Source organism: Mastigoproctus giganteus, chromosome 8 (assembly GCF_048544385.1).
Source record: "Mastigoproctus giganteus isolate SK-2022 chromosome 8, ASM4854438v1, whole genome shotgun sequence".
NCBI classification, from domain to species: Eukaryota; Metazoa; Arthropoda; class Arachnida; order Uropygi; family Thelyphonidae; genus Mastigoproctus; species Mastigoproctus giganteus.
In genome coordinates, this window is record NC_143582.1 from 30,449,652 (window position 1) to 30,521,740 (window position 72,089).

Consider the following 72,089-nt stretch of genomic DNA (forward strand, 5'->3'; position numbering starts at 1 on the left):
GTGCAAAGCAACACAAAAGATTCTGATGATTGTTCATGCGCTTTAAACCAGGACATTTTTTATTCTATTTTATTTTTGCTGAGGACATATAATGCATTTTTATAACACACGAATTGCATAACTGAGTTTCTAACCATGTAGCACGCATGTCGGTCAGCCTATACAGTCGCCAACACTCTTCTCCATAACCAACCGTGTATTCGGTACAAACCTCCTCCCACTGACAAACAACCCCCAGTAAACAAGCAGTATAGTATTTCAAAAGTTGTTTTATAAAAGCAAACCTGGGTGAAGTAGTCTCTTATACGCGAGCTCGACAAAAGGAACAAGACGTACTAAAAACTTGCGAAAATCTTAGGACATAGCGGAAGAAGGAAAGTTACTGCAATTTACTTCCGGTGTCTACTGTGAATCAGCAATATACTACTGTACAACGAATAAAAATAATGCTAAAAGGAAACTACGAACAATCACAATCTTTTTTTTTTTTATGTGTACAGTCATTCATCAGTATTTTCAAAAAATCCCCAGTTCATCAGAACGCTTTGTTATCTCTCAGTACATTCTCTCCTTATCTCGAGTAGTGTACCGTATCAACGCTTCTTTTCTAACCTGCTATAAAAGAAAAAGAAAAGCAAGCTATTTCTCTACAAACTTTCAAATTCCTTGAACCTGTAACGAGATAATACACTGTAGCGCATGCGTACTGATAAAGCGATATCCCACAGAAAAAAACATTGCGAGCACGAGTGTTCGGCGAACAGATAAGGAATGTAAGTTATACTGAACGGCTCGATGTAATATTTAATTAATAATGCGAACTATTAATTGGGTGTATTTTACGCTGGTGATATTAGGAACAACACACTGTGTAAAGACGTTATTTAATTTGACCATCCTTCACACTAACGATGTGCATTCACATTTTGTGGAATTTAATGAAGTGGGTGGAAGGTGTCCGGATGATGCAGCTACAGCTGGTCGATGTTTTGGGGGTTTTCCACGACAGCTAACGAAAGTAAGTCAGCTCTCTCTCTTATTTTATTTTTTTACCTTCCCCTTACCACTCATGCATATATGAAATAACATAAAAGTATATTACATTCACATAATTTTTTTAAAAAATACATATATAATTACAAAATAAATAAAGAAATACACTCTGTAATATCTAAAAATTACTTAGCTTCAATAATATACAGTGTAATAATAACTTCAGTGAGACTGCAAGTTGAAGCAGCTGGAGGAAATACAGCCCACGGGGCCACATAAGGCACGGAAGGTAATTTCACTTGGTCAAATATCAATAATGTTCTCAATATTCGAACTACCATAAGCAAACTCATTTTTTATAAAACATGTTGTACCGGTGCTGGTAATTCAAAGATTTTGATCATTTTCAAAATAGAGAATTTTTTTCATGGAGCGTTCTTGTCCATGATAACTTTGACATCTCATTTAGCTAACCGAGTATAATAATCGCTTCCATTAGTCACTAGCCTTACACTAAAAGCTAGTGACTGATAAAAATATCTCTTAAGTAAATATACAGTAGATTATCAAGGTTGATTTAGTTAATAAAAGCTCTTTGGCGATGGGAGGAAGAGATTCCCTATTAAATATTATCCCAACTCAGCGGCTTAATGTATGCTTTCATTCATTTTGAAAATTGCTAAATTCTCTCTTGAAAGAGATAATTTATCAAAAAAGTTTGTTTTTATATGGTATTCGAAATACCTGGTCAGAAAGCAATCACACTGAATTAAAAATATGTTTAAACATGCGTAAAATATTTTATTATTCATATTCTGCGAATTCAATAATAAAGACAACAAGTGCACGTTATGGTAGTGTAGAATGGAATGCCGTTAAATAAATAATGTTCATATAATGTATTTTAAAATAAATAAACCCTGAATTTAAAATAAGGTAAGACTGCATAGGAAACCAGATAGCCATAACTTACCACGATTTCGTAAAAATTGAACCACCAAACGATTAATACACGGAAATAAATATTTTTTTCAACTGCTTACCACCATGAAATTTCAATTCCTGTCTAATCTGCGAGAAATATAATGTACAGTCCTGCCACCTACTGAAACTTTGTGAAGAAAATAAAAAAATATTTTTAAAAAATATATTGAAAAGGGTTACTTTTCTCTAGTTTACCATTCCTTTCATTTTCCACTACATTATTACGTGCAATACCTGCATTGTGCATGTACGATAGAAGCTTTATCGCTAGAACAATAATTTCGCAACTGTAAATTTACAAGATCTGTTTTCTTTTAATAGAAACAGCCAGTACACAACAGTGAGAATTAGTATCAGAAATAGCAATTTTTTTTCTCTCAAAAAATAGTAATTCTCTATTACAGTATATACGACGTTAAAATAAAATAAACATTTTTAGTATAAAAGTTTGGTGAATCACTGTTGTGGTTGCACCACAACAGGAGTATTCAACCTTTTGTATATATCGTTCTTAATTTAAAATATCAGGCAAGCATTCCATGTATTTTTAAAAGTAAAAGTAAGGAATAATCATAAAAAAAAAATTAATTCCTCCTATCTACCTTAAACAATGTTTAAGAAAAAGAAACAGAATTTTATACAACATTAATAAAAACAGGAACTTTTTACACAAAAGATAGGTTCTGTCCATAGGTATAATATGTGAGATCTTGGAACCTGTTCCATGTGCTGATTTCTCTTTACTTCGCTTTAAGCAATAGGAAGAGGAACAAGTATTTCGCTTTAAAATAAAATCCACCCTTCCTTTTAAATCGGAAAACTCTGGAGTTTTCAAAAATATTTCGTAAGTGAGATTTGAATTTTAACCTTGTCACGTCTTGCACTACAGTATTCTTGGGAAAACTGTGGGATTCGAAAGATTTTGGGAACTGGGGGAAAAATAATAATATTAGAAATGGGTGAAGACATCTAGTTAATAAGCGCTTAACCACCTTAATCATAATCAAACCCTTAGTTTTGCAAATCAAATTATAAGCAAAAGCATGCATTTGTTAAATAACATTTGACAATTAGATGTGCAGATTTTGTTGCAGATCCTATTGTGATACAATACAAATATTGTACCAAATATGGAATGCCTATTGTGTATTATTCACATATTCAGGAAATAAATTCCAGTTAATATAGAATTATTACATATTCTGAAGATGTTGAAGATGTTCATATATATATATATATATATATATATATATATTAGCTTTTGTTTAGAAATGAAATTCTCTAGAATCTGAGTCCCTACTGCGGGCTTTATGGGCCAACTGTTCAAATGCCAAAATGTTTTACTAAGACCGATGAATTGGAATGGCTAAATATCACTCGGACAATTTTGACAGTTGTGGAAAAGGTTTTCATAATTTTTGCTGTTGAAGTAAATTTGGAAACTAGAAATAGTGATCCCTCTCGTCACTCTGCTGTGAAGAAAGTCGTTTGAAGCAAAGTGACTTCTTCAGGCAGAATAGCATGATTGCTTAATTGTTTTTAATGCTCGTGTTTCGTTATTTTTGTTCACACAGCTTAATATATTTCACCTTCTTATCATTACACCCTTTTCGCTTTATCAACATCTTTTAGTTCATCGGCTTCTAGAAACCTGAGATGCTTTTAGCGCTGAACGGAGTCTAAACAAATGTCGCCGTTTTGTTTTCTCCAGAAATTTCCGCCATCAGTACGTGTTGCAACACTAGCACACTTGCCAATGATTCCTAAGTACTACTGTGGTCATTCAAAGCAGGTCCTACAATCAACCCCTTTTCATATAAGGCACCTAAAGCACCTAAAATGTCTTGTACGTTATTCAAGTGAATATTGCATTTATAAAAGAAGTTATTTAGGAGGTACACGTCTGATTTCAGAACAGACCGGCTGTTCATATAAATATGTTTATTACCTTACTGACTTTCAGAAGATGATAAAGACGAACAACTGGAGTCTCTTTCTCCATGTGAAGCTACCGATTGTGTGTCAAGGTTTTCGCCAATAGCTTAAATAGCTTTACAATGCTACATTCCCCTTCCCCCCAGGTTTACAGAATTTTCATGAAGATGTGTCTCAAGACTGTATCGACACATGAGGCAGCCAAGCAGCTTCTTTAGACGCAAATTTTAGGCTTTTTTTTGTTTGTTTGTTTGTTTTTTGTTCGCCCAAAAGTACTCCTAAAAGTTGTTCAGAACAGGTGATAAACTCCAACTTTTTCCTTCTGCCGAATTCATTTCCTCATGTATTATCGCCGTGGCCTTGATGTATTTTGTACTGATAAGCTATTAATAGGCGTTCAAAACGTTTCGTAACTCGAATATATAACAAAAGAATACTAGTTCCAATTATAATTTTATTTTTCGATGTAATGTCTTTCTGCTTCAATGCACTTGCTTCATTTTTCCTGCACGCTTTTAACTTGTTAATAAAATTCCTAAACTTGCTCCTTATAATACGCACAGATAGCTTTTAAACTTGAATCGCATCATCACTATCATCTGAAAATCTATTGCCGCTAAGGTTATATTTAAGATTTCTGATCAGATTATAGTGGCTTGTGGGAGAAATTTTAAATCTGGGGTGTAGGATGGATATAGGTGCAAGCACATAACGATCCTTTTTAATAGAATACTGAAAAACTTCCACTAGTGAATAGACATACTATAATGAAGAAATAAAATGTCGAATTGGAGAGAATCCTGCAATATAAACATTAATTGAGCATAGCGGTCACCATTCATCAGGGGCGCCTTTTGTAAATAATTAACTAATAATATTGAACTTTACAGTCCCAAGAGATTGCGGTCGTAATCTTGCTGGATGACATTTGAATACGAAATATTTTGGGAACTTGCGTGTCCCATTGTTTTCATTGTTTCTTAGGGCACCAATAATCTGAAGTTTCATTATTGGGAAATAAAATCTTCTGGGTTGGCAGTGAAAAGAGCCAAAAGCTCAGCGGATGACTCATGAAAATGCTCTTTTCAATGCTACCAATGGACGTACGTATCTCTCTAGCAATCTGAAACCTTTATACGCCAATCACTGATGCTTAACTTTTTTTACAGCAGCAATCGTTTCAGTACTAACAGCACCAGATGGTCTTCCAGAACCTTCGATCGTCTTCAACAGACTTTCGGCTGTTTCAATTCATTGTTTCATTTGGTTATTGTAGTATAATGATGGGTACTCTCCTTATAAACATTTTTCATTCATTCAGGAATTTGCTTTAGATTGTTTCCTTCCAGACATAGAAATTTGCTGACAGAACTAATCTCTCCTTCTGAGATTTCCGTTACTCTGTTACCTAGAAGGCAAGGGGGGGTTGAAATAAAATTTTTCATAAAATATTGTGAAATAAAAAGTTTTATTTTGCATATATAATATACAAAAAATGTTGCTTTATTATTCATATGTTGATGATTAAATTTTTGGTACTAACCCATTTGTGGCCAATTCGAAAAACGTTTTGAAGGTTTCTCGTATTTTTATAGTGTTCAAAATGACTACATTTGCAGAATATTCACATATGTTGTGCAAGAAAAATATCTTCCACGAAGTGTACTTCATTCCTTCGTGTGTAGTACAGTTGGTATAATCATCGTTCTACCCACATCAGGTGGAAAAGACCTTAGTTCGAATTTTCGCAAGGGTACGAGGAATTTTTATGGGTCTTTTTCACAACGTGACTGATTTCGTCGGTCTCAAGTGAGGATAGCATGTTTTTTACTTCCGGAAACTTTTTTTTTTATGTCCAGCAAACATAAAATCCGCCACAGCACACCCACAGTTTACAAACATTATATACGGCGCAATATGGCCTGAGTTGCTGATGCGTACTAAACCCTACAACAACCCGTCTAGCTTTATTTCTAGCTTTATGGAACATTGCGTGCACTGTGCAGTATTTTGTGTTCGTACTTAATACCCTACTTTACAGCCATCAGTCCAGGGGTAGTCCCAGGTAAGCACTATAGCTCTCCCCTTATGATCAAAATAACGTAAATTATTTTACGGCTACATGATGATAAAAGCATAATGATTCTCCTAAACACTGCTTTAGCACCTCCCTTTAGAAAATTCTGCGACCGCCCTTACTTTAGCTTCAACAATTTTCATGAGTAACAAATATTTCGCCACGTATTTAATTATTTATTAAATAAGCGAAATTAAATTTTTCTGTATTAGTCCAGTATTAGTCGTGTAATTTTAGTGTACTCTGTCATGTGGTCTCTTAAAGTTGTAAAGTCCATACAACGGAGTACACGTTTAACATTCTTCTCTCACTTATTAGCTACGGGATGTAAAGCTTGTATTACTTAACATGAACCTTGCACTTCCTTATGTTGTACCTTCATGTTTTACTTAATTTTTATTTTTTTATTTTCACACATATTCGAAATGTAATAGTGCGATATAGCTTTCCTTGCTAATTCACTTGTATTTTCAGAAAGTTTCGATAAATGCAAGAAAATCAAAAACTGTAAATCGCCTTTTAACGTTCATATGACCTTAGAGATTTAAAGTCCCAATCTTGAATAAATAAATAAATAATATATTCATGAAAAGAGCAAATTTCACATTTGGAGGTATCAACAAAGCATTTAAGGAAATGGTACGTCTTTCTAACGATCGAGATAAAATATAAATCTACAGATTTAAGCTACTATCCTGCTATTACTTTATACATTAATATTTGAATAAAAGCAGTTGATAGAAGAAAATAAGAACTGATCTCGTAAATATGGCAATTACCACTGCAAGTGAGAGTATTTCTATGACATTTTCCAAAGAAAAATTAAATACATTTCTGTGTCTCCGAACGACGAAATATTGACTGACAAAAGTTGAGATCAATGGTTTTTCTCCTCTTTGAATAGCAGATCATTATTCGTATAATTTGTTGTGCTGTATGTATATATCATCATCATCATCATCAGCCATTTTCAATCCACTGCAGGATGAAGGCCTCTCCAGCAACTTTCCAGTTCCTTCTGTTTTGAGCGCTGGCCATCCATTTACTACCCACAAACTCATGAATTTCATCTATCCATCTCCGCCTTTGTCTTCCAGGTTTTGTTCTAGCTCCTCTTGGGTATCATTCTGTTATTTTCTTAGTCCATCTGTCATCATGTCTTCGAGCTATGTGTCCTGCCCAAGACCATTTTAGTTCTTTAGTTTTGATAAGAATGTCCTTTACTTGAGTTTGCTCCCTAATCCATGTGTTTCTCTTCTTATCAAACAGTCTGATTCCCAATATAATTCCTTCCATTCTTCGCTGTGTAGTTCTCAGCTTCTCTTCCATTCTTTTGGCGAGTGCCCAAGTTTCGCTTCCATAAGTCATGGTGGGGAGTATATATTGGTTCATTATTTTACGTTTCAGACAAACTGGGATATTGCTCTTCAGTATGTAACTATATTTCCTGAATGCTATCCATCCAAAATTTATTCTTCTCTTGACTTCCAGCCATTTATCATTATTACAGCTAATAACTTGTCCCAAATAAGTATATGACTCCACCTTTTCAATTACTGCTCCTTCAATCATAATTTTCCTTTCTGTGGCATACTTGTTCATCATTACTTTTGTTTTAGCCATATTCATCTTTAGTCCAAAATCCTTACTAACTGTGCATAACTGATTAAGATTTTCCTCTAATTTTTTGGGATCGTGGCTTATGACCACAATGTCATCTGAAAATCGTAAATGGTTTAGGTACTCTCCCTTCACATTGACTTCTTTCTGCGACCAGTCTAATCTTCTGAAAGCTTCCTCAAGGGCAACAGTAAACAGCTTCGGAGATATTGTGTCTCCTTGTCGAACTCCTTGCTCGATTTTAAATTTCCTACTGTCTTTGTCTAGTCTAATAAAGGAGGTAGCATTCTCATATATTTTCTTCAAAATCATAATATGTGGGATATCTATGCCTTGTCTTTCCAGTGCCCAAAACATTGCCTTATGCTGTATGGAGTCAAATGCCTTTTCATAATCCACAAATGCCAGGCATAATGGTGTTTTATATTCATTTGCTTTCTCCATTAGCTGTGATATTACGTGAAGGTGATCCATAGTTGAGAATCCTGTCCTAAAGCCAGCTTGCTCTTTCGGTTGATTCTCATCAAGCATTCTTTCTAATCTGTTAGTGATGACCCTTGTGAACAACTTGTAGATGTGGGATAACAAGCTAATTGGTCTATAATTTCCAATTTCTGATTTATCTCCTTTCTTATGCAGCAAAACTATGATTGCATTATTCCACTGCTTAGGCATCACACTTTTTCTTATGCACTTTGTGAAGAGCCTTGCCAGTTTTTGTGTTATGTCTCTTCCAATTTTAACAACTCTACAGTAACTTCATTTTCCCCCGGGGCTTTCTGATTCTTCATTTTCTTCAATGCATGTTCTACCTCATCAGGAAGAATATCGGGTATGCCGTATGTGTTGCTAATTTGCAATCCATCTTCCCCACTTCTGGCATCATTCCCTCGCTCCTTGTATAATTCTCTATAGTAGTCTTCGGCCTTGTCATTTCTCCTTGTCAGTGTTTATCTTGCTCTTCATTTGTTGCCTTCGGTTCATCATAACAAGTGTTTCTTGACTAATTTTTTTCTTCCTTGGATTTCTTTTTCCCTATAGGTTTCTTGGGCTTTATCACTTTCAGAAAGTTGTAATATTCCTCGTCGATATCTTGGTCCTGAGTAGTCTGCAGAAACTCAAACTTGTTCTTAAGTTCCAGTACATACTGCTTTTTTTCTCCTCTTCTGTTATCTCAAAGACCTTTGTATTATTTACTCGAGTCAGTTTTTTCCTTTCCTTTCCTACATCTATATCAAGTGTATATCTTACCATTCTGTGATCACTTCCAACATTTACCTTATTCAGGACGGTAACATCATTCACAATATATCTTCTGTTAGTGAGGATGAAGTCGATTTTATTAGTTGTTAATCCATTTGGACTCTTCCATGTCCACTTCTGTTCACCCTTTTCTTGAAAAAAGTGTTCATTACTGACAATTCTTGATATTTTTCAAATTCCACAAGTCCTTCGCCTCTTTCATTTCTTTCACCAATTCCAAAATTTTCTGTTGTTCCCCTTTCTGCGCTGTTTTTTCGTTTTCCAACCTTAGCATTGAAGTCCCCCATAATAATAGTGTAGTGGGTTTTCTGCTCATATAGAAGACTCTCAATTTCGTTGTACATTTCTTCAACCTCTTCATCATCATGGCTCGATGTTGGTGCTTAAATCATTATGACCTTTAGCTTGTACCTCTTAGAAATCTTGAGTATTAGTCTTGGCACCCTTGGTGATGTACTTTTGCTTTCCAAAATGTTGTTTTTTAAATCTTTATGGACCAGAAACCCAACTCCACCTTCACTCCTTTCACTGTTTCCATTGGTGTACAGCAGATTTCCACTTGATAAACTTATAAGTGATTCATTTCTTCTTTTTGTTTCAGCCAAACCGATGATATTCCAATTCACATTTTCTAATTCCTTTTCCAGTTCTAATATCCTGTCTTCACCGATGAGTGATCTTACGTTGTAACAGGCAAAGTTCAGTTTCCGTGCATGGCAGCCTGGTCGTACCCAGAGATTCTTAGCACCCTCTGCTTCCACTCTGATCCTCTCGCTGCCATAAGAGGGGGAGTGAAAGCCGCTGGAGACTGAGAGCCATTTGTTTTGTCGTGCTGTCATATGCTGGAGAGTTTGGTCTTTTCCTCTTCACGCGGACCAGGCGTCTTGAAGAGAACCACTCTACACGTTCGTTGCCATCTAAGTGACTTTACAGGGTTTACCATTGAGGTGTGCATGAGTGGATTTTAGGGAGGCAGGCCAACCGGACTTCTCCTAAATCTTCTGTAATAGAAAGATATGTGGATCCATCAGTGTTTTAGACTGAGTGTCTGGTAACACACAGGATACCTGTTCCCCTCTAAGCCCCGCTGTATGTAATATGTCTGCAAATTGCATGTGTTCTGGTCGATTTGCTGTTTGCTGGAAGAAAAAGCCATACTACCCTCACTCGAGACCGGCTAACTCAGCTTTGTGAAAAATACCCATAGAAATTTCTCTCGTTATTCACAGGATTCAAGCTCCGGTCTTTTCCATCCGGTGTGTGGAGAACGACGATTGTATGAACTGTGCTACGTACTAAGGCCAAGTATATTGGAAGTAGAGTGCAATATCATCTACTGTTGTCCGCACACCCTACGGGCAATGTTAGCAACATGCTTTGTGATGCTCTTCTTCAGATAACATAGATACAGAATATTGATAAGCTTTATAAAGTTTGATTTTGAGATTTTCCCATTACTAGAAGTCACCAGGATTAAAACAGACAGTATCAAGACCATACAGAAACAAAAGGCACAAGGTCAAGGTCAAGGTGTGTTTGTTTTAATTGCGGTCTCCAGGGTTTCCCCTATATACCGCAGTAGCATCTGAAAAGGCAAAAGGCCAAGGCCGGCAAGTGTATATATGTGTGTAAGTATGTGTGTTGTTATGTTGAGTGTTGAGTGCCGGCACCTGGCGACTTCGCAGCCAGGGGACAGGGAACACCTGGTTCCCTGCCCTCTGACTCCCAACCTTGGCCACGAGGAGGCGCGCCAGGGACTGCTTTTAAACTGAAACTCTTACTGGGGCTATCAGGCAAGCCTGGGAGCCCCAAGGTGCTTAGGGAAAGGAAGTGGATATAAGAATGAGAAGTATGGGAATTGAAAGGGAAGGGAAAGTTGGACAGAAGATAAGGGGAAGAAAAAAATAGACATCCCCTGAAATAGAAGAGAGAAGAGAAAGTAAAAAATACAAAGTATTCAGGTATTTTATGAAAAGGAAAATGGATAATAGAATGAGAAATATGGAAGCAGGGGGGAAAGGGGAAATAGAGATAGAAATTAGGGGAAGGAGAAAACAGCATCCCCTAGAAGAACGTGTAACACAGAGTAAGAAAGTACAGCAGATTTAAGAAAGACTAGTGAACAGATACTTAATCTAAACTTAAGACCAAATATCAGTCAACCCTATACAATAACAACAATATGTACATTGGCTATAGCTTAAGACCATCACAAAAATAATTCCCCAAAGTGGCCAAGAATTGGCAAAATACCAAGAAATGAGGTCATCAAACGTTGCCCAAAGCAGCTGTTTCATCAACTAAGCAATATGTCGGAGCTTCATCCTGCATTGTTTACTGTTCCACTGTGTCCAAACATCTTATCGCTTGAGGGCAGGAAACAATTGTTGAAGATTACGCTCAGTTTGGGACACAGACTCCAGCCTCTTCGAAGAACAGTCCTTTTATGAAGTTTGCTGTGAACCCATACCAAAGAGTAACACGTAGACATTGAAGAACTTTGTCTATAATGGACGAATGGCCTGAATGTCATTTGTCACTACAGCCGACCAGTAACACTCTTTAATTATAACACTGTGTACCCTATATGACATTAAAATTAACCCTATAAATAGGAATTTCAAAATCCTTTCAATAATAATTTTCATTAAACACCAGGACATTCACAAATTAAAAGTATCAACAAATAACCGTTGTCGTTATTTTGCAGCTTTCGAGCACTGAAAATTTCAATTTAGTAAAATATTTATTATGATCGCTGGCCCGCATCTGAATCCCTTCAAGAAGGGAGGAATGAATTTTCATATCTTGGACGAGTTAGCCCAAGGTATGAAAAACGCCCGCATGAATTGTTGAGGGAGGAGGCTTCCATCCTGCAGTGGGTTGATAATGGCTGCAGTTTACCTTTACCTTTTATGAAAAACGTCCAAACATCTGAGGAGCAATGTCCAAATTTGTCTGAAACATAAAATAATGAACCAATGTATACTCCCCACCATGACTTATGGAAGTGAAACTTGGGCACACACCAAACGAATGGAGGAGAAGCTGAAAAGTACACAGCAAGGAATGGAACGAATTGTATTAGGAATCAGACTGTTAGATAAGAAGAGAAACACATGATTAGGCAGTAAACACAAATAAAGGATATTCTTATCAAAACTAAAGAACTGAAATGGTCTTGGGCAGGACACATAGCTCGAAGACATGATGACAAATGGACTTTTTTTTTTTTTTTTTTTTTGTAGTTGTTGGCGCATCGGCTTCTGTGGCCATAGTGCACCTCCCAAGGTTTTTGCAGTACTTTGATCCAAGCCCGAGGCAGGATTCGAACCCGCGACTTTTGGGTTACCAGGCAGGCACTTTACCCACCTGGCTAGCCCGGCCGGCACACACAAATGGACTAAGAAATAAGAGAATGGTACTCAAGAGGAGCCAAAAGAAAACCCGGAAGGCAACAACGGAGATGGACAGATGAAATTCACGAGTTCGTGTGTAGTAAATGGTTGGCCATTGCCTAAAACAGAAGGAACTGGAAAGTTGCTGGAGAGGCCTTCATCCTGCAGTGGATTGAAAATGGCTGATGATGATGAAAAACGTTCACAAAAATCCCTTCCCTCAAAGGAATTAGTTTCGGTCGTTTCCTGTTTCCAGAAATAAGCAATTTAATTGATAGCATGATAATCGAATTGCTTGAGCAACATATAACATAGATTCTGAAACAAGATTTAATGAATTTATTGTACGGAATTTTTTTATTACATTGTCCAATGTAACGATTTGCAGTATTTACGAATAATACATTACATTGTCATAATTATTTCACGCAAATATTGTTTATTAATGATCGGATAAAAATATAAACATTATTCTGACAAACTGTGTTTTGTTTTTTACACGAGAGTACAGAAATCAAACAGTCGGAACCAAATGTAATTTACTTAAGTGCAGGGGACTACTATCAAGGAACTTCGTGGTTCACTCTATTGAGATGGCAGGTAGTGGCTGATCTTGTTCCACGTCTCGGACTGGATGTAATGGTAAGTATTTAGACATTAAGATTATTTTTGACACACGACTTACAATTTCTTTTAAATATATGCAATTGAATTTTTCCAATAAATACGGTAACGGTCTGAGGACTTAAACGTGAATTATTTTTGCATTTTATAAATTGAGACAAACACGTTGAAAGTGCGCTAAATAAATTTCAAATAATTCCAGTGTAAAATGTAACGTCATTTGAATGGTGTCACAAGCTTATGTTAGTTTTACGATATATTTTTTTTAGGGTTTCAATTTAGATTGGCGAATTCGACTCAATTTGTTGTCCGCTGTAATTGGATAAACACTTTAAATTAATGCTATACAATAAAGTAGCAAATAGAATTCCAGAAAGTTTTATTGTATTAATTTTTACGAAAATACGAGGGCTGTTTGAAAAGTAAGGTAACAAATGTTTGAGGAAAAATCGTACCTTCCCCAATGGTGAAACACGCATGAATAAAATCACATACTATATGCCAAGTGCTGTTTCTTATTAAAAGATAGCTCACCTTTGTCTCAATTTATGAAATGCAAAACCAAAATGAATACCATACTGAAACGTGGACAAATCAAGAAGTGCGTACAGTTAACCAATTTCTTCATTCTAAAAGGACGGAGCCAAAGATATTCATCAGAAATTGCGATAGTATGTGTGGTCGATGGCTCTGCGATGGCCCTGTCCAAGAAACAAGTATATTTTTGTTGCTATCAGTTCAACCTGTGCAATGTTATATCCTACGCGACCATCTGCCCACAATGGTGTTTACAGCTTAATGGATGGGAGATGTTTGCCTATTCGCCACAGTCCTGAACTTGGCCCTTTCTGGCTTTCATCTATTCAGACCTCTGAAACAACATCTTTCAAGGAACCGATTCGGTGATGACAGTGAAAGTGAACGTTCCGTTGAAATCTGGTTAATTGGGAATATCCCTGAAATTTTATGACAGAGGTAAAATTATGCAGTTATGTTTATACCGAAAAAATATGCTGTATACGAGATAGACCCCATGCTTTCAGTTTATCGAGAAATAATTTGTGCAATTTAGAGCTTATATTACTTTATTAATATTATATTTATATGGTAAGGAATTTCAATGAATTATTCACGGCAATTGGATTGTTCATCATCAACTGTTTACGGTAATTTACTTCTCGGTAAATTGGTGTATGACCAACCTCGTATTTGATTTCATGAAATACTACCATACCATTAATATCTAGACACCTGCATATCTACAAATAACCCTTATTTACAGGAAAAGTGATGACCTGTTTTGAAACTTTTTGCCGTTATTACAGCCTGTAGTCTCCGTGGAACACCCTCTACCAGTTTTTTGTAAATTCCCCTCCCCAATATTTTCCACAATTCAGCCTCAAAAGCGAAGACCGGTTCAGCCCTGTTTTAGACGGTCTATTCTCACATGCACCCGATGATCCAATTCATACCAAAGGTTCGCCATAGGTTTGAGATCAGAACACCGGACTGTCCAATCCAACTTTTCGACGCTCGTGTCCTAAAATGAGTCCATCACAACACGAACCATATGACGTGGAGTGTTGCCCTGCTGGTACAAGTATGGGCCTTTTCCGACGTGCTTCCACAACATGCGTAATGCGTTATTGTCCAGGATGTGTAGATAAGCTTCACCATGCATAGTTTTGTTCAAAATAACCAATAGTCCCAGACCAAACCATCATGCTATCTCCGCCAGACTTCGCTGTCGGGATGATACACTTCCGGTGGTTTTCTCAAGGCATCTGCCTTACTCAGACACATCCGTCATACTGGTACACCGTGTACCTTAACTTGACATTCCAATTCACAGCTCTCCGATCCAAGAATGGCAGGTCTTATACCAAACTAGATGGCGTCTGGTATTTGTAGGTGTGATTAGTGGCTTGTGTACAGTTGCAAGATCGTGGTAACCAATATCATGCGAGAAGAATGATGATATCCAGCTCAGGACCCTGGGTGTGCCAAGCCCATACTCACGAGATATGAGCCCCTGGTATTCCAGGATTTGGGGGCATAAATTAAAATTACAGTTGTCGAGGTTTACATTAGACTGTGGAAAGTTTCTTTTAACCAGCAAGTAGTTGATTATTGTAACAAGTTACCCTCGCATGTAGTTGAAGCTGACAGTTTGAATAAATTCAAAGGTCAACTGGATAGTTACCACTGTGAGGAGGGAAGCATATAATTTGTATTTTCTTATCTACTTGTTTCTATATTTTATTTATTTATTTTTTGTTAGTGTTTCCTTGCACTGTGTGGCGAATCGTCACTATTGCAGATTACATCACCAATCGTCTCCCTAGGGATCTTCAATGTCGCGTACAGACCGATTGCTGTGACAGCTTATTATCATTCCGCGCTGGAAGTCTGTTAACTCCGTCGATCGCGGCATCTTGCATTCACCATCGTACTACTGTCTCCTGGAAGGCCTACGAGCATATTTATAGTTGTGTCTGACAAGTGGTGCTTAGTGGTGGTTCGTTACGTCCTGTATTATGTAGGATGTGACGAACTATCATCGGAGTGATGTCCGAATGTTAATGTTATTAACCCAATCGAAAACCAGCGGAAGCATTTGAAAGACGTATCACACAGCGACTGTCGAAGCATATACGAGACCTAGCGCATACTTTTACAAAAAAGGATAGCATCACTAGCGTTGCCGTGCACATCCTATAGAATCAGTGCTAAGGAGACTTCTGTTGGAATCAGCATTATTATTATTATTATTATTATTATTATTAATAGCCATATGGTGCAAGGAAGCCTGAGGCTTATGCTGCACCGGCCAAAAAAAAATTTCCCTATTACCCTGAGAGAGAGATAAGTAGAAAGGAATCACCAAGAAAGAGAAGAATGATGATATCCAGCTCAAGACCCTGGGTGTGCCAAGCACATACTCACCAGATGTGAGCCCCTGGGTTCTTCTTTGAATTCTGATTTCATCATCCCCCTCCCGCATAAACAAAATATGTTATAGCCAATCCATTTGGAACCACGAAAAGTGAAAGGAGACTTAATTTCATTATTGCATGTACCACCAGTTTATTAAATAGATACGCTAATCGAAATTTTATTTTATCAAAAATTTATACTTTTTCCATTTTCATCTTGAACAGGCCTTAGGGAACCACGAATTTGACAACGGCGTCGATGGATTGCTGCCTTTTCTAAAAGTAACAAACTTCTCAGTGATATGTTGCAATGCTGACTTCAGTGTTCGTCCCGAATTGGAAAAATACATTAAACCTTCTGTTGTTATGAAGGTTGGAAATCAAAAAATTGGTATCATAGGTTATTTGACACCTGATACTGCTTTTATTGCTAGTCCTGGTAAGTAATCAACTGAATCATCAAAAATTAAGTTACAAATTGCAAACCATTTTTACAAATGGTCTGCAATATTTTTAAACGTAATTCAGAAAATTTATTATATAAGCAAACTTGAATATTTATGTAATCAATTTATTAAATTCATTATATTGAATATTTGTTTAATCCCAAGAGATTTACAGAAATTAATTACTTTGAAATTACATTAATATGAAAACATTATAATGTAAAACCCGTGCTTAAATTCAAACATACGAAAGAAAAGGATTTTCGTCCCATCTCTATAGGTTGCAATTTATTAAAATTATTCAAGAAGACTCTGCTGCCAATTCTTGTCATGCATTTTTTCCAGAAAATACCTCCATATTTATACACTGTGATTCCAAAGAGATCGACTGTGACGAATTTAATGGACACCCTATTTCGGATCCAAACGACTCTGGACGCCAAAGAACAGATTGATATAATATTTTTAGACATTAAAGCTGGTTTCGATAATGTCTCAATCAATGCCTTGATGACAATACTTGAAAGGCACTTCAGAATACAGGGAGCTTATTAAAAGTCATCGCTTCCATTTTCAAACAAAGGCATTTGAGTGGTGACCATAGAAAGTTCCAATCGAATCACGTCATCTACAGAGCAGTCCTTTCTCCACTATTTTTTGCTGCCGCTTTGGACCCCTTCCTCTCTACGCATTTTGACTGCAGCTGATATAAAACTCTTCATCTCATCGAAACATGGTGACAAATCTGACGCAATCAATGCCCATGCCACTGCCCTAATAGAATAATTTGACCATTATCTTGAGAATATTGGCCTATCCATAAACCCGACTAAGTCAGCACAAACGTCTTTCACCAATCTGAAGAAGAAGATGGACATAGACATCTACATAAATGGTAGTAGGGTCCAAAAGGTCTCACATCACACTGATCTAGGGCTTGCCTGGGATGAAGGCCTGACCTTCCAACAGCACTTCGCCAACACTAAGGCAAAAACTCTGTCAGCAATGTGGGCGATAAGACAAGAAATTACTGGAGTAAACAACGACAAACTGCCACTCACTACATACAAACATGTATTGTTCCGATTCCCATGTATGCCTCGACGATCTGGTCCTCTGCTTCACTCACTAACATAAAAAAATTCATGGGTATCGAGTACTGGATTTTAAGGTGGTTGAACCGTGTTAATGGCCACACTTTCACCATCTCGAGATCAATCATGTATACTAACCTTGGTTGCATCCCTTGGAATCAGTTGCTCATTGCAGAAAATATGCGCAACCTCTGTCAACTTCTCACCAATTGTCTTGATGCCTCAAATGACCACAATCTTGTTGTAGGCCTTAGGCTTTCCCGCGTCCTTTGCAACGATGCATGGATTCCCCCAAGAAGCTTATTACAGAACTTAACAATGCTTAGAAGATTTTTTCCGTCTAGCATCCTCCAAACGTACAACACCCTAAAGATTGATCCCCACAAGTTCTGTGATGAGAAATCGTACAGATCTGAGAAGATACAGGAGGACATGTACTACCACATAAAACTGTAGAAGTTTCCTGATTATCTCCTTCAGGATGGAATCTCCGTTGAACTCTACTTTGCTGAAGAATTAATTTATTTTAAATTATTATTTGTTTGTATGTATATATATATATATTACGATATGTATGCATTTATGTCTCTACCTTTTGCTTGTGTCACTGTATATATGTGTATGTGCTTTATTTGTTCATATTGGATGTTATTTGTTGTATTATTTTATAGAAAATAATGTTTATATATGCGTAATTTATGTACGACTTCTATGTCTGCTGTCTAAGTTATAATGTAGAAATGTATATAGTCACCCTCCTAGCTGAAGGCTGTTCAGGGGTGAAGCATATGCAATAAATTGAATAATAATAATTACAAATGTAATTGTAATTAATAGGATTATAAAATTAATTCAATCCTTAAATCCTCATTTCTGTTATCGAAAAAGAGTTGAACAAAAAAGCTAACTAAAACTAGTTTATCTGGCTTTTGTAAAACATTTTAAAATAAGCCTATTCACTAGCCATGCACAAGATGTTAATTTTTAGACTATTGGAGTTTTGATGACCCTGTATTTATACCGAACCATAAATAATTACACCTCACAAAACGTTTTACAAAAAAGTCGTAATCTTCAAAAAAAAAAAAAAAAAACAGTTATTAGAATAAAATGAATAAAAGCCCACTTAAAACTGCATAAAATTTACCTAAGCAGAACGATGAAAATATTCTAGATGTCGCTTCTTGAATTCTGAGTTAAATATTCTGGAAGAGAAGTGAACTTGTAAATTTTTGTAAACAAAACTAAAAGCTGTCGGCTACCAAAATTATGCAACGTTGATAGTGAGTTTCTTTGCTCATTTCGCAGAATTTTTTTCCATGTTATTTATTTATATTTTTATGCGTTTATAGGTCCAATAACATTCAAGGATGAAATTCCATGTATCAGAAAGGAAGCATCGAAAATGACAAAAAATGGCATTAACAAAATTATAGCGCTGGGACACTCTGGTTTCAAAAGGGATAAAGAAATAGCTGAAAAGGTGCCAGAATTAGATATTGTAGTTGGAGGCCACACCAACAATTTCCTGTACACAGGTGAGTATTCGTGCAGTTATAAATAATGGAATAATACCGTAATCCGAGTCATGAAACCGTCATGCACAGCAAAGCATGTATGTTATGCAATAAGATCGCAATTAGTGTTAAATAATTTTTAACTTTAATAGTGTTAAAAATAACACTATTAAAGATTAGTTACATTCGTGGTAAAAGTGTCACACTAGTATCAGTTCCTTCATTTTATTCAGTCAGCTCTTTCCTCCATTAAAGTATATAAATAATACTTTAATGGAGGAAAGAGCTGTTAGAACAAAATGAATAAAAGCTCATTTTTCTTATTAAGTGCACGGACGAACGTTTTTTTATAATTAATATTTAAATATATATTAAAAATATTTATTTAAATTCCCTTTTTAACATGTATTATAGCGAGGCATGCTTAGAGTCTGTACGATATGCTCTTGATATTTTTACCTCAAGCTTTTATTGGTTTTAATTTATTTAATACCAGCTAAAGCACCTAGCTTAGCATGAATTGCAATAATCAAAATTATGTGTAGGTTTATAGTAATTATCTTATTTTACATCTGTGAGCAGCTCTGTATTATAGATAAACTCAGAGCTAAGAAGTTACGAAAGTTAAGCCTTTATATACGCTACATTTTATTAACGTAGTGCTTTCATGTAGACTATATATGTGTTGCCATTTGGAGCTAAGATGAAATGGTTTTTGCAATGATAGAGCAGCCAACGAAGAGGTGACCATGAGAAAAAGATTAGTTTTGAAGGTCGAGGCTAATAATTTTGCCTCTTTGTCCCAGTTCTCTATTCATCTGTTGATGCCCATGGAAAAACAGACGAATAGAGAACTGGGGCAGCTTAAACTGAAATGCAGATGACGTAGCCGGATGGTCAGGAGCGCGAGTGCAGCAGCACGCGCTCTTTGAATGGACCATGACTGCTAAATACGATTAACATTTGTATTGATTGATTTATTGTAAACTCCACTGACCTGGTGGTCGTGCCGGAGTATAAACAAGAATGACTGAAATGAATACAACCTGACCTTCATATTGGTGGCTTCAATCATAACGTGGCATGAGGTTCTTTACAGCCAGCCTTGTTCCATCTAGACCAGCCTTGGAATCTAGATTCCTAAGAAGCATGATAGACACACCAATCTCTCACATATGGTGAGTAATGTCTTGGCTCTCTCTCTCTCTCTCTCTCTCTCTCAGGGTAACTCAATTTTTTTTTTTTTTTTTTTTTTGGCTGGTGCAGCATAAGCCTGAGGCTTATGCAGGACCAGCTTATTAGCTATAATTAGAGCTTATTAATAAGCTCCAATATAATAATTGGAGCTTATTAGCTATATGCTTTGCACTATATAAATAATAATAATCTGGAGCTCGAGATTTAGGGGAGACACACCTGGTAGCTACAGATAATTGAGAATTTTTACTGAGTAGTTATTAGCCTGTTTGGTTCTTGGTATAATGTCAACAGACGTGATTTTACACGTTCCCAAGCAATTGGGAAAGATATTTGTTTATTACATTAATTGCTTAATTTTTGGAGCCAACTTAGCTCTTTAGCAAGCCACATGTGTTTATGGAAATGATTTGCAACATTCGGAAACACTGCTTCTTGCACTTCGTGAACTGTTTTAACTATATTTCCAGTGGTTTCCATTGAAGTAATTCCATCTTGATTATCAGATGCATTGACTCGATTTTCCAGTTTGCTAACGTTTTCAGCAACCTGTCATGCAAATGCATCACTTATTAGATACATTCGCACGTCTGTCGTTAGTATGTATTTCTGATTGTTCCATGCATGCAGGTTTCAGACAGAGCTGTAGTTTATCAGCTGTGTTTCCACGTGGGATGACTGGCAGTGTTTGGTAAAGTCAGCAGCCAGCATCAGATACTCTTCCCATCTTTTGCTTTTGACTCTGGCACACTGGCCAAAAAAAAAAAAAAAAAGAGGACTTCGCTGCCGAATAGCTCACTCCAGAATATCCCACACATTCTCAATAGGATTGAGATCAATTTAATATCGGGACCAGGGAAGATGGTGGAAATCCATGTCATGTTCTCTGAACTATACTTGTACTATTGTGACAGGATGCGCTCTTGCATTGTCAACTATAAAATGGCCATCACCTTCGGGATAAAAGTGTAATATTGCAGGGTACAGTAGATCTGATACAAAATTCAGATGTTTCCTAGATGACATTCGACCTTCCACCGGTATCAACGGACCCAGTCCGTACCAACAAAACATTCCCCATATCATGCTAATGCCTCCAGATGATTGGGCTGTCTTGACAAGGCAAGCAAGGTCCATCGCTTCGTGAGGCTCTCGCCGCTCTGCGTACCATCAATGAAAAACAAAGTGTATTGTGATTCGTCTGACGACATGACTTTCTTCCATTGTTCCACTTTCCAATCACGACGTTCTCAGTACCACTGCAAGCGGATTTTTCTGTTTTTCTCTGAAACAAGTGGCTTCAGAATAAGCAGGCTACTGCCATTACCCAATTTCTTCAATTCCTTGCACATGGTACTTGTTGAAATAGGGCAGTTCAGGATTTGGTTGAATTTAGATGTTATTTGCTGCACATTGGATGTTCCATTTTTCTGTACAGTCCTCCTTAGAGTACGACGGCTTCGTTTTGAAGTGTTGTTTTTCTGCCACATTTACGCCTTTGAGATGTAGAAGAAGTGCTTGCTTTCCGGTCATTAAAAACATTCGAAATGAATGCCTTTGAGAAACCAGTTATGTCTTTCGTTTCTTCAATCGTGGCTCGCAGTGGCGAACTGGGTCTAAAACTATTGGTTGCCAGGAGACAAAGGGGGCCCAATTAACATTTTTAATATATTGTTTAATGTTATTGCAAGGGGGTCCACTTGCCATTGGGCAAGCGGACACCCTGACCAGTCCGCCACTGGTGGCTCCTACTAAACGAACACCCACGATAAGACCGTTTTCATGATAGATCTCACGTTTTCCCCATTCTGCCTTCAGATTACTGCAGTCGAACAGCCAGCCTGTGCAGTCTTTATACTCAACGAGGCAACACGTTATCATCCTACGTCACAGTTTTCTTTGTCTTTGCGTCTTTTCTATTTGCATCTGTGGCTGTCTTAAATACCAAGGTTCGTTTTTTTTTTTTTTTTTTTTTTTTTTGCCAGTGTGTGTATTATTGATAATTACTACTACTATAGTAACAAATAATAAATGATAATTTAACGTTTTTAAAACCACGACCTGATTAATTACTTTTATAAAAAAATTTCCGTGAATTATCGTAGAAATTCTCCCTTAGCTCAGGTAAATAATCGCTGTTTATAGCATAATCTTTTTTTATCGATACGAGACTGATAATAATAATATTTACTAAGTTTTTCAGTTCCATTTGCATTTTGCAGTTTCCACTATTGGTTGCTATGGAAACTGAACGTTAACTTCTAATCTTTTATCAAAGCAAAAATATCCTGTTGTCTGTCGTTTTGTAATTTCTGTCATTTTATTGCTGCTCAAATATATGCACTTTTTAGGATTTTGATAGCAGTTGTATAGTCAACTTTATTCGTTTATCTTGATCTTTAGGGAAGTATACAGTATACATATCATTCCTACTGCTGTCTGTCGCAAAAAAAAAAAAAAAAAAAAAAAAAGCTGGGGAAACTTCATTTTGCGCTCTGTTGCTGGTATTAGGAAGTTGCCTAGTTTTTTTCCCTACTTTATTTGCTTACAAGAATCTCCCCACCCAATTAATTCCATTTGTGGATTCGTTTTCCGAGGACCAGCAAACGTTTCAGAAAAACAGCAAGGTGGTAAATATTGTAAATGAATCAAGTTTTGTGAATAAAGATTTTAACTTTTTACTTTGTAATTATTGCGATAAAAAATGGAATCTTTATATTATTTTATCATATTCTGCGTTTTAAATGTCTATTTATAAAACATCTATATTTTCGAGTATGTACTAAAATGGTGAGTTGTTATGGTTGGTAAGTTATTCAAAAAGATGAAAACGATTGGCCCAAGTTGTATAAATGAATAAAATATTATAGAAATGTGTATATGCTGAATTAGATGGAGCGAGGAATATTATTTTGAAATATTACAGTAAATCTGCGCTTTTACGGATCTCAGTTTGAGACTTCGGAAATAACGGGCAGAGTCCGTACGGGATCCAGTGACATTTCTACCTTATTCTGATGGTATTATATTTTCTGATGGAAAATATTTTAACTGATGGTAACATCAGTTAAAATATTTTGACAATAAGACAGAATACCAGGAAACAAAGAGTTCTTCACCATCATCTTCCATTAGCCTTCCGACTCTATCTGACATCAGTAGAGAGTCATGTAAAACTCTTCCAGCGGGATACACAGTTCGTCAGACTTTTGGGTACCCTTCGCATGATTATGGAAAATTTTATCATATTTACATAAACACAGAAATCGCATGATTATGGAAAATTTTATCATATTTACATAAACACAGAAATCGCATGATTACTGCATTTAAATGTGGATTTGAAGATTTGAAGGTATGCATTTTGAAACACTTCCGTCCTGTAGATTTTCTCTTTGAATAACCTTTCAAGGTCTATTTGGAAATTGTTGTAGATCGTGATAATGTTGAATGACAAAACTCGCTGTGACTTTCCAGCTTTGTAAACCCACTTTTGAGTGATGGTGGTTCTTTATTCATCATCCTTTGCGTCACTCTGGGGGCGAACCGGCAAATCCTTGGTCTTCAGCAAGTCGAGAACCCTCGGTTAGTAGTTTTTCGAGTTTTATAATGTTTTTGTTACTAGAATCTGTTTCCACGACGTGATATCCAGGTTAGCTAGCATATAAAACAGCCCTTGAAGTCGTAAACAGCTATGTAGTGATCTTGTTTAACTATCTCAGGATCCGATATGTAATTCTGAAGGTTTTAATAGTAGTTTCTGGGAAGAGAACCAAATTTGAGATGCGTAGAGAGGGATGGGTATGGCATACCTTAAAATACGCTTTCCAGTCAAAACATTATTGACCACCCACCTAATAGTGGATATGTCTTCCTGCCGACCGCACCGTCGCCATACGAGGCATGGACTCTCTAAGGCCTCTGAACGTTGCAGGAGATATGTTGCCAAGGTTGCGTTCCGTAAATCACCGATAGTCCGTTGTGCCGGGTCCATTGATCCACGTAATCCCCAAGATGTTCTATGGGATTCATATCCGGCTAATTCGGCGGCCAATGTAGCGCCTGGAAGTCACTTTCGTGTTCGGTTAACCACTCTCGAACAATACCGCGAAGTGGCAGAACGTATTATCCTATTGGAACATACATGGGGGGGGGGGGTGTACCTGATCAGCCACAATGGATATTCATTTCATTTTTCGAAATGAATATCCATGGTGGCTGATCATGTGGACATGTTAGGGGCGGCTCCTAGAACGTCAATTCAACTCCGCCTCGTATCTCTGTGCAGAACAGAACTACTGTAAAAGGGCCAGAAATGTGTTGGTGTAGGGTTGTGGGTATTATGTGTGTGTTCTGTTGTAATGTTCTGGCCGCTTGGCTACCCAGAAGCATCAGTCACCAGGCGAGATGATTCTGGGTACTCGCCCACGCCACGGGAAGGTTGGCCTGTTCCAGTAGATGGGACACCTATGGTCTCAGAGTATGAGACAAAAAGAAAGAAAAAAAAAACCTCTCTGGGGCCCACTTCAGAGGGATAAAAAAATAATAAATAAATAAAATTAATTAATTAAAGAGAGAGAGAGAGAGAGAGAAGAAAAAAAGTGTAGATCTTCCAATTGTGCAACAATTAAAAACGGCACCATCAAAACCCATTACTACGGTCTGTTAAAAATATAGCTTCTTGTCCTGGAGCTATACTATCAAGAATTTCACATATCGCTGTCCTAGCATTGTCATATATTCGACAATCATATAGTATGTGCTGCCAGCTTTCCCTGGCCCCGTGTTATTTAGTCTTAATGCATATAATTTCTCATTCATTGACCCGTGCCCTGTTGACAAAAATGACGACTGTGAACTAGGTGTAAACCAATTACGAACTTTTTTATCATTAAGGAAAGTCACATTCGGGATAAACAAGTTGGTCACTCTTCCAGTAAGTATGGTATCCCATCTTGTCTGCCATAAATTGATTACTTCATTCAAACATCTTTTCTTTTCGCCTCTACAGTCAGAGCGAATATTGAGCTCTATACCAAAAATTTCTGTAGGAATTTCCCTCTTAATACGGTAGCAAAGACCACGATACAACAAATGTAGATCCAAGGATATCGCTCCGGTCAACGCTGCAGTGGACACCATTCTACACACTCTTAGAATACCAAGAAGCATGATGCGTTGTATGGAATTTAGTTTAGCCCGAAACGTAGCTATTTTAACTCTATGGAACCAGGCTCCCGCAGCGTATGTAGTTGTAGGAAGAAATACTGCCTTGTAATCCAGAAACAGTGTTTATGTGATAGGCCCCAGTCAGATTTTGAAATTCTAATGATATCACCAGAAAATTTGCTGATTTTATTTCTTAAAATCATAAGTGCTGGTGAAATGATAACTTACTGTCTACAATAATTCCCAGGTATTTGGTATCAAGGACCATAGGTAACTGTTGTACACCATTTAACTTGATCTAAGGATCAAAAAAATCGAATTATTATTTTTTAGGGCCACCCGTAATCTCTTACATATACCCGTTTATCTAATAAGTCTGTAAATTGCGCGTGTTCTCTGGTCGATTTGCCTGTTTTGCTGGACGAAAAAACCCATTTCTGGGGGGGGGGGCGACCGTGCTATCTTCACCTGAGACCGACTAACACAGCCACGGAGTGAAAAAAGCCCATTAAAGTTCCTCACGTCATCGACGGGATTCGAACCCGGGCCTTTTCCACCCGGTGCGTCGTGTACGGTGATGATACCATTGTGCTACCCGCGGAGACCTGATCTGAGTATCAGGTAATTTTGAGCATGATTGCAGTCTAGGGATGAGAGAGCTCCAGGAGATTCAAAGAAAAAACATCCCCTATACTAAAACACTGCCGCCACCTGCCTGTTTCTGTTGGACCTGGGTATTGGAATGATTCCTCTTTGCAGTTTGTCGCTGCCATTTGTCATCCCCATAGCAGGGATCATGATTAATCGGAAAAGGCAACTTTTCCAGTCGTCAATGATCCAATGAGGCCGTTCATGTGTAAACTTCAGGCGTCGTTGGCGATGGGTATACGTCAAAATGGATGACCGGGCACTTACTCTGGAGGGTAGTCCAACTTAGTGAACAAGCCTTCTTTCCATATAATAGGTTGAATCAAGCTGTTAATACCCCTTACTAACAGCGAAGTTTTGTTCCTATCTTATAATTTTCACATCCCCTCTAACTCTTTACAGCCGATAAAAGTAGTGTCCTGCTGTAAAGATTACGTTTGGTCAAGATTTGGCATTCAGAAATACTCTGAATGTTCAATTCCTGTACAAAAAAAATTGGACATTCAAATTCAAAACATTCTAATCGAATCTAATTGTATGTTTACTGTCATTGCAAAGGAAGATCCAAAAAATGAAGACAACTGAAATGAAACAAGATGCAACTTTCATATTTATTGGGCAAAGATTTTGCATATTTGCTTGTTTTTACACAAGAACAACTAAGGCTATGAGGCGTCAGCATGTTATATGTGTGACTTGCGTGAATTCTCTTTGTCAGATTGCTTACTTTGCTGCATGAAAAACCTGAGTGGGGTGTGAAACCTTGTGTTATTTCAGCATGACTCACATGTAGCCTGAACGGTTTTAAATTAATTAGAATGTGAAAAGAAAGTGAATACATCGTATTAATTACTCATTCATTTGACCACAAAAAACTATATTCACTTTAAAATAACTGATGTCACAATGAAAAGTATTACATGCATGTTAAAATGTGTTTATTTAGAGCTACTTATCCTTTGTCCTTAAATTAGTTAATTTATATTAGTTTGAATTTTTCCAGTGTGAATAATATGAACATAACTTTAATTCTGTTTTTTTTTAATAAGTAATTTTAAAATAAATGTTTTGTATGGATTTTAAGTTACACTACTTTGCAGGTAATCCACCCTCTGTAGAGAAACCAGAAGGTCCTTATCCTGTTGTGATAGAGCACACTGATGATACCTTAGCTTTGGTGGTCCAGGCTTACACATTCGGCAAATACATGGGATATCTGAAGGTTGGATTTGATGACGATGGTCGAGTAGTATCCTGGGGTGGTAATCCGATACTTCTGGATAACAGTGTGGTTCAAGGTTTGTTTATTAGCAACTTTTATCACTGACAGTTAAATTTAAAATAAAGAACCTGAAAGGTTCCGTCAGGACTCACGTTTTTCGTTTTTTTTTTTTTTTTCACTCCTTGGCCAGCCGAGTTATTCAATCTAGGCGACTATTGCGCAACATTTGATTTTTCTTTAGGGAAACTTGAGTTTTTCATTCCTCAAAAAAAAAAAAATAATAATAAAATAAATAGAATAAAATAAAAATAATAATAAAAAAAACGGCAAACCAACACTTGATTACACTCAATATACAGAAATTAAATACTGAACCCCCTACCCTCATGGCAGAACTGTAACTAGAAGTTTCTGAGCCTGGGGTAAAATAAAATTTTTGCGTCCCCTATTTTCCCCAATAAATAAACATAAATTAACAATGAATAAATAATGAAATACTGTAAAGTGTTTTGCTTCATTTTAGCATTCACTCATTTTTCCACATCTCAGAGTTAAATAAGTAATAAATAAATAATATTATTTTTAAATCTTACGTTTTTGTGCTTCTAGTTTTGATGCACCCAGTGCAGGTATCTCGTTTGTCCCAAATTGTTACGGACGGCTCAAGGCCCTTGGTGGCTCGGTCCCTATTCTAAACAACCCAATCCACAAAACGTGCACTCTTAACTAGTTTTTTACCGAAGAACAAGAGGACGGTATCATGTACATAAAAATTAATACAATGGTTTTGTAGTTTTTGATTTTTTTAAATGTACGAAACTTAATCTGTACTTATTTAAATACGCAGGGAACTAAAATCCATTCAAAATTTAATTAGTTTTATTTATTTATAGATAAGAAGATGCTGGAAGCACTTGGACCATGGGAAGAAAAAGTGAAAGCGAAAAGCCTTGAATCGATAGGAAAAACAAACGTATTTCTAGAAGGAGGTCGCAAAGTATGCGGACTGAAGGAATGCAATTTGGGGAATATGATGACTGATGCTATGGTGGATTATTTTATTAAAGAGCCCACAAAGACTGGGTGGAACAACGCAACGATTGCTGTGTGGAATGCAGGTGCAATTCGATCATCCATAGACGAACATGTGAGCAAAGGTACACCCAGAGTTAGCATTAGTAAAGGCATATGATGCAAGAAAGCAAACTTATACATCATCAGCCAAAAAAAAACATTTCACACATCCATTCCCTCTTAACATTTGACCAATTCTTCCTTGAAGTTATTTAGGCTATCAACTTCCACCATGACAGATGGAAGTTTGTTTCAGCAATCAACTACCTGCTAGCTAAAGGCAAATTTCCGCGCATCTATTCTACATCTGGCTTTCTTCAATTTCAATTTATACCTCCTCAGGTTCATAATCTGAGCAAGAGGAAGAATCCCATCAGCACTGAGTCTGCTCAACCTATTCAAGACCTTATACATCTCAATCAGATCACCTCGCAGGTGCCTAGTCTCCAGACGCTGCAATTTGCAGAACTTAAGCCTTTCTTGGTAAGAGGACCCTTTCGTTCCCCGCACCAACCTTGTTGCCCTTCCCTCTGCTTGTTCTAGCAACTCAGTGTCTTCCTAAAATAAGGCCTCTAGACCTGTATGAAGTACTCAAGGTTTGGCTTGATCATAGCCTTATATAAAGGGATAATCACCTCCTTATACCTAATATCAAAATTCCCGTGTATCATTGATAAGACCCATGACCTGCTCTGGCAACCTGTCTACACTGCTCAGAAAATTTCATATCTGATTGCACAATTACCCCCAAGTGTTTTTCACTATTTACCACTCTGAGTGTAGTACCACACATTAGGTACGTTCCTCTGGGGTTACTTCTACCCATACGCAGTACTTTGCATTTGTCAATGCTTAACTTCAGTTGCCACTTCTTAGTCCATCTGCCCAACTTTTCTAGATCCTGTTGCAGTAGTGTACTGTCATTAACAAACCTGCTAACTATCATCTGAAAATTTGGACATTAAGCCTGATATACCTTCATTAGTATCATTGATAAATATACAAAACAAACAAGGCATGATGCAGCCGAGTGGTCAGGAGCGCGAGTGCAATAACACGCTCTTTGAGTGGACCGAGGTTCACGCCCGTCACTACTGAATACCATTAGCGTTTGTATTGATTGATTTATTGTAAACTCCACTGACCTGGTGGTCGTGCCGGAGTATAAACAAGAACATTATATAACAATGACCCAACACCAAACCCTGCTAGTACTTCATGAAGAGCAGTGTCCATTGATTACCACTCTCTGACCTCTCCCATTCAACCATCCTTTTATCCACTGCAGCAAGTTACCCTTAATGCCATACTGCTCCAATTTGTACAGTAGTCTTCCATGCGCAACAGTGTCAAAAGCTTTCCTGAAATCCAAATACAAATATATGATATCAAAATTATTTTTTGCATCCAGTTCCTTTGTGACCACATCATAGTATCCTATCAAATTAGTCAGACAAGACCACCTTAACAAACCCATGCTGTGTCTGAATTATTACTGCAGTCTTGTCTAGAGTCAGTGTTCTTATTTTAAAATAGCAGAGAATAAATTGCCAAATACAAAATGAATCCAAATAGCTACATTTATTTTGTTGTTTAATTTAAACTTTGAGGCATTGCAGATTCACGGATTTCACTAGCAGAGAAACGAAAAATACGTTTACGATCATTGTCTTTATTTACAGTCATATTACGTAAATAACGAACAAGTAACATATAAATAAGATGGATCTACATTACAAATCAGAATGATAAATAAACCAACATAGGTGAATGAAGTTAACTCTAAAGAAATTTACAAACAGCAAAGATAAATTGTTATTTTTAATGGAATTCGGTGTTTTGCTTCAGGTAATAATTTAAATTAGAACATATAAGTGAAGTTATTAAAAGTTTTAATGAATGAACATATTGGTTATTTGTAATAATTAATATAATTATGATTTAATTAGTTCTGAAGTTTTTGCTATTTTCTCAGCTTATAATATGATAAAAACGTTTAAGAATGCGTTGAACTGAATTCCAAATATGACGCGAAAATGTCAAGAGGAATACTACGCCATCTAGTGGAAATGTTTAGAATTTACGATTAAAGTATTTGAAATTAAAATAAAATTTAAATTATGTAATTTGGCTTAATTATTGAACTATACTTATTAACACCAATAATTTATAAGTTGTTGATAAATATATTCTACAGTTGTCAAAAATATAAAGTAGCGTTCGGTACCAGTGAAGAAACAACATGGTTTATTTTGTAGGTAACATAATGGTAGAAGATGTAATTACTACTTTTCCTTTTCGAAATTATATCGACACTATCGGCCTGCGTGGAAAAGACGTAAAGGAAATGATGGAACATTCAGTTAGCAAGTACGACTTCACCGGCACAAACATAGTGGGAGCTTTTCTGCAAGTTTCAGGTGAGTACAGGTTGTATTATGCGTTTTTGTTGCAAATGCTCTTTCCGTATCGTGCAAATTCTTATCTCCCCATCTGTGCCCTCGCGGATAGCCAAGTGGATATATATTTCTGAGACTAGAAAAATACCTTGAATTAATTGGGCTGCATCTGAACTCTTCAAAATCAGCTTAAAACGAAAAAAAAAGAAAAAAGAATTTAAAACGATATCTAAATTTTTGTAAGCGGTGAACGGGTGCAAACTGCAAAGGATGACATCCCACCCAGATCTAGCCCTCACTTGGGATGAAAGACCCACTTGCCGACCTCACTTTCACAGAATGAGAAAGAAGGCGTGCACAGCAATGTGGGCTGTACGACAGGAGCTTGTGTGTGTGCGCGTAATCCAGCGTTGATTTGCCAGTACATCCTTAAGTGCTTTACACCAATGCCACTTCTGAAATTTGTTCCTCTGCTTCTGCCTCCTACCTAAACAAATACCTCGGATTGGAATATTGGTTGGTGTATGAACAGGGTGACGGGTGACCCTCTTACTATTTCCAGATCCATCCTCCAGGCAAATTTTGTCATCACTCCTTGGAGACATCTTATGGCTGAATGAAATACCCTTACTTTAGTACGGCTCGTAACGGGCTGATAGATGTCCCAACAGTATCATCTTTAATCTTATTACCAAAGAAGGCGAGAAGATATCATCCTGGCTCTTGCCTCCAGTTTCAACTACTCTTATAAATCTTAATTCTCTGAGGGTCATGTTTCTGCCAATAGCCTTGAAATCTTCAACAAATTGGACATTCATCTGGATAAATTCTGCGAAGATAAGCTTTACACAAAGAAAACCCTAGAGAACTGTACCAACTGATGAACGTGATGGACACCTTCTCCGGACCAATGAATGCCTATCTACAAATAATTTTTGTATAACTTCGGTGTATAATTTTTTCAAACTTTGTACCTTTTGTATGTAAGTAAAATTTTGCGTAAATTTCTCTGGTCAAGTCCACATATACTCCACTTGTAATCCGTTGTACATGTGGTATCTCGTAACCCAGATAAATAACACCCCCCCCCCCCGGCCTCGGCACATGGTCGTTCCTAGGGGTCCGCTTTTTGTAGATAAATAAACAGATAATGATGATAATCACCATCCTCCTCACACTCTGTGGAAAATTCCCCAATTCGAATTTCCTGTCAATAACGCGAGGAATTTTTATGGGCTTTTTTCACAACGTGGTTAAGTTGGTCGGTCTCAGGCATGGGTTCCATAGTGTTTCCTCTCAGAAACTGGGTTTTTTGGCTAGTAAAACAGGAAAATCGACTACAGAATACACGCAATTTACAGACATAATATACTGTCTCCCTGTAGCCTTACAAATAAACAGAGAGAAAGCTATATTAACGCTCTCTCTCTCTCTCTCTCTCTCTCTCTCTCTCTCTCTCTCTCTCTCTCTCTCTCTCCACATACGACATAGAGACTGTTACCTGTCTAAATTAACAATTTTCATCACTATTTGCATTTTGCTTGCCCGTTAGTAAATATAGGAAAGTGAGAACGATAGATCAATTGATTGCTCATACTATAGGTGTTTGATTTGTTGCCTAGTTTTCAAATTTTGAAACAAGAATTCCAAAAGTGTAGCTTTCTAATGTATGATAACTCTCTCTCTCTCTCTCTCTCTCTCTCTCTCTCTCTCTCTCTCTCTCTCTCTCTCTCTCTCTCAAATAGAGCGTCTGAAATTGAGAATTTTCTTCACAGTAAGGATGTATTCCGAATGGGGTAGTCTCTGAGGTCTTCAGGTTTGAATCCAATTGGACTGGATTCTCTAGGAAGGCAAATTACGTATCAATCACTACCCGGAAACTTACATGAGTTACTAACTGCTTTCTTGGAAGAAGGAGATTTCAGTACCACGAGGACTCATAAGCACTTTCATTAATAGCACGAAAGCCCGTTTTAGCCGTTGCCTAGCTGTCAGGGGTACTCATAAATTCATTGACTTGTATATTATTTTGCCTACCATTGCAAAAAAATCATGAAGCAATATTGCCATTTTGACTACAGTTGCTTCTTGTGGCAAGCAACTAAACAAAAAGTGTTTGTATCCTCAGTACGTGCCTTCGCTGGTAGAACAGTGAATAGCTTCTCTTCTTTCTCACATCGAATGATAATGACCTGTGTTCAAAGTTAGGAGATACTTCCCTTCCGTAGGTGTCTTTTAACCATGGAATGAAAATCGCTCTAAAGGCAGGAACCTTTTCAATACGTAGCAGAGTTATTCGATTTCGGGCAAAGAGTTTCATCATTCTTTTCTCCTGGAAACTCACATGGCAGATACAAATGCATTCTCGCAGAGTGGAGAGGAGTTCGCAGTGGGCACACCTCGGTTGCACCAAAGCAGCTAATTCCTTAGTGTATTGCGGCTGTAAATTGTGTATTCGATGGTGGGTTTGTTTTACAGGAACAAAAACAATGTTTCCAGGATAGGAAAACCATGCAGTTCTTGTCCCATCGGAAACTAAATATGTACAAGTAGCATAACATTCTGATTCTGATATTTTAAAAATAAATGTTTTTGTTTCGTAATGATTTTATTATTCTTAATTTACTTTTAAAGGAATGCGTGTGCAGTATGATCTCAGTAAACCACTTGGAAATCGTGTGGCTGAAGTGAAGTTGAGATGCAGTCGCTGTCGTGTGCCACAATATTTACCTCTTAACGAAAGTGAAGTGTATCAAATAATTATTAGTAATTACGTTGCCAATGGCGGAGACGGATATGCTTTGCTCAAAGAAGCCGCAGTCAACTACTTCGAATCAGGTACGATATTGCAAGCATTTTATGGTTTTGTATAAATTATATAAATTCATTCATTTCAAATCTGGTTACCGAAAAATGTTACCCGGATTATTATAAATACGATTAAACATTTTTAAGCAATATAAAACTAAATTACATAAGAGACTGTGTTTAAAATAAGAAACGGCAGTATTGTTTCTTCATCCTTCTGCCGATGATTTTAAGCTATTGATGCCATTTGATGATCCAAGCTAGATGACTTCCTTGTAGAGAAACTAATACACAGGTGGAGGGTCTCTTGACAAGCATTGGCTTAAATCTTAATAAAAAAATCAGCACAGATGACTTTATCAGAAAATTGAGTCAAAATAATATTATAAAGTATCTATTATTGGTATTAGAGTGAAGAAGGTAAACTCAAAAACAGACCTCGTTCGACCTGAACGAAAACATTTGCAGCTATTGGGCCATCCTTCAGGAATTTGCTGGGACTCTGAACTAAATTACTCAGTCAGTACGTGCAACGGGATCTAATAGTATTTCCTTTAAATTAAATTTTCTGTTTATACTCCGGCACGACAACCAAGTCAGTAGAGTTTACAATAAATCGTCAATACAAATATTTATCGTATTTAGTAGTCACGGGCTTGAACCCCGTTCCACTCAAGGCACGCGTGCTATGTACCCTCGCTCCTGACCACTCGGCTACGTTAGGCCTTTATTTATCAATCATATGCGCCTGCTACTTACCAAACCTCTTTATTAACCTGGAGCACTTGAGATGGCCAAATCTCAAGTGCTCTCAAGTGATTCAGCTCCCTGAATCAGATGTGACTTTATCGTCTCAAGAGGAAATTTCTGCAGAAACCAGGAGTCGCAGAAATTTCTGCACGTCTCCAGAACATCGCTTAAAGACTGCGGGTTCCAGTCTGTAGTCATCTGACTACAGACTGCAGATACAAACATTCGTATTCTGACTCAGTTATTTATATAAAAAATTACAAGTAGCAGATGATTTTTCATCTAGTTAAAAAGGACTGAACAGAACAGAGAACTCTCACTACTTTAGGATTTAATAGTATTTTTAATAATAATTTTAATAGTAGTAAGTGTCTGCTCAGGCAATAGTGGTCATAAGATGGAAATTTAACCCGTTCGTATCTCATTAATGATGTGAGGAACTTTTATGTTTTTTTTTTCATTCCATGGCTGAGTTAGTCAGTTTCAGGAGAGGATAAACAAATGGCGTTTGTTATCACATCCGGTATTAGTATCTGCCTACCTACTTGATTGTACCAAGTAGAGATAAGTACTAGAAGACTGAGACCTAAGACGATAGTACAGACTCGACTGGAGTGCCTATCGGAGTAATGCGAGAGAAGAGAGTGTAGATGACTTTCATGATGAAGCTGTTCACTAATGATGATTGCTATGACTAATTGTTTGTTCTGGCAATTGAATATGTAGGTCATTGACTTAAGAACTTGACTAGGTCTCTAGTTACCTATATTTTGTTAACTAAGCCTGCGCAAATGCAGTTGTATCATTTAAAAGAATGTTCTTTTTTTCCAATCTCAATGATACTCCACGCACGCATTGGCTCCTGCCCACCTGGCTACTGAGGCGCCAATGATACTCCAATTTTATAATAAGTATATACAGGGTGATTCAGGAGGAATAGTACATATTTTGGGAGGTTATAGTATCGATTATTCTGAGTAAGAAAGTTCATATAAACATGTGTCCAATTCTCAATGGATACGGAGATACAGCTGTTTGAAATTGGCGGCCACAGCTCCGTGAATCAGATGTGACCAAGAAGCAGTTAAAACCTGAAGCTGTTTTGGTGTTAGAAGTGTTAAGAATTTCACACATGATGAATATGCCGATATGTTGTTGGTTTACGGTTTTTGTGGTTGAAGTGCTACTGCTGCTTGTAGAAAATACCGTCGACAGTTTCCTAACGTAGTCCTGCTATTAGCACACGAAGAATTTTTACGCGCATCGATGTTCCATAGACAAGAGTATGGCGAACATTATGTGCGTACAACTTGTATCCATTTCACACACAGCGGGTGCTACGCCTTCAACCAGGAGACGACGCCCAGCAATTGGAATTTTTTCGGCGGGTAAATGCCATTCGCCGATTAATTCCATTAATACTGTTCAGCGGTCTGCGCGGGTACCACAGTGGTATCGTCACCGCCCTCCCCACATCGGATGGAAAAGGCCCGGGTTCGAATCCCGTCGATGACGCGGGAACTTTAGTACCCTTGTGTATGGTCGCTTCGGAAGCTGTTATCAATTCGTCGTGAATTTTGCTATTATGTGAATTTTTGCTTTTTTTCAGTGAAATGCGCAGTTTTTTGGGAATAGTGTTCATAAGTCTAGTTAAATAGCCCGCAGTAGACGATTTTAATGGCATTTTTTCACTCCGTGGCTGACTTAGTCGGTCTCAGGCGTAGACAGAAAGTTATTTTTCACCCAGAAACTGGGGATAATTGGATTGGAAAAATACTGTATAGCGATGAAGCTACTTTCAACCGTGACGGTATCAATACCACCCGTAACTTTCATAGGTGGTAAGATGAAAATCCACATGCCACTAGAAACAAATTTTCAACATCGCTTCTCTGTAAATGTGGTGTGGTATCATCAACAATCAGTTGATTGGGCCTGTTGTGTTGCAAAATCGCCTTACAAGGCCCATTTACCTAGAATTTCTGCAAAATAAACTTCCACTACTATTGGAGGATGTTCCCTTGGCTACAAAGATTAGTATGTACTTTCAGCATGACGGAGCTCCTGCACATAATACCCGTCTGATGATACAATATCTAAATCGAACTGGTCCCGTTCATTGGCCACCAAGGTTTCCAGACCTCATTCCGTTAGATTTTTGTTTTTGGGGCTGGATGAAAAGTACAGTATTATTATTATTATTATTATTATTATTAGCTACATGGTGCAAGGAAGCCTGAGGCTTATGCTGCACCAGCCAAAAAAAAAAACATTTCCCGAGTTACCATGTGAGAGAGAGAGAGAGAGAGAGAGAGAGAGAGAGGGAGAGAGAGAGAGAAAAATTATGATATCCAGCTCAGGACCATGGGTGTGCCAAGCCTATACTCACCAGATGTGAGCCCCTGGACAAAGAAAATGTGAATACAAGAGACGAATTGCTCGCTCGCATTTTGGATACTGCTGCCCTCATAAAGGAACGCCAAGACGACCTCAGAAGGACAACACGTCATATTACCACAAGAGTTGCAAAGTGCATTGAGGTTGGTTGTGAGATTTTCGAACATTTATTGTGAACTGAAAAAAAATTGTAAATTATTTGTGTTTTGTATTATTTAAAAAGTCGATTAGTCATTTATCGTTCTTTAATACCTCTCATAATGGCCCTGTGCGCTCAAGTGTCAAACAGCTGTATCTCCGTATCCATTGAGAATTAGACACATGTTTATATGAACTTTTTTTTTACTTAGAATAATCGATACTATAACCTCCCAAAATATTTACTGTTCCTCCTGAATCACTCTGTATATTGTGTCCTGGAATTACCATGTGTGTGTGCGTATAAATACACTATATTGCCAATAGTAATCGGTTACTTGCATGTTTCAAAGAATCTTTTATTGATATAATATTTAATAATGTATCAATTCACTTTTGGCTTGGATTACACATTGTGTCTTCGCCTGTAGGCTCCCAACATGAATTTAATAATAGGAAGGTAACACAGTACTTGGTTCAATAACTGTGCAGATTTTGGTACGGCCAGAAGTCGACGTTCCAGTTCATCCTAAGTCTTCAGTGAGGATAACGTCGGAATATTGGACAGGCCAACGAAGCCTTTGCACGCTTATGTTTTAAAGTGACTAAAGGCTGTACAGTATGCCATAGTTCATTGTCATGCTGAAACATAAAAGAACCCTCCTACCGATGCACAATGTAGAAAGATTACAGTATGGAATTCATTGTCCCAGGAACAATAACCAAAGGTCCAAGCCCAAACCACGAGAAACGTATACAGACGATGACAGCACCTCTGGAAAACTTTTAGCTTGGACGACACACTCTGTAAATAACGTTTTCCAGGCATCTGCCAGACTAAAACACGGCCATCAGATCGAAAAACCGTCTACCGTGACGCATAACTTCACAATACTTCATAATACATTTTCCAACGTTCCAGGGACCAATTACGGCAAGCTATGCATTGCGTGCTGTGATGTGTGTGCTGCACCTCTTCCGTAAGATTAAATGCCATGAAACTCCGTACTTATCATATTTTACTAATGTAGTATTAAAATAATTTCCGTGGCCCCCCTCAATTCTTAGTCGACAGTATTCAATGAGAACTGACAGAATCTAAGTAACACTCTTTGAGCATCCTCTGGTCTCTTTCTGTTAATTTCTGAAGTCTACTGAAATGTTTCCATTGCCATTTGTACAGTGGCATAAACAAACTTCATGCTAATATGGCATCTTATGATGGCTGCAGATGGAAGTCGCTAAGCTGAACACTTAGCCCTATATAATGTATTTCGTTGATCTGCTTTTCCTCCCCACACCGGGTGGAAAAGCCCGGAGTTCGAACCCGTCAATGGCGCGAGGAATTTTTACGGTCTTTTTCAAACCGTGGCTGAGTTAGTCGGTCTCAGGGGAGGGTAGCATGGCTTCTTCTTCCGGAAACTCAGTTTTTCTTCCAGCAAAAACAATTCGACCACAGAACATACGCAATTTACAGATATAATATATACTGCGCAATATGGCCTAAGTTACTGATGCGCTTAAAACCCCACACTGACCAGCTGACTTTGCAGCCAGTCGTACATCTCTGGTTCCTCTTTATCATTTGTGAAAAACTTAATCCTTATATGCGCTCCTTTAGCGTTCCTTATATGGTTCCTCTTTATCATTTGTGAAAAACTTAATCCTTATATGCGCTCCTTTAGCGTTCCTTATATGGTTCCTCTTTATCATTTGTGAAAAACTTAATCCTTATATGCGCTCCTTTAGCAGTCCAAAGAGATGAATAGCAGATGAGGACAAACCTGACGTATAAAGCCATGCGAGTTGCACAGTGGATATACAGTAGTCGCTCCGCGTGAGAGAGAGACCAGTGAATATATTCAGTGCACTATCTGTAAGAGCCAGCAGGATTTTAATTTTAAATTAAAATAGTGACATTTATATTCAAAGTATTCCATTATCTTTCAGGTAAAGGTGGTTGTCGAAACTATTGAAATATTTTTCTTTCGTAAAAGGTTGTGATGTCAAATAACAATTTTAAAATATTCAAAATTTATATCCAAATTTATTTTCTTTAAGCTGATTGGGGTTGAAAGGGAGAGACAGATTATTCAGTTTAATTATTTGATTAAAAATATATTTTTTTCCACTTGCTAGAAAAACTTGGAAGATTTACATTTATTTTATTAATTTCAGGGGTTTTAGATTCAGATGTGGTCAGCGCCTATTTGAACAAGACCTCACCAGTGTATAATGGCCTGGAAGAGCGAATTACTTTTCTTCAGCCGAGTATAGCATCGCACTTACATACAAGACATTTTATATGGGCATTCTTAGTACTTATATATGCTCTTGCCCAAATCTCGTGAAAATAATGTTGCTTAGGTAAAAAAAGAAAAGAAAAATTATGGATCTTGAATACGACAAAGGACAGCAGCAAGCAATTTTTTAGTGGAATTAAAATTCGAGATTTACAAAGCTTCATCAGTAAAAAAGGAAAATAAATAAATAAAAATAAGCAGAAAATTTCCGTGCACCTGCAATGAGAGGAAGAGTGTTGTAGCAATAATTGCGTAGCACACTGAAAGATTGCAATCATTATGCCAATTGAACTTTTAGTTGTACACGTTCAATGCAATTCTAGATTGTTTATACCAAATTCCACTTGATTTAATAAAATACTAAAATTCAAGTTTGACAATTTAGCGGTTATTTTTAAAAATATTTAAGCAAATGGAATTTGATATAAATAAATAAATTACTATTTAATTTTTTAAAATAAATTAATAATAATGAAAAATATTGCAGTTTTTGAATCTCGTGCACACCCGATAAATCTAGAGGGCATTGTATGTTGCAATATTGTACTGGAAGTTGTAACAGTTGGTTGTATCGTCTGCCATTTGTGAATTATAAAACCTGTTATTTCCAACGAAGTAAACGTTCATCTTAAAAATTCGTGAGATTAATGGGAAAATTCTAACTGCACAGAGAAAGATTTGTGAAATTATAGACATTTTCACTTAGCTTCCGAAAGCCCCGTAAGTTTTAATTGACTATTTGTGAAGTTATTATATTAAGCCTTTTCTTTTCACTTAACCAAAATAAGGTTGTTTTTACAATGCTTTTGATTTGGATTTTACTTAAAAATTATTCTTCTAGAGAACTGTCGTCTATACAAGGTAATTCTCTGTACGATAATATAATATCATTTCAATATATCATTTAATCAGTGACATAGGGGAGGGGAGGTGAAGTAATAGTTAGGGTTATAAAAATCGCTCGATTTACAAATGACCAACTTACTAGTTAAGAAAATTCGTAAATTAATAAATTAAGCAAAATCTAAAATTAATTAAATAAAAATGAAATGTAAATTAAATAAACTGAAAAAATACGCTGTAGAGAGATTTTATGTACATAAAGTCAGTTAAATAACATAATAAAATTACATCATGAACACGTCGGTTTAAAAATAACCAATAATTAATCACCTTTCAAATAAATGAAGCAATTTAAGTTTAATTGCATTTTTAACTAGTGTTGTCAGGTTGGAGGGTTTCTCACCACCCAACACTTTGTAAATTCTGTACTTGCTGCAAATGTTATTTTATCAGCCTCAAAGTGTTAAAGGTGACACGATATCCTACAGAAGCCCCGATATGTAAAAAAACTCCACACTTTTAAGTGTCTTCCGAAAATTAATATTAAAATCCATGTTGGGAATGAAATACTGATTGCTGCGTGTTAGAACTGTAAACAAATCTTTTATGTGCGCACAGCGATGTACTGCCATTTAGATTTTTCTTTCTATTTTTTTTTTTTTTTTTTAAGCATGTGCCGGACTTGTCGAAAGGGAAGAGAGGAATATTTTTACCGGTGTTCAGAAAATAAACTATGGAAGTATTAAGACCACTATGGTTCTCTATCTAGATACTATTTCTGTCACCATTTATATATATAAGCGTGACAGAAATAGTTGCTATATTCGTAGCTAAATTTTATGTCAGATCTGTTTATCTGCACTTGTCTTGGAACTAGGGGCGCTTGAAATTTATGAAAAATTAAGGGTCCCAAGGTGTGAAAGCCTAGGAACCTCTGTTTTAGGTGGAGTAACCTTGTGTGCCAGCGAAAAGTTCTTCCTCAGGTTGATGTGTAGGATAGTCTCAGTTGATGTCTTGCCATTAAGGCATTGTACACTCCTGTGATGAAGGGACTTTAGGGCGGTCCCTATTGCCATCCGTAGCGGGAAACTGCCTAACGGTATCGCCTTGACATTTTTAATTCTTGATTGTTTGCATTGGAGAAACGAAATGAAGAGTTGATTTTAAAGATGTTTCTCAGTAATCAGTGCCGGACCAAGGTATTTTCGCGACCCGGGCAGAAAGATTTTTCGGCGTCCCCTTTACTAAGTATATATATATATAGATATGTTTTTTTTTTTTTTTTTCTCATGAATTTTAAAATTTGACTCTCCTTAAAGAATGGTGCCCCGTTCAAGGCCTTGCTAGCCCATGCCTTAATCCGGCACTGCTCAGTATGGTCGTCTTTTCATTAATTTTTTTTTTAATCGGTTAGTGCATTTGGATAATTTTCCATAATTGTATCCCGATTTATTTTATATATTAAATAAGTTAATATAATTATTAATTAATTAAGGCTAAATTTAGATTAGGGTGTCGCTGGGCGTGGCCGACGAACAGTCGAAGTGAATAACGTGATTGCTCCTCCCCTCCTCGTGTCAAAAGGTACATGACGGACCCTGAACTGAGAAATTCAGGCAATTTAGAAGAGGAAAAAAAAAAAAAAAAAAAAACCACTTAAAAAAAAAAAAAAAAAAAGACATCCAACTGATCAGGTTGAGGGTTTTTTTTTTTTTTTGTTGATGTGGTTTTTGACGATTTAATTGTTTAGCAGCTGTAATTGTACGACTTGTTAGTTTGGAATATTAGCAGAAGCCCCAGAAAAAATTGCATTTTTTTTAACTTATTGCCTTTTCGTTTCGCTCCATTGTTTGTTTATTTTTTTAAAATTTCTAATTAGTTTTTCTCAGTTCAAGTACGTTCGTCACCTGGTCTTTCCCCGTGACTCGTCAGGTGACAGGAGGAGCAGCCACGTCATTCGCTTTGATCGTTCGTTGGCCACTCCCAGTGGCACCCTAATTTAAATTTTACCATTAATTAATTATATTAATGGTGGTACTCAACTGAAAATAAGTAACAGTAGTTTTCTCTAATGGGGAATTGCTTATTTGAAGTATAAGGAGAGCAACTTGTTGTGAAGGATTTCACAATATGAGACGTTACGATAATGATTCCAGTGTACAAATTTCGGTTTGTTTAAAAAATTAACTATGTAATAATGATGCAAATTTACTAACTAATGTTATAGTTAAATTTTAACATAGTTTGAGGCTTTCAGCCCTAAAATATCATTATTCGTGGAATGAGTTATAAATTTCACTTTTTTAAAATTAACTTTTGGATGTGATTGTAATTAAAGTTTTTTTTTTTTTTTTTTGTTAGTCCATTCAGTGTGATAGAATCAAGACAAACTAAAACTCTGACGTAACTATTATATTAAAGGTCGACAAATTAGGCGTTTGTGTCACCTGTGTGACTCGCGTCAAAGGTGACATGAGTTATTAAATGCATAAAAAAAAATAAAACTTAATTTCAATAAACAATAACAATATCTGTACCAGGGGCAGGAAAATGGTCAATCGCCATGTGTAAAAATATAATCCAATTTTTTTGGAAAACACTAGTTCCAGAAATCTCTGTTCCCTGTTTTTATGTTTCGCCTCCGATTTCCGGTGCCCCTCTATCTATTATTAGCAATCGGCTTCCGTTTCGAAAGAAACGTCGCATACGCAGCGACGCTTCTATCGAATCGGAATTTAATGTTAATGAAGTATAATTAATCGCCGCTAGATGGTGCCACTTCACTACTTCCTCTGTGTAATAGAAAAAGCAGGGAAATCCAAGGTATGGGAACAATGTGTCAGCATGTCCCATAATGGACGGACCGAGATTGCTCATCTTCCGGTTTAAATTCGATCTATGGCATCATCACACTCTTACATAGTCTTTTCGTGGCCATGTTATATAATCTTTCATAATTATTATAATGTAATAATAGATGGGATGGTCAGATGATGTGGGAAGTGTTTTTTGTTTTATTTTATCTTTATTATTTATTTATTATTATTTTTTTTTATGCTGTATAAGCTTGCTTCCTTGCACCATTTACCAATACTAATAAATAAATTTGCGTGATATCGAAGTAACAGAGGTAAAGTAGGTTGCGGTTTCATAAATTGATTTATTATTCTGGTATTCGTATCGATTGTTGAAGACCCCAGGGCGGGTCTTCAACAATCGACATGAAACGTATATAAATAAATATTATAATCATCCCTCCACCCCATGTTATGAACTATGGCTTATTATTTTTTTTTTATATAGCTATCAGTTTGATCCATTTACAATGTGTGAGAATATTATGTTAAATGGCCAGTGGTGTGTTATCCTAGGCAAAAAAAAGACATCTCCTTAGGGTTCCGATCAGAGGGGGCCCCCATCACTATTTCAAAAACTCATTGCTGTTTTTTACTAATATTTTTTAAATGATTTTTTAAATCGGAAACTGAACTTTCTTCCTGCCAAGGTCAATGCACTTGAAGATTATTCAAATTACGTTTTTTTTTTTCAAAAATGGTTTTACCGATTTTGATGAAATGTTAAATTTAGTTCTTATGACATATAATTTGTTGTTTCAATAAAATGAAATTGAAAATGTTCTTTATTAGTTTTTTCTTTAGATGGGGCCCCCAAATTCCATTTTGCCTTGGGGCCCCAGGAAGGTATAACGCGCCACTGTAAATGGCTGAAATTTAGAATACGGTACCTCTCGTGTTACGCTACGTGACGAATAGAAGGTTGCGGCATGACGTGAACTGAAAAAAATAGTTGTAATTAGAAGGGGGGAGAAGCACTTATAAGAGGGGTCATGTTTTTTAATTGACTTTCATTTTTGTTTAGTGAAAAAAGGTTGTTTTTACGCGACTTCGGGAGGGATTCAAGCAAAAAACGGTCGTTGGCCACGGCCAGGGGGTGCCGTGTTCTAAAGTTTTTACCTGTTAAATATTTACAAATAGGATGTATAAAAGTGCATGTAGTCATAGATATAAATAAATAAACGGTAAACATTTATAGTCAGGAAGATTTGAAAATTAAATTAACCAAGGGCGGGTCCAGGATTTGAGAAGTGAGGTTACAGACAGAATGTAGTTTAATACATTCACCAAAGGAATTTAAAAAATCAAACAGGTTATGTTAAACTGTTTAAATCTTTTTTAACAGCATGAATTTGAATAGAGTAATAATTTAAGCCTGACGTAGCCGAGTGGTTAGGAGCGAGAGTGCATAGCACACGTTCCTTGAGTGGACCGGGGTTCAAGCCCCTGACTACTAAATACGATAAATATTTGTATTGACGATTTATTGTAAACTCTACTGACTTGGTTGTCGTGCCGGAGTATAAACAGAATTTTATTTAAGGGATGTTTAATAACCAAGTCGATAATGTAAATAATAAAAAAAGAGAAGACCCACAAATGAAGTGAACTATGCAGAACACATCACGTGAATACCTTTGGAAAAGTTATTCCACGTGATGTGGAATAACCAGTCTGCCATGATATGACAGCATAGTGGTCTACTTGTCATGTGTTTGGAGCGAGGTCTGGGTTTGAGTTCTGTCACAGACTGGCAGAATTTCTGAAGTCCTCTTTAGTCGAGACTGTAGTCCGTCGCTCTTAGGCGGATGGAATAGGTTATTCTCGTGAGTTATTCCCTTTTTTTTTTTTTTTTTTTTTTTAGCGCACAACATGAAAATAGGCTCGTGAACACACACACAATAGGGAAGTGCTCTCAAGTCTCTTATCGTAATTGCTTTTAAGATGTTTCATTGCTAGGTGTAGATCTAGATTTGTCATTTTATCATTATGTAAAACTAAATATGTATAGGTTGTTATATAATATGAAATTTAAAAAGTTGTTATTATGTGAATGGGTTACATGATACAAACCTGAAACCCCGTCCAGGTAATAGAGGATATCATCAAGTTTTAATTAGAGGTGTTCGATGTGGATACCATTAGTTACTCTGCAGTGTCCCACCTCTGATCCAATTCTTCCCATATCCCTGTCAACGCAGCCGATTGTTTCTGTTCAGGTGTCGACAAACATCTTTGTGGTAATGTAAAGTTCAGTTTTGTTGGAAAATGAAGTCGACATCGTCATCCTGCAGTTGGGAAATAAGGAAATTGTAACATGTTAAGATACACGATGCCTGTGACGGTAGCTTCTCCAAAGAAGAAAAGTCCGTGCCCTTTGCGAAAACTCATCGCGCAAAAAGCGGTTATTTTTGGACTTGCGCTGGCATTCCAAAATGTTTTGTAGCTTTTCTGTGCCTCATATCCTCATTTTTCTTGTTTACTCTGAAAAGTGCACTAGGCGTTAAAGATGATTCGTTCCAAGAAATTGTTAAGTCTTCCATAAACTGAAACGCGTCCGAACAAAATTCCATCCTCTTGTTTTTATCGTCGATCGACTTCTGTACGAGCTGTAACTTGTATGGTTTCATCCTCAGACGACGGCGCGACACGTTACACACTATTGACATTGATATGACTGGCACGTCTTGAATTTCCCTGGGCCGCGCGTAAACTTCCTCGAACTAATTCCACTGCGGCCTCAGATTTTTGTTCGGCCACCATCTCGTTTGGGACGATTGCAAAAACAGGACTTTTTGAATTTCCCATATCGTTGCTGAACTGTAGGTCTATTCAGTGTCTTCTTTAAACAGCGTTCGAAATTTATGCATAACAACGGTGGCAGACTGTAGCTCGTTGAACCACAGTAAGCACTGCACCTGCTTGGAGTTGCCAAATTCAGTCATGATTTCTACTTTGTGCGTTATGGTCTAAGATGCCGATGCGCCTTAAAAAAACAAAAAAACAAAAAAAAAAACCAACAGCCATTGACCGTAGTTTTGCGATCTACTGCAGTATGCACATTTTCTGGTTGGTGAACTTGAAGATATCTTCTATCACCTGGAAGTGGTTTCAAGTTTGTATCATGTACGCTATTCACACAATGTTAGTTTCGTAAAGGAGGTTTGTGGACACCGTGTATTTAATGGAACAGCAAAGAATGCAGATGTATAGCGATTTGCAAGTCATTGAATTGTTTTTTGTTTTTTTTCTGTCCGAGTTCATGCTTTTGCTCAGTTTTAATGAAGTTATTTTTTTCTCAAAATAACCATTTATTATTGGGAATGAAAATGTATTTAAATTATTTCAAATAAAATTACAGAATAGTTTAGGGCTAAAGCCTCAGGTTACGTAGGGAAGTTGACGTACAAGTTAATCCAGTTGCATCATTTCTGTACGTAGCCAACTACTTAAGTAGTTATAAATTGGCATCATTAAGTATACCTCATATTGGAATACCTTCATAACGAGTTGCCATGATATTGCACTATCTCGAATAAGTAACGCTTCACCATAGGAGAAGACTATTGTTACTTATTCTCAGCGGATACCATCACCCATACGGCACCGTTTTGGAGCTTATTGGCTCATCAATGGGTGGTCAGGTACCCTGGTGTTGCAATGCTGACAACCCAGTTGCGAAGTATAACTCCACAATATGAGAGATGCCTGATGGCATCTCTCATATTGTGGAGTTATACTTCACAACTGGAGTTATATGTGGAGTAATTTAGATTACAGAATTGATGAGGAGCCAATAAGCTCCGAAACGGTGACGTATGGTTGAGGGTATCCGCTGAGAATAAGTAACAATAGTCTTCTATGGTGCAGCCTTACTTATTCGAGGTAGCGCAATATCATGGAAACTCGTTGTGAAGGTATTCACAATATGAGATATACTTAATGATGCCAATTTATAACTACTTAAATAGTTGGCTAAGTACAGAAATGATGCAATTGCACGAACTTGTACATCAGTTCAAATAAAATTTTAAAAACACTTAAACCACGAAAAAAAAAATATACAGCAAAAATAATTAATGATGTTGATATGTTTCGAGGGAAGGCAAGGTGCTGTTTTGCTTCTATGAACCTACCACCCACATACCAAAACATTTTTCAGGGGTGGTAAGGTTCATAGGAGTAAAATAGCACCTTACTTATAACCCTATTAACAGCATTAATTGTTTTTCTGTATTTTTTCGAGGTCTAAATGTTTTTAAAATTTTAATCTGAAGTTACTTTAATAGATATTCTTTGCGTTATTTGAATCGGTATAATTTTTCTTTTTCATAATGAATCGTTTGTTATATTTCCTAAAGTAGGATTGAAACAACGTTTGTAAAGTAAATTATTTCATGGTCTGACGATTATTCGGTATTATCATTTTACTTTTTTGTCTGTTTAGAATTCTGTGCTGTGACTCGTATTTAAACATACGAATCTGAATTTTTAAAAAAAGCGACTACCATAAAATTAATTTTGCATATATTTTAACTTATAACTGAAGTTTGAAAAAAAAAAAAAAAAAAAGAATAAAACAAATTTGAATCAACTTTTATTAAAGTATCGAAATGTATTCCTACATCGAAGTCTTGAGCAATTTACTGTAGATTCTTTATAATAATTTTTTGCTACACTCGTTTACATATTTTCTATGGATTGGTCATTTTCACTCAGGTTTTATTTTATTCATATATTTTTTATTACAGTTTAGGATTATTTAATCTGAACACATCCACCGACAGATCTCAGAATAAGGTGATGTAGAAATATAACTATTAATTAAAAAAATTAAAACTATGCGTAATACATGATATAAAATGCAGTCATGTGTAAATAATAGGCAAGCTAGCAAATATCGTAATCTGAACAAATTTATATAATTAAATTTTAAATACTTAAAGCCTTGAATACAGACTCAATTTATTTTCTCTCTCTTAACTGGAACCCTTTGCTGCATATCCCTTTTAAATAGGTTCCGCCTGATACGGATAATTCCGTATCAGGCGGGGACCTATTTAAAAGGCTCATGCAATTCGTTGAATGTCAGAATAGGCTTTCGTAACGTGCTGAGAGAATTTATTTTTAAACCTTATGTTTTAACAGCCTGAGCAGCCTTCTTATTTTTCATTTCGCCAGGTTGGTTGTTTAGTCTGAGGTAACCAAGTGGTCAATCCGAGAATACAGTAGTGTTCGATTTAACTTTGTTGAACTCATATGACCGCTAAAGACGGTTAATGACTTTTCTTGTTAAAATTATTAGTTGTAAATTCCCTCTTCTTTTATGAAATTTTATATTTGGCTCTTTCAGAAAGAGTTGAGAGACCATCCCCAATTTCATTAAAATCGGACAAATAAAAATCTGGCAGTTTAATTTTTTCAAAATTATTATATCTAAGGCACTGGATAATGTTTGTTGTCGTGTGCTGATTGAAGGAATAAATATGGAAAAAATAAGAAAAAAATATTGGGAATCCGCAGAAGGGGAAACGTTCTCGGTTTAACCACTACTCACTTTTTTTTTGTTAATGATTTAGTAAAAGTATCAACAAGGAAATATATTTTATTCTATTTGTAGAATAATATTTTATTATTCTACAAATAGAATAATATAATTATTCACAGCAGAATAATTATATTATTCATATAATATAATTATATGATATGAATATAATTATATTATTCACAGCAGAAACGTGAAAAATGTATTTTTTATTTAAATTTTTGTTGAAATCCAGGAGAAAATGTATTACAAAAAAAAAAGCCCGTGAATATTATGTTTGAGGTATGTGCAGCGAAATGAAAAAGAATTACTTTATATATTATTAGTTAATTAGAAATTAATTGCTATTTACTTTTAATTTCTGTTGAAAATAATTTCGATTAAGAAATAAATAAATCAAATGCGCCTATTTTATTATTTTAAATTTAAGCATGTTCTTGTGGTCTGTATTGCCTGTGTATGTTTATCTTGCTTTCAGAAAGGTTGCACTCCTCTGGTTTGAAGAAATTGCGTACGATACTGTACGATAAATATTTTAATTTTTGTTACAATATTGTGAAAGAATCGAAAATATTTCGCAGCTTGGTGGACCACCTTGTAAATCTGAAATCATTCATTACTATTTGTTTAAAACGTTACTTCGAATTTCAACTTATAAAAAATCTGGAATTAGTGCAAAAAGTTCTTAATTTAGAACTTCACTCGCTTCTTTCCCCCCCCCCCCTTCCCCTGCACTTAAAAAAAAAAAAAAAAAAAAAAGCAATTTCTCAAAGTCATATCACCAGGTGGTATATTGGTTTAACAGTTGATTAAAAAATTGAAAATTCGTCAAACATATTTTAATAATCACTAACGTAGAAGAATCCAGATGCGGATTCTGAAAACTTACACAGGTACATCAACAAAATTAACGTGACTTGCACTTAATTTATCATTCATACTTCACCCAACCATCAAGAGTCAGTTTATACACAACGTAGTCAAACACTTAATAGTCCCATTGCTACAGACTAGTGGCTTACTGTAGTTGCTAAAGAAACCGGATGTGACGTTCCTGTCATGTGCAGAGGTAAACTTCCCGAAGAACTCTGTGTACTGTCAGGTACGTATTCCGCAAACGATGAGGAATACGATTCGGTTCTCGTTGCTTCTACAGTCCCTCCCCCAGGGGTGCCCCCGTAAGGTTCATTTACAACTGGTACTTGAAATTCAGGCTGAAGGCTGCTGGAGGTTATCGGAAGAATGGTGGTATCACACGCGGACAGCTCGCTTTCTACCAAATGTGAACTAGGTGATGAGGATGAGGTAGCATTGGTGATAACAGGTGGGTCGGGGCCGTAAGAGTCCGACAAATTTACTCCCGAGTCATCCCCTTCAGCAGCGCCATGATTGTCCAATAGACTGTCGATATCCAAGTGAGCTTCCTGAAATAGCAGGTGCTGCCATAAACCGAGGATAAGAGGACTGTCTGCCGGCACGTGCTCCTCTTCTGTTAAAAACCGGATAGCTTCAGCGGCACACGCGCGGTAGCCAGCAATTAACATTTCCCATTCGTCCTCATTTTCGGCATTTGGCTGCGATGCAATAGGCATGGTGGGCGTTGTTTGTTGTGGTGTCCAAATGGTCTGATGGGGAAAGTGAAGATGGATCACCTCGTCATAGTCAAAACCTGAAGGAAGAGAAACGAAATTACTTAGTAACAAATACATAGTTAAAAGAAAATCATTTTTTAAAATTAGTTTACACGATTTTTATTTATTTTTGCGATCGATCGGTTGCTGACACCTGTTTTGGGGAAACAACGTTTTCATTAATTTGGCATTCAGATTGTGAAGTAGATTGCAAGCAATCGCCACGAGGGTTTTCCAGTATGTGCTTGAGTTGCTGGTTATAATCCGGGACTTTTCAAATTTAATGGCAGACTCTTACAATAACAGTAGCAACTGTTATTATAAGATAATTTCGATATTGTAATTATGACTGCAACTAGAGTGACCGTACGTACCAGTTTGACCGGGACAGCACATTTCAGGGTACTTGTCTCAGTGTCCCAAAAGGCAAAGTTTTGGTTTGATTTCGGTTTTTCGGCGCATGAGGAGCTAAGGCTATAATGCACCCAAAAGGCAAAGTAAAATATCACGAAGAACTTTTTAACTGCTCGCCAGTTGCATGATTAATTATAACTGTGGAAAAAACGAAACCTAGCGATTTTTGCTATTACGTACTTGAGAGAAATTGATTTAATTTCTCTGTAGTACATTAATAAAATCAAAACTCAATTCTTCCTTAAGAAGAATACAAAATTTCTTTTTCTTATTTTCCAGTGTGAAAAAATATATTTTTTTCCCTCTGAGAAACACCATTCATTGATATAATTTTTGATAGTACAGTAAGCATGCGTTTAAAATTGACATTAGAGCACATGACAACATTTGCTGTGATTTTTATTGTTATTTGTTTAGATCTAATAAATTGAACACTTATACCAGGACTATGCCCTTTAGTCATTATCAGTGTTTACAGATGTAAATAAATTCAGTTATTAATACTCTTCCAAAACTGATCGACCACCAGGTAGTACCCCTCTCTAAAATCCCGAAATTCTTAAAATCTGGCAACTTTCAATCTCCGTGGGTGCCGATTTTAAAGAGTTTACTGTAGACAGAAATAAAAATACCCTCATCAGGATACCCCAGGACCTCTTACCCTCACACACATAGGGTGGGTGGTGTAAAAAAATTACACAGATATGGTCTTCTCACAAGCTCGTTCTCCATTTCTAGAAAGCAGCAGTAAATATTAGTTACTTAATTACAGTAACTAGCACATATCCGGGAAGCCAGCGCTATTTTAACTATTAAAATTTGTCTAACTAAATTAATTTGTAATTTTCATGCTCTGGTAGGCCCCAGAGACTAGGGAAGTGTTCGACTTCATTGTAACTGCTTTTATGGCATCTGGTATACCAACACAACAGCTAAAAACACCGTGCAGTTTTTGTTGCATAGTTCGGATTCATTCTCAATACATACGTGTTAGTCAATGTACATCACACCAGGACCACGTCCAGTCCCGCATTTCTACTTTAAAGGAATTAGACTTCTTAAATTTGCATAATTTAAAAATGTTCTGTTTATACTCCGGCACGACAACCAAGTCAGAGTTTACAATAAATCGTCAATACAAATATTTATCGTATTTAGTAGTCACGGGCTTGAACCCCTGTTCACTCAAGGAACGCGTGCTATGCGCTCTCGCTCCTGACCACTGGGCTACGTCAGGCCTGAATTCTTCACCAGTTTTGAGCAAATTAGAAAGTTACACTCGGCCTATTCGGATATATGAGTAATACTGATAACTAATTTTATGGCGAACAAAATGTATGACGAAGCAAAGTATAGATTTAATTAGGACATGAGATGCTTGAGGAGTATCCCTCCATGTCTGGTTTAATTGTTCTCTTAAAATCGCTGTAGTTTGTGCTGGTCTTCTAATGCTCGTTGATACCGAATGTGTTCCAAAGATGATTTATCATTTCTGATTCTTCTCAGAGAGGAAAATCAGTCGGCTGCAGCCTATCGGAGAATTATCCGGTCTTCCATCTTTGATGTTTATCTGGACCTTCCAGCTGTGCGTTATTCCGTCCGCAACCAATATCGACATTGTCGTAGGATCTTGTATGAATAGCAGTTTGTTACACGGACCATCTAGCCTCACGTAATTCAATTATAAGATCCTATTCAATTACGTATATGACATACACGTGATATGGGGACACTCTCTTAAATTTAAATTGGCGAGTCAGTTTGTCGAAAAGGCTTTTTCGGCAATATTCAGTCTTCTTTTGCAGCTAATAACAGCGAGTGTCACACTGATCATTCCCGCACTATAGCCATAGGGATCTTTTAGACTAGCATGTTCGACATTGAAGAATTTGTTAGTGAAGTTGAAAAACGTATAGCTCTTTACGATACCCGATCGAAGCAATATAGTAATCGTCAAAGCTCTTCACTGATATACGGTAATACAAAAAGAATCATCAGGATATTTTCTGTAATCGCTAAACTTCAAGTGAAAAACACTTGTCAGTCTGGTTGACAAGGTAGGATGATCCCAGTTGTATGGTCTACCTGTACTCTGCGTTTATTCAATTATTAATAAATCAAAGGTTGGTGGGATCATCCTATCTTGTCGACTAGGCTGACAACAAGCGTTTTTCCCTTGAAGTTTAGCGATCACAGCAAATACCCTAATAGATTCTTTTTGTATTACCGCATGTCAGTGAAGAGCTTTGACTATTAACACGCTCGTCTAAAGGATCCCTTAGTTGTTGATGCACCGAAAAAATTCTAACAAACAATTGAACTGACCATTCCACTGATTTTCTACTGCTTATTTTCGCTTTTAACTTGTAGCTTGTTTGTTTGAATATTTCCATATATTACCACGATGCACTTGCATGCAAATTTTCAGACAATTCCATTGACTCTGTTAGCGTGCAGTAACTTTTCTGGTACTACGTTTTTCTCCTGTGATTGGTAATCTTTCATGAAGTTATCAGCTTGCACCGAAATATATCTTCATCTGTTGTTTCTTAGGAATAAATTTAATTATTAATACTGTGGAAGCAATTATGTATAGAATCAATTTGAAACTAATAAAATTTTTCATCATAAAGAACAGTTCCAATGTTTAGATGTTGACTATAGAACGAATGTAATTTCGAGTTCTATTTTTGCTCTTATGTGTTAGTGATGATGCTTTGTTGTTGTTCTAAAAAATAATTTTATTGGTTTGTTTATAGGGACTGAAATGTAATACTTCCTCGTAGTTAATTCTTAAAGGGTTGGTCAATATACTGCCAAATATTTCTGAATTGGGGTAATAAAAAATCAATTATTCTCTGCAAAATTAAGTGATTGAAGTTAAAACATTAAATCTGAAATGGAACAAAATGAGTTAAAAGAAAAGGAAAAAAGGACAGTGATAACTTTACCATATTTTTTTTTTTCTTTCCACCTTAATCATATTTTGATCAATAACGATCAAACGTTTATGTAAATTTGCATAATCAATAGCATTAACATTTACGTCCATCTGACTAATGGAGATTGAGAGACGGTGGCCCAGTTTGGCCACCACGCGATCTTTAAGGGAATTTTTTTTTTTTTTTTTTTCGGTCACATCGTCTCCTGCACGTTACTCATGATCATCTGTTTATGTAATTTTCGGAACATTCAATTTTTAGTAATTGCTTATTGATTATGCCAAGCACAATGTGCATAATAACGTGGAAGTACGCTTCATTTAATGGCAATTCAAAAAAAAAAAAAAAAAAAAAAATTGCAATAAATTTCGAGGGCTTTTCTTCCAACAAAAATGACTCGGTGCTTCGAAAAATTAATGATCGCTTGGACGGTCAATCGGCGGGTTTTTGAATGGGGAAATAACTTGTTTATAAATCTTCTAAAGAATAAAATTCTCAAAATTACAACGTTCTGCGAACTAGTAACGAAAATAACATTGTCCTTGAGTAAAATCAATGGAGATTACAAGGGAGGTTATCCCACCACACAACGCTGATTGTCTGTCCACGGAGAAATCCGCCTTTTAGCCCACAGGAGGGTGTTTTTGCAGGATGACACACACACTGACTGCTTATAGATAGCAAAGAAGAAAGGGAAGTATATGCCAGTTGCCAACCTTATTCTCTTACGAATCAGCCCCTGTTGAATTTACGCACATAAGTGGTTTTTACAGCATTTTAGAAATACGAATGGCTTTTAAAATTTCAAAAAAACTGGGACATTTATGGTCCCGAAAAGAAACTTTTGGGCCACCGGAACAAAATATTGAAAAGCAGAACAAATCCCGGAAGACTGAGAAGTCTGGTCACATTACCTTTGTGTGATGTGCAAATAATTGGCAGTTTTCATGAGGATATAGTGTCTGTCTGTCTCTTTTTTTATTAGACTAGTAGTTATACGTATTTAAAATTCAAAAACTCTTCACTATTGAAGGATCATTTTCGAATTCCATTACAAATTAACCGCAATATTCCGCTTTTGAAACAAGTGATTAAATGAAATGCAGGACATTTTAAATAGAGAGAGAGAGAGATTGGCTTCGCTGAACCTCACAATACTCTGGTTCAAACGTATACGCACTCCTGCGCGCAGACAACGGCGTACTTGTCAGGAGATTCCGTGAGATCGTAACATCTGTCGTTTGGTAGTACATGCAAAGCATGCAGCTGCAGTAAGCTCGTCTGCTTTTTCTTTTCTACAGCCATTCGCTAACTAAAAGAATAATGTCATCTGTATTTCTGTGATTTAGAAAAAAATTAGAATATCGACATTTTTTAAGTTTTAAATATCATTAATGTTGGTAAAGCGTAAGAAGCAAGCTTTGCTTTTGTGTTGGGCTTATTAGAAATATACTTTAGTGCACATTTGTGCATATCAGAATACCTTTCTGACTTAACGACAGAAATTACAGCGAAAACATTTTGAGATTTGATTTTTTTTTTTACTGTTTCCATATTTAATCAGTCATTAGAACAGGAGTTCTCAAACTGTCTTTCTCCAGAAACTTCGAGGGGGGGGGGGTGCAACGCATAAATTTGTTACATTTTGCCTTAACAGTAGTCGAACTCGGACTTTGGAGTATTATCAAGCTTACGAATCCGTTTTCCACTTGCTTGCTTTCTTATCAGAGGTACATGGTTCTATGAACCGCCATATTGCATTCTTTAAAAACTCAAAAAACCCATGCTCTGAGGGATATAGAACATTGTAGTAGGGCAATAAATATTGAGCACACCTTCGAAGGTAGGTGAGGGGAAAGGGTATTTCAAGTATGAGAAAACACCAGAGATATCAGTAGCAGCCAGTATAAGTCATACTAAGATGCTTATGGATTTACAAAAAAATGTCTGGTAACGCCGGTTGCCGTGCTAGTAATTTGCCGGTGAATGCTACAGTAGACAGAAGCACTCACAAGCAAATTTTATGCAGCTATGAGTTTTGCTAAACATAATTAACGGTGGACGGGTTTAGAAAATGCCTAGATAGCTATTGACTGTAGTGTATTGCTCCAATAATGAATGTCGGAGGAGTAGAATCATGTTGTTTGGTTGCTTTCTATAGTTTGGGATGGTACCGTTGATCATGGTGTGGAAAAAGCTTCTGCTGCGTCGGGTAAATTGCATTTTGTACACCTCGGTGGTACCGACACTTTGGCAACTCTATAGAACTTGCCCTTTCAGCACGATAATGCACCATCCCATAAAGTTGCTCTTCTAAGTGCCTGGTTTGAGGAAAATGAGGTCCCACAATTGGCCTAACCGCTACAGAATTCTGATCTGAATCCCACAAAATACCTATGAGATTGGACGCTACATCGGAAATATAGAAGTATAGCATACTTCTATATTTCAACTTTCTACGTTGAAAGAGGAAGTGTGCCAATCTTCAGCTGGCTGTTATCTTGAAAATCTTCCACAAAGAAAGTGTTATCATTCGGGCACAAGGAACCTGAACCACACCTTAGTAATATTAGAAGACAGTAAGTTATTTTCAAGTACGTGATTGCTCAAATGTTCTTCAATATTCCCTTTCTTGTCTCCTGGACTGGGGACGAGAGGGGATTATTGCCTCCTCGACAATACTCTCATACACAGTATTTTAATTGCCTCTGTTTGTAGGTTATTCTATGAATAAAAGTGTTCAGGAGTGAATATGTACCCCGTAGATTTGTGTGTGGATCCATGAACGACTTCAAATATAGGAAACGTGTAAGGGACATTCATGCTGATCTCACAGCAATGCTTCAACGTAGTTCCTTCTTCAAAAACAACTTTTCAACATTGGGACTATGAATACATTTATCCCATTATTTCATATATAAATACATTCATTAAACATATAAATACATTCATCCCATTGATGTCGCGAGGAATGAGTCTTTTTCACAACGTGGCTGAGTTAGTCGTTCTCAGGCGAGGGTAGAATGGTTTTTTGTCCCAGAAACTCGGAATCTTCGTCCAGCAAATCGATCACAGAACACACGCAGTTTTACAGCCATTATATATGGCGCAACTGGACTAAGTTGCTAATGTGCCTAAAAGCCTACAACTAACTACACACTGCTCGAAATATTCAGTACAACGTCAAGACTTGGACGTTTAATTTTAGTGATGTACGAACAATTTATAGTTTTTAATGGGACATTATTTCTAGACACAATATAATTTTTTTCTACTACGAAAAACGAGCATAATTCCATCCAATAAGCATCTTTCGATCTTTTTGTGACTCTGTTAATCGGCCCTCTTATCTGGTCTGTATCCCGATCGACAATGTGTTTCTTGCTCGTTGTGTGCAATGGTACGAGGATAGTTCAGTAAAATTCTATCTTCATGTGGTACCTTGAGTTTGGGCTGTCCAGGGTACGGGATTATTTGCTCGTACCACTGGTTTAGCACTTCCTCCAGTGGGAAGTGTTTCTTATTTTATTTGCCATGTTGTTAGGGCAGTAAGAACTGTAGAACAGAGGTTTTCGAAGTAGACCACGGTACATGCGTAGTTGTGACCCCATCTCCTTAGTGTTGACGGGCACTGGGCAGGCATTCCAGGTGATCGCCTTCCTGGCAGCAAAGGGCCAGAAACAACTAAACAACGCACACTCACTCAATCTGCACAGTCATAACATTATACACATTTCTGGCTTTTTACAGAATTCTGTATTCATCACAGTGTACCAAGGCCGAGTTGAACTGACGTTCAGGTGCCGCCCTACATAAGACAATATATATGAGGAATATTGTTTATGTAAGTGGCAGCTCCTAGAACGTCAGTTCAACCCCGCCTAGGCGCCTCCCTAGCCAGGTGGGAAGGAGCAGCAGTGCGTAGCGCACGCTTCTTGATTAGACCGGGATTCGAGCCCGTCACCACCAAATACAGAGGATGCGGAAAGGTCAGGGAATGACCACCGCATATCCCGGAGCAATATGGCCTTAGTTGCTAATGCTCCAAATAACAAACAAACAAAAAAAAAAAAAACTCAACCCCGCCTCGTATCTCTGTAAAGAACAGTATCACTACAAATGGGCCAGATATGTGAAATAAATATACATACTTTATATATATATATATTGGTTTTTAGTATACATATATACACAAACATACATACATAAACCGGAGAGAGAAAAGAAAAGAAGAGTAGATCTTCCAGTTGTGCAACCATTAAGAACGGCAGCATCAAAACACTTCGATGCCTCCAGCCAGATGGATTTGATCAACCTCGTATCACTGGAATCATACTTTTCCTTAGTTCAAACACCTCTTTAGCAAATACCTGGAGCATCTGAAACTTACTACAGTCTTTTAAAAATATAGTTTCTTCTCCTGGAGCTATACTCAAGAATTTCACTTATCGCTGTCCTGGCATTGTCATATATTCGACAATCATATAGTATGTGCTGCCAGCCTTCCCTGGCCCCGCAAAAACAAGGGTCCGTGTTACTTAGTCCGAATGCATATAATTTCTCATTCATTGACCCGTGCCCTGTTGACAAAAATGACAACTGTAAACTAGGTGTTAAACCAATTGCGAACTTTTTTTTTTTTTATCATTCAGAAAAGTCACGTTTGGGATAAACAAATTGGTCACTCTTCCAGTAGGTATGGTATCCCATCTTGTCTGCCATAAATTGATTATTTCATTCATACATCTTTTCTTTTCACCTCTACAATGAGAGCGGATATTGATCTCGATACCAAAAAGTTCTGTAGGAATTTCCCTCTTAATACGGTAGCAAAAACCACGATACAACAAATGTAGAATATATCGTGAATGTGTCATTTAACTGGATTCTACAAAGCTTAAAAATTTCAATAGGTTACAGCCCGCTACAGAATTTTACAAAGCTCGCTGTTTGTTGGCCAAGGGGCTACGAAGGAAAGTAAACAAATTCATGGACCAGTAATGAAATGATTCCTCCCACACGCCTAGCAAAATGTTCCTTCGGAAATGACAGAATTAATTGTATATTATTCTCTCTTAACGGGGTTGACACAATTTGTGGTCAGCTCTGTGGAATTGGAATGACTTCCGCTGATGCTCATTTATGATAAATATTTTAAAAAGAAGTCTGTTATGCGCACTCTTGTTTCTACTCTTAATATCGGCTACACTAGTTTTCAAATCCCTATTCCGGATAATGCCCCCGAGTCCTCCATTCTCCTCTGCTTTTCTGTCAGCATAGTGCTTAACTTGGAATTTCCACTTCCTTCTTTGATTCTAATAGAGAATTATTCTTATTGAGACAAAACTATAATCGTTCAAAACTGGCATTTTAGAATCAATTCTACGCAATCTTTAAGAAACAATCAACATGTCTGTTTGAAGAAATTTTTATTTAGAAGCAGAAATGTGTTTCCGCTATCGTCACTTCAACCCATTAGAAGCATGACTGCCGTCATCGTGTCGTTTATCTTTCGGGGTTCCAGAGCCTTGGGAGTATAGCGAACGGTTCTGAATATTTGGATTACTGCACCCCTTAATAGTTTTAAGCTTTCGTTTTATCAATAGTCAATCTCCTCTTCTCTCCCTCCATATTTCAAGTGCCGAAGATCAACGTCCTTCCCTATCAACTGTGAAAAGAAGGGGAGGAGATTGAGAGATTTCCTTTTTCTCTCCTTCAGCAGCTGCAAACAACAGTGTTGGGTCAGTGACTCTAAAAAAGAAAACGTAGTGGGTGTTGGCTGCGATAAACGAATGAATGAGTCCTATACGACAACGATGGGGCAAGCATGGTTGAAAAAACATCAATTATTTGTTGTTTCTTATGCTCGGTAACCTCCGGCTAGAGCGCGTGCGAAGTTATCGCAGGTGACTTCCGTCCTTTCCTCTTCGCACCTTTACAAAGAGTTTTCAGCTAAGACACTCTTCTCGTCTGTATGGGATTTGATCAAACAATATAATTTGGTGACATGAATGGACATATCGTCCTGTTCACAAGATTAATTCAATTTAAAAAAAAAATTAATAGAAAAAGTGATTTACGGTGTTTGCCCAAGCACGCGTGGCACAAGTTCCCTTTCAGTTAACAGAACACAAACTGGGATTATGGTGAGAGGTTTACACGCGGAAAAAAACAGTGAATCCAACAGAAGGAATGGAACAAAAAAAATACGAGGGAGAAGAAAACGAGAATAAAGAAAGAGACGCCCATGTGCAGAAGGAATTTCTTTTGAACACATTCACAAAACCATCCAGTATGAGATTTGTCAGTCGGTTGATCTTATTGTTAGGATTCAAGTGAAATCTATGATCCGTGTATGATCAACGATGTTTGAAATGAGACTTGTCCTAAGAAACAGATGAGGTGTCTTAGGACAAGCGAAATAGGACAGTTATATGGTTCATTTTCAAACTCATTTCGCTGTTTTTAATCCAAAATAAATAATCTTGAAATAAATAGATTTTCCATGTTGAGGTGTTAAATCTCTTCCTTGGCAATCAATGATGTACAAATAGAAAAGAATTAAACTTATTTCTAAGATGAGAGAGCGGGAGATTTTCCTTTAACTTTTAGTTCTGCATTTTGATAGAAGTAAGACTGGGTAATTCTGAAGCACTGCAATATGAAATGTTGCTTTTCTTTTATATATATGAGAAGGGGTGTATACATAAACATTATTAGCCATATAGTGCAAGACAGCCACTAACCTAAAAATAAAACTTCCTATAATCAGGATAAATTTCTTTCTCTGTAATTTGAATTTATCGTTCCAGTTTTGGAATCATTTATAACGGTCAAAGTTTCGCCTTCATTCGTTTTATCCCCTCTCAGAACCTTATGGACCTCGGTCAGGACATCCTCTAAGATGTGTGGTTGCCAACTTTGATAAGCCAAATATTCGAAGTCTCCTCGTACGGATGCTTTTTTGCAATCCTACCAAGCGGGTTACCCGTCTTCGGACCCTTTCAAGTAGCTTTACGTCTTTTTTAGACGCGGGCTCAGGATACCATGGACCTTCCTTTCTGCCTGTGTACACTGCTCAAAGAACTTAATGTCCAACCGTATCGCAACTTTCAAATTCCTTTCTTCTACTCTTTTAAATTCAATCCCACAAAGTTACTTCGGGGTTGCTATTTCTCAGATGCAACACTTTGCATTTTTCTACATTTAAAATAGCTTCTGTTTTCTTTTCTGACCATACTTGAAATCTAACCAAATCATCCTAAAGAAGCTCTGCTTGGCGCTGATCATTAATACTCTTTCAGTCTTCACATTATCTGCAAATTTTGATATTACGCTATCACTTCGTCAATGTCGTTTATAAAAAAAAATCGGTGACATGGTTCCAACACTGATCCTTGGGGGACCCCACTTCTTTAACGAGTAACCGTTAATCATAATTGAATTAGCTATAACTTAGGTTAATCATTAACCGAATAAAGTTAATCATAACCTTTTTCGATTATTTGGTTTTTCTCAAATTCAAATAAACAATATCGAAATTACTTCACATCCAGCTTATTAGTAACTGTAAAAATAGCTAACCAGTTTAGTTAAATATAATTTTCTCTTAGCAAAACCGTGTTATGTATCCTTCAGAATTCCATTTCTATCTAAATGTATAGAACTCTTTACATTACTTCCATAATTTTCCTTACCATGAGGTTAGACTGACCGATCGATAGTTACGCACTTCTCTTAGAACCGCCTTTATATTGATACATTGCACTTCTGCAATCCAGAGGAATCTTCTCCGAGTCCAGTGATGCTCTCATAATTAATCTTAATGGGTGGATGCATTCTCTCGTCGCTTCCCTCAAAATTACTGGGTATGATATGCCATCATCTGCAGGAGCCTTACTTGCCTTTAGGCTCGGAAGTTTTTCTAATAAACAATCGTCCGTAATTTCATACTGCATAGCTCTCCCCACCCCTATGAAGGGATCTGTCGTCTCTAAAGACCGATGCGGAGTACTTGTTTATCAGCAACATAAGCTGGGTTATCTAAGACTTTTCCACACCCATTGCGTGAGGGTCTGATCTGATTTGTTCTTTTATTTGTATTCACGTACATGAAAAACTCCTTATCCCCTCTTTGCTCTCTTAGCCAACAATTTCTCGATCTGTTTTTCTGTGGTACTGTTATAGGCATCATTACTTTTCATCAGTCTGTAATTTTTCCCATTTTCATTTTTTTCCTGCTGTATTTGACTGGCCAGCTCTGCATTCACCCCGTGCTTTTTTTAAAAAAAAAAAAAATTTTTATGGTATATATCCATTCTGCATGGACGCGTTAACGCGTCCATTGTGCTCTTCTTTTTTTTTTTTTTTTTTTTTCTCTTCATGACCCTTTCTTGTTTCCAAAAGAGAGACTTCTTGAAATCGCCTCATTTTGAATCATTAGAAGACGTTCAGAGCAATCGGAGGACATTTAATGTGGCGACTTCTAGAAAACTGAAAACATGGCACAGACGTGTGATCAAGTCCTCTGAAAGTGAGGAGAGTACTTTGAAGGCGACTACACACTAAAGATTAGTGATTTATTATTTTTATGGAATTAAGTCGGTTACTTTATTAGACATCACGTAATAAATTTACTTTATGCTAATAGATATTTCGCCGTCCAATAGCGAGTATTACTGTCCAAACAGTTTTATTACAAATACACTTTAATAATTTTTTTCCTTTTGTCATAATCACTATTTATCTAAAATAGTATAATCTTTTCGATGGAAAAGATGAGGATTACAAAGGATAAAGTAAGTACGCATTCACTTACATATCAGGCGCTTTAGTTTATTTTCCTAAATAAATTCGTAATTATTTTTATTTAATTAAATTTTATGTCAGTATTATAAACAGACGCATTGTGAAATCATTCTTATACAACTCGAGCTATATTTAATGAAAATTCGTTAAATAATAACCGCAGATATGTATAAAAAATTAGTTTTTTCTTTTTAACTGCTATTGCGTTTATAACACAGGGACAGGAAGCAGCTATGGTAATATCATCGACTGGAGAGAAACTTTAACCATAGTATTCACGGAAAACAGGACAAAGTGTTTACAAGACTTGAAGCTCTTCTTGGAGATGAATATTTAATAAATGCGCTCGTGATCCGCCGAACTGTGACGAGTATGTCGAAAAATAGTGTTCTAATGTGCTATAATTTGTGTCCTTTCATTGCTCGACGATTAAATGTCTTTTTAGATGTCTTAAGTTACTTTTCAAACAGCCTCGCCATTAATTTGTCTTGTGTAGGCAAGTTATTGGCTTAATGTATTCTGGAGGCCTGTGTTCGCACCATTAAAAGGGTTCTCACATAAAGGCAAAGTACTGCGCATGAGTGGTTTGTTCCTTTGTTGCTGGCAGTGGTTTATCCTACATTATGTTAAATTATAAGGAGACTTAAATAGTACCGTTTTAGAGTACAATTTACGAGTACAATTACATACTTACGTAGTTGTTTTATGGACAAGCAAGAAAGATAAGCCAGCCAGAGTAGAATTACAACTATTAGCAATAGTAGACACGTACATACAGATGTCTGCTCTAAATTTATGTCCGTGTATAGAATAATAGTAACAATTCAGTGAGCAATGCTTTTAAGATTTAATGAGTTTGTTTCAGACAATAGTCACGTTACAAGATAAAAGACAGGCTTGTTAATGTTTTCATATTTATAGGACAAAGTTTGCTGTCATCTCGTTACGAAGAGCATCTTCTTAGGATTTGATACTCGAGCATAAAGTCCAGCTTTTATATGCTTCATTATACTACTCAGCAGTTTGTGTCCATAATTTGGTTGTCAGAGAATCAATTTTTGAATGTATGATCTTGTGAAAGAAGAGGATGTCACCTCTCCATCCCTTCTTTCACAGGCATTACATTATGTACGTACTAGACAACTTTATTTTCCATTTGTATTTTGCAAATAGAGTAAGTGACTTCTTTTAGGAGAAATTCATCTGATTACAAGTATTGATTTAGCTGTTTATTTTGTTTATTGCATCTCTAAACTGAGAAATACACTGATTATTTATTAAATACTTTATGAAGAGTCCCTTCAAAGGGTTATTATTCGATTTGACTGTATTATTTATGGTATACATTTATTTCCTTTGAGATTTTTCTCTCTCTGTAGATGCAATAAAATCTCTCTCTCTCTCTCTCTCTCTCTCTCTCTCTCTCTCTCTCTCTCTCACACATACGGGCTTATGTATCTCCTACACCAAATGACTGCTTTTCTAGACCTGCTGCTTTGCTGATCTCGTAACTTAGCAACGAAAAGACGGGTATAGCGGCAGATGGTGCACCACAAACAAAAGATGGAGCACGCACCAGGAGACAAAGCACTTGAATTGGCACGTGTGGAAACCTAAAGGAAGCGGGTATATGTGATGGTAGGGGGGAAAAGAAACATGGAGGCGCAGTGGGTATATTTTCTACAAGAATTATGAGGCAGAAACTGAGTGAATCATTATTAGTTTTATCAATGTATAAGCCACAAGAAAATATGTAGAATGACTCATCTGCCGTCAGTAGTATCAGTATACACAGTTATGAAAGAAAACAAATTAATTTTTATCGTGCAATGCGATTCCCTCTGTTTATATTAAAAAATAACCCCCTGACATTATTTATATGACGCGCCTAGTTTGTTATGTTCCTTGTACTTTACTACTTTGCTCATATCTCTCTGTTGCCGAATATGTTCTCTGTCGTCAGTTATGTCCGCACTAGAATGTGTTGAAGTCCCAATTCGCAAGTTATTGCTGGCTATAATAACTCGTGGGAAAAATCTCTACTCTTCCGCTTATAAATGGCTAACTACAGCCACCCCCCCCTTGCGATTGGCTGTGAAATTTACGAACCGGGTTATGATGTAACACGATAGGAAGAGCACCTGGTTGTGATATGTGGAAAAGTATTTGAAAGAGGCCCCTTTAAGAATTCCTTAAGTCGTCAAATTCAAATTTACCAGTGGTCTTGGGCAGGACACATAGCTCGAAGACATGATGACAGATGGACTAAGAAAATAACAGAATGGTACCCAAGAGGAGCTAGAAGAAAACCTGGAAGACAATGGCGGAGATGCATAGATGAAATCCACGAGTTCGTGGGTGGTAAGTGGATGGTCATTGCACAAAACAGAAGAAACTGGGAAGTTGCTGGAGAGGCCTTCATCCTTCAGTGGACTGAAAATAGCTGATGATGATGATTTAAAAGCGAACTCACTGTGCCGCCACGTATTCCATTTTCGCTCTTAATATGCATGGAAAATATAACAATTGTACGATGAATGCATTTTAGTTCGAAATCATAAGTGTTAAATAACACTTTCCTACGTGATTGAATTTTGGTTTAGTTTATTGTACAACCCTACAAAAGAATTCCAATTTAGCAAAATTGTCTTTGGGCCAAGCTTTAAACAGAGAGCTCTGACGGTTCTCTATAACGCCTGAAACAAACGAAATGTTCCTCATTGCCTAATATGAAAATACCCGCCCAAATAACAAGATATAGTTTGTATTAATTATGAAATTACGTAATTGAATCAGAAAGTTCATAAGCTAGCCACTTCTCTGTTGTAGCGCGCCAGTAGATAAATGTATAGTATTATCCCTTGCTAGTTATGAAGTCTGGAATTCTTCTGGTCCATTGATGCCATCGTGGATTGATTATAAACCAAAGTTAATTCTTACTTTTTTCTTCTTCGGCTCTACTATTGTATCCGTTGTGTATACATACTCTAGTATCTTTCTGGAAATATTTTATGGAAATACTTTATTCACCCATGTAGATAATTGACTGTCTTTCTGTAAATGCCCGCAAGGGCTGTGCGGTTATCAAGGGCTGTGCCTTGTTATGTAATGTTTATTGAATAAATATTGTGAATCTCCACGTTTCAGAAAAATTATTCGCGATGAGAAAGATTATAAAAGTAAGGAATTTGAGTGTGTGGACCAGAAGCATATGTCAAAATTCTTCTCGATTGAGAAAGCGTTTTGAAATATTGCTTGATTCTTCGCGAATTCAAAACTTGCTATAGAAATAACTTGGCTGGCTATTGTCGAGCTCACAGGGAAAGCAAGAATATCGTGACATGTAGATACGAGTCCAAATGGTCAAAATATATTTTGTAGAAAACAAAATCTGTGTGATATTAGCTTTCCTTTCAGGAAGCTTTGGATGCAGAGCGATATTCGATAATAGGATAATCCTTTCTAGGGCCCACGTCAGTTCGTTGAAAGACTTCTACGACAATTCGATGCGTGACAACTCGCAGTATGCAGTGCATCAAAAATATAAAATATTAAGAACTGTATCGTGATCACTAAATTCACAGTTTATCATATTAAAAGTTTGCATTTTCTGTCTTGCTTTGCCATATACCAAAGAATTCACTGAATTGTCGTAGTTGTCAGTTGTCTTTAACCAAATTGTCTCGTGCAACGAATTGATGTGATCCCCTCTTTCCTTTTTAGATAGTGAATACGAAACTCTCCTTAATTTTTAAAAGTTAGTAAATTGTAGATAGTAGCCAGGTTGGAAGGAGCAGCAGTGCGTAGCACACGCTTCTTGATTAGACCGGGGTTCGAGCCCGTGACCACCAAATACGGAGGATGCGGAAAGGTCAGGGAATGACCACCGCATATCCCGGAGCAATATGGCCTTAGTTGCTAATGCTCCTAAAAACCAAATAACTAACTAACTAACAAAATGAAGTGGACCTACCACAAGGTTATTCAGCGAGCATGTTCTCGGTGTTTTGCGTTATTTGTAAACATAAGAAAACTTATGCAGCTATTCCTCTCCCCCCTCAAAAAAATGGCTGTGACTCCCACGTTTTTCCTGTGCTTAAAAAAAGGGGGGGGGTGGGACTGGATTCTCCCTTGCTTCATATCATCAGCGTATGTGATAACATGTAAGAACGATTCCAGTAGAACCGCAAAAACGGTAGTAAACTAGACCACCCAGGGGATCCGTTTCTTCTTGGTGTCGTTCAAATCAATAGCTATCGTGACTAATGTCGGTCTAGAAATAAATATAATGTTGATTTGAGATCCGCTGTTCAGATACTCCTGAATCGGCTATCGAACAGGTTGGTTGCAGTACACCTTTGATGGAGTACTAAATATATAAGCTGGATGGTGGAAGCGAAACAGTGATAGAGATTAGTATTTCAATAAATTCATTTAAAATATCCGTGCATGCAAATTGAAAAATCACCTGTATGTGCACACAAGAGGTTAAAAAAAAAAAAAAAAAAAAAGCGCGTGGTTACTACAGTTGTTACTAATTGGTGAATGATACGGGTTTGCTGATCAGCCGCTTAGAAATTCGTTGAAAGTCTTTATTGCCAAATCTTGACAATCACGACTGGTAAAAAAGCATCGTGCTTCACCGACTATAGAAATGGCCATGACAAAAGTAGTTTCTATTACGTAGAATCAGAAGAGTCCCAAGAAGACAGCCAAATGAAGTCCACCGTTTCATAAAACCGCAAAGCAACCAGAAAAGTATGAAAACTGTATTGCGGAAAGAAAGCTAAAAACTATTGTGAAAAATACTGCATTGGCTAGAAAACTTCTGCTAACACGCGCAGTGTTTTTTTAAGGTTGTAATTATAGATTGATGAAGATTATGGTTTTTGGCACATCGGCTACTCAGACTATAGCGCCAATTGGAGGTGGGGGACCGTACTTCATCTGCCTAAGATTGACTAACTTCTTCTTCTGTTGAAAAAGCCTTTAAAAATTACTCCAGTCTTTGACGGGATTCAAATCCAGCGAGTTTGTCTCACACCGTTCAAATATGAATGACGAACAGAACCATTATAAGGATGGAAGCTTAGACATTTTCTGGGGTCTTTTTTTTTTTTTTTTATGAAAACCCCAAACACGAAAGGTATCAAAACCTAATAGTACTTAGTACCGTGCATGGGTTGAAGAAGAAGTATGGGGGGAGGGGGATGCCGGAAACTTTGCTCTAGAGAAGACCGTAGTCTTATAAAGAATAGACTCGTAAGGTGTAGATTTTGAATATCTTCATTAGATAATTAAATTTAAAAAAAAAATAGGAAAAAGCGATTTTTTTAAAAATATTGTTCTGTAGTTGATTAATGAAATTCTCACTTTTTTTGTGTGTGTGTGTATTGTTGTACTGCAGAAGAAATAGAATAATTAAAAAGATGCGTTCAAGTGAGCAAACATTCGACCGCTGAGCTCTCATATCTTTCGAAAGATGTGGTCTGCCCTTGGAAGATCAGGAATCTACTGATTGAGGGGAAGACGAAGAAAAAGATGTTTACCAACAATACCCTCACTTTTCAAGATCGTTTTGATAACATAGGAACGCCTTTTTCACGAACGTAAGAAGTGGTTCTGTTGTTTCTACGGAGAGACAGGTGGATGCGAGGTCAGTGCAGAATGAAATAGGAGGCAACTAATCAACCGTTCACTTACGGCAGAGCTGGCGGTGTCACCTGCGGCTGCCCTCATTCATTACGGCATCTCTTGGCGCTTACGGCAGACTTTCGACATGGCACACGCAGATGGGAGAAGGTTTTAAACACTGTACAGACCATGTCTGGCGGGAACTTGTTTGGTCTACGTCACCACTTTCAACACCTGGCCCCATGTGACGGAGGTTGAAAATAGAAACGACCGGATGTAGGGCTTCTGGAGGTTTATAGACGCCTTGGTGTGGCAGAGTGAGGCAGATGGGCAGAGAAAGAGATTAATTCGTTTTAGAACTTCTGTAATGCAAATACACTACTTTGTTTGAAGTTAGCATAAAATTTACAAATATTAAAAACAGTTCACAACGCCACGAATCAAATCTTAAAGAATCAAAAGATGGTGAAATTGCCCAATGCAGTATTTCCAGATTTCAGCACTTCACTTAGTGTGTGTGTATGGTATGCTTCAACGGCTGGTCACGCTTTTACTTTTCATGGTCCTCACGTATCAGATTTTACATCTCCCCCCCCCCCATTTCACTAAGATTTCAGTGTGAAAGATTTTCATTGGATCTTTAATGTTTTTACTATCCAGATTCTCATTCAGTTGTAACAAATACCAATTGCGGATTCCAAAGAAAAGTAATGTTGAAAAACACTGTATTAAGCAACGCAGAAATTAAAACATTTTAGTAATCTTGGTCACGTTTCTCTTTTTAAAAACACTTCCAAAATATTTCTGTAGGAATAAATAGTTTTAGGCTTTTGATATTCGTTGTATACTAATATGTCCGCTTGCATCATTTGGACTAAGAAATCCAAGAACAACTAAAAGTGGTTGTTGTTATTTGGTTTTTAGGAGCATTAGCAACTAAGGCCATATTGCTCCGGGATATGCGGTGGTCATTCCCTGAATGACCTTTCCGCATCCTCCGTATTTGGTGGTGACGGGCTCGAACCCCGGTCTAATCAAGAAGCGTGTGCTACGCACTGCTGCTCCTTCCCACCTGGCTACGGAGGCGCCTACTAAAAGTGGTGCTTAGGTTTAGAAAGTTGTCAGAAATAGTTGCCATACGAGTACATTAGAAAGCGTTCAGTATACTTATTGATGTCAGTATAATTGAGTGGAGGGGATATGCCGCACCTAAGAATATATTGTTATAACTAAGATTTCACATTTTTAATCAATAAACAAGGAATAAAAATTCTTAATTGAGAAACCTTGAGGGATTTCTCCTATATAAATTACGATTGTTCTGAATAGTGTTGAATTAGCACTTTCAGATTAGGACACGAATCCTCATTATATCGTGTATGAACTGCGCATGTCACAAAAAGCTATTTTTATTTTTCGCAGGATGAAAATCTAGAACTGTACATTGGAAGAGTTGGGACAACTATGATCAGGTAAAAACAATTTCTGAATTTTCGATAAATGTTAAAGTTCATGCTTTGGACAATTTGGTTTAAGGTTACTCATTTGTTGTGTATAAGATTTCCAAAAATTAAATTGAATTTTCTTAGAGGTTGCTAAAGTATAAACCATTCATCAGAAAAACAATATGTGGAGGGAAATTGAGCCAAACAATTCGGAAGAGAATTATGCAGAAATTGGTTCTAAGACTAGCTAACAAATGTCGTTCTGCCACAAATTATCGATTCAACGTCTCAAAAAAAGTATAGATTAGATATTTGTGGGCGTCAGCTACCAGATACGTATACAGCAGAAAGTTGTTAAAAGATTAAGCAGACGAATAATTGAATCAGACGAACACTTAACCAATCAAATCAGAAATAAATTTTTGTACCTCGGAGATTATAAACTAATCAACATCAAACGTGAGAGTTTGTCGCTTAACAGCGCAATGAGCAACACCTATCGTTTTTCCTTCGGAATAGCAAGCTGAATTCATCGACCGCCCTTGACTTCCTCAAAAAAGCCAAGAATTAACTCTTCTTTCGAAAACTAGAGAATTTTTTACTCTAGTAAAAGTTGAAAGATATGGCGTTATTTATTATGCAAGAATTCATGGCGGAGCTTTGCATTCTTGTATTAATAAAACTCATTTCCTTCTAACATTTCCTTCTCATTTCCTCCCATAACCACGCCGCTTGTGGGGCTCGAATTCTGTGAATTACACAAAACTTTTTAGGGGGGGGGGGGTTTACAGCCCAGAGTTAGCTTGTCATCATTACTTGCTGGAAAACTGGGTTTTCCTTTCACAAAACAGAAAAATTATTGGTTTATGGAAGCACAAAGTATTTCGATTAGCCAAAATTTGTCGAACTTGCATTAAGCAAGTTCGACAAATTTTTTTTTTTGCAAAATTATTTTGAATTTGGTAACTTTTTTTTTTTTTTTTTTTCTATTTTAAATTTTGTACATCTAAACTGAATGGCAGTTTATATGTATAATCTCTCTAGACATTTATTTATTTTTTAATAGGTTATCGGGCATTTTGTCTCTTCACAAATAAATAGTTGTCCCTGACCAACCTTGATCATAGTAGGATTTCCTGCCGTTTTGATTGGCTGATTTGTTTTCACCTGGAACATGCATATATTAAAAGTGGAATCTGTGTATCCTTCCTATCCGTCTAAAATAAAATACTATTTTTTTTTTCACCTGAATATTACGTGTGTGTGTGTGTGTATATATGTGTGTATATATCTATATATATATAGAGAGAGAGAGAGACTTGTCATTCACTTCCGATCATCGTAGATAGATAGCAGGTAAGCTTATAAATTAATTACCAGAAGGGTGGAAAAAAGCAGTTTCTCATTATTTGTTAAGTATTTGAAACATGGATTATACCGGAGTAATCCACGTTTGAAAACAGACAGCTAAATGTAATATTTACTGTTGAGCGCTCCATATTTCACCTGAATAATGTAAGCAAAAGAGGAGCTGCTTTAAAAAAAAAGCAGTTTTTTTCATTTTTAAGTTGAAGATACTGGAAATATATAGAAAGGAAGGAACGTTTCTGCCCCATTATTTGTTACAACTAATGGGGCGTAATTTTATTAGTTTTGAGTTTGATTGCTTAGAGGATTTCCTTTTTCTAATTGGTACGCGATATCAGTTGATTTTAATTCGTTTATAATTACTCTGAGATTGTAAAACATTTATTTCTGACTTGATTGGTTGTGTTCTTCTGATGCATTTATTCGCCTGCTTAATCTTTTCATTTTACTTAAAATCGTTTTGAACTTAAAAATAAGAAAATAAAAGCGCTTAGCTTGGGACAGAAAGAAAGCTTTTTCTAAGTATCCCAAAAGAAATTTCGTGAGATTCTGTGAGAAATTATTTAAAAAAAAAAAAAGTAACAACACTATGAGCTATACCTATCGTTTTCTGTCAGTAGCAGGAATAGCAAGCTGAATTCATCGACCACCTTTTGACTTCCTCGAAAAAGCCAAGAACCCATTTCACGGCTGGGTACTCCGGGAAGGCCATGAGATCGAACTCCGGAAGTCAAAGCTGCGACTGTTGCCTATAGAAAGTACCTTCACCGCAGTTATCAAACTCTTTCCCCCATCTTCCCAATGCATAATTTATACTGCTAGTTAATGCAAACTGTTTTTAAAAAGGGGATAGGGGAGAAAATATAGCTGTTAAACTTACTGCTAAATTATGCATCTTTTTTGAAAGAACCTACTGAATTGGATATAATTACGAGCTACTACCATTATATTGAATATACTCTCTTACGTTACTCTTGATGTTCAATTAAAAAAACTTCTACAGTTTGGTTGGATTTCAATCGTTTCTTTTCTGACTGTTTTTTTAGAAAGCTATGTTTGGTAATAATGCATTATACATTGTCCTCCAACATGCATTAGAACATCAAATTTAAAAAAAGAAAAAATTAATATCGAGTTTCACCAACCATGGGCATTATTAACCCTTCGGGCGATATTTGTTTAAGAAGTTTTTGGAACTGGCAGATTCACCAAATTATACTTCTTAAACCACTGATTGTGCTTTGTGACAAGGACCGTTTTTATATCATTCTGATATAAACACGTTCCCCCTCCAAAGAATTGACAATGCAGGCGAAGCAGGATTGTTGAGAATGTCGCAATAGATAAATTTATTTGTCATTTCATCGATGACACCCATTTGGCCAGGTCGAAACCACGTAAAACGGGTCCTATTATTACCACCATCGAACTTCATTATTGGTGAATACAATCTAGCGTTGCCCACTTGTGATAGGATCTTTGTTCTTTGCTTGTCCTGTTGTGTTTCACGTACCAGTCATTGAGTGTGCATGCATTTTATATCCTACTTTTAACTGGCACCGTCTTATCTAATTGACCATTAGTTCGCAAGGTCGAGGTGCTCTCTACAATT

At 36.8% G+C, this 72,089-nt stretch overlaps 2 protein-coding genes across 2 annotated transcripts in view; one reads left to right on the forward strand and one right to left on the reverse strand.

Annotated features, from left to right (window-relative positions):
- The first annotated feature begins 814 nt into the window (after positions 1 to 814).
- On the forward strand, positions 815 to 39,040 carry LOC150081406 (snake venom 5'-nucleotidase-like). Its single transcript, XM_090380193.1, has 9 exons — positions 815 to 1,018; positions 12,775 to 12,912; positions 16,056 to 16,269; positions 18,723 to 18,908; positions 27,002 to 27,199; positions 28,017 to 28,280; positions 30,456 to 30,617; positions 33,231 to 33,434; positions 38,868 to 39,040. Exons 1-9 carry the CDS (start codon positions 815 to 817, stop codon positions 39,038 to 39,040), a joined length of 1,743 nt encoding a protein of 580 aa, XP_090236319.1.
- A 10,105-nt stretch (positions 39,041 to 49,145) lies between these two features.
- Positions 49,146 to 72,089, reverse strand: part of LOC150081407 (uncharacterized) — a 29,047-nt gene continuing 6,103 nt past the window's right edge. The window contains exon 2 of the mRNA XM_090379280.1: positions 49,146 to 49,904. Within this exon, the coding sequence (XP_090235406.1) occupies positions 49,246 to 49,827 (582 nt within the window). The 5' untranslated portion in view covers positions 49,828 to 49,904 and the 3' untranslated portion in view covers positions 49,146 to 49,245. The remainder of the gene's footprint in view (positions 49,905 to 72,089) is intronic.

What these genes read in the sequence shown, in the direction of transcription:
- LOC150081406 (XM_090380193.1), top strand. Translation starts at nt 815, where the DNA reads ATGCGAACTATTAATTGGGTGTATTTTACGCTGGTGATATTAGGAACA. An exon ending in GGATAACAGTGTGGTTCAAG is followed by an intron (nt 27,200 to 28,016) that starts GTTTGTTTATTA and finishes ATTTATTTATAG; the next exon opens with ATAAGAAGATGCTGGAAGCA. An exon ending in AGCTTTTCTGCAAGTTTCAG is followed by an intron (nt 30,618 to 33,230) that starts GTGAGTACAGGT and finishes TTACTTTTAAAG; the next exon opens with GAATGCGTGTGCAGTATGAT.